Here is a 60000-nt window from a genome sequence, read left to right on the forward strand (position 1 = left end):
TTTGCCGTGGATTTTATTAGATGATATAAAAAGAAAGAAAAAGAGCAAATACAACTCCCTGTTCACATCTAGTGCTAATCAAAACGGAAAAGCAGAAGAAGAAAAAAAGCTTTGCCTCAGTGCAGTTACTGGCGCCAGCCGTTCCCGTGCTTGTCCATGTCCATCCAATCCAACTCATGCACTTGATCAGTCTTGCAGATGCTGGGAATTGTACTTCCATTGCTAAAAAAATGCGCTTGATCACTCATTTGTCGGCAAAGGTTTATCCTGGGACTGGGAGTGAGTACCGCCGAATTTTTTTATTTTTAGTCCTTTTTTTAAAAAAAATCACAAATATGTCCCGAGAGTGACTTGGTAGGCAGCCATCGTTGCTGGCGCCGAGGTCTTAAGTTCGACGCAGACGTAGCGGTGACTTGGTAGGTAGCTCGGCGCCGTAGATTCTGACACCTCAGCGCCGTAAATCTTGGCGCCGAGCTTGACGCCATGGTCGGCGCCGAAATGTCATTTCTAGATCCACGTGAGAGGACGGTTGCTCTGACGTCTGATCCCTGGTTTCTATTCTATCACAAGCCTAAGGCCTCCTTCAGTTATACGGAATCGATTTTTACCCTTACTGTTTCTTCGTTATTTCCTACGTGTCCGGAACCATTCCCTGTCAGCGTCGTAACGGAACGGAACCTAAAGGTGCAGTGGCCACCAGTACGTTGCTACTTGCTACACACATTGCATCAATATACACGTCATATCGGTTGTCAATCGAACGATCGTGCTGGCGATCAATATACCATGCGGACTGTTCGTTGGTTGATTTCTGGGCTGGTTTGGACTGACTGGTGCTGGTTTGTTGTGAGAGGAAAATACTATTGCCTGGCTGGTTTGGACTGGCAGAAACCAACAAGCGGAACAGGCTACATCAATATCAATAAACAGCACGTCTGTGCCGGGATCGCTCCGCAGTTCCTATGTAGGAGTAGAATCCACAGACACGGTTGTGGGGATCAATAAAACACGCACGAACAGGAAACACGGCCGGTGCGGGATGCGCACGTCGCGATGTCGACCCTAGGCTGCAGCTGAGTAGCTGACGGCGGCGGGGCCGGGCCGCCGCGACGGCCTGTGGCGGGATCGCTCCGCAGCTCCCGAAATTGGTGTCGGCGAAATTGGTGGATACTAGTATTGCATAATCAAACACAGGCAACGCAGCAACTACTATATATATAGCCAGTGGCGGATCCAAAGGGGGGCTGGGGGGGCTCCAGCCCCTAATTTTTTGATTTCAATGCTAATTACTGTAGCAAAAACTTGATTTCACCGTTAAATCTTCGTGCAAATCAACATCTCTGTTGTTTTAGCCCCCCTTATCCCGCATCCCACATCCGCCACTGTATATAGCTAGTGCAAAGCTGTGCATATTCTATTGGGCGATGTACTTCTACGTACCGTACCTGGCTACGCAGGTCGTTTAGCCCTCGTTTAGTTCAACTTTACACGTCGAATACATGGACACATATATAGAGTATTAAATATATACTAAAAAATAACTAATTACACAGAATGTGACTAATTTGCGAGACGAATCTTTTAAATCTAATTAGGACATGATTTGACAATAAAGTGCTACAGTACTCATACGCTAATGATGGATTAATTAGGCTTAATAAATTTGTCTCGCGGCTTACCGACGTATTCTGTAATTTATTTTATTAATTAGGTTTAATAAATTCATCTCGTGGTTTATTGACGGATTCTGTAATTTGTTTTTTATTAGTATCCGAACGTCCCATACGATACTCCATATAACACCTGATGTGACACTCCAAAACTTTACGCCTAAAACTAAACCAGTCCTTAATCAAATGGGTGGTAGGATCGTGGGCAGATCTTGACGAGAGAAGGAAGAGACAGATCAGTGTGCTTGTCAAGGCGTGGTGGTGCAGAGGCCCCGGGAGGCGGCAGCTGGCGACGTGTAGGAGCTGCGGAGCGATCCCGCCACAGGCCGTCGCGGCGGCCCGGCCCCGCCGCCGTCAGCTACTCAGCTGCAGCCTAGGGTCGACATCGCGACGTGCGCATCCCGCACCGGCCGTGTTCCTGTTCGTGCGTGTTTTATTGATCGCCAACAACCGTGTCTGTGGATTCTACTCCTAGGCCTCGTTTAGATCGTAAAAAAAAATGAACCCGATGAATAGTACCACTTTTGTTTTATTTAGCAAATATTGTTCAATTGTGGACCAACTAGGCTCAAAAGATTCATCTCATGATTTCCAACTAAACTGTGTAATTAGTTATTTTTTTTACCTACATTTAATACTCCATGCAAGCGGCTAAAAATTGATGTGATGAAGAGAGAGTGAAAAAACTTAAAATTTAGATGGCATCTAAATAAGGCCCCACGTAGAAACTGCGGAGCGATCCCGGCACAGACGTGATATATATATATATATATATATATATTGATCGCGATCTTACGATTGACAACCGATATGACGTGTATATTGATGCAATGATTATGTCTGTATGTAGCAAGTAGCAACGTCCTAGTGGCCACTGCACCTTTAGGCTTGTCATAGAATAGAAATCAGGGATAAGACGTCAGAGCAACCGTCCTCTCAGATGGATCTGGAAATGACATTTTGGCACGTCGGCGTCATAGACCATGACGTCAAGCTCAGCGGCAATATCTACGACGCTGAGCTCGACGTCAGGATCTACGACGTCAAGCTACCTGTCAAGTCATCGTCACATCTGCGTCGAGTCCAAGACCTCGACGCCATTAGTGTAAGCTCGGCACCAGCAACGATGACGCCGAACTAAGGGTCCAGATTTTGAAATCTTACCTCCAGAAATATATTTATGAAATTTTTTGAAGAAATATATTTATGAAATTTTTTGAAAAAAAGACTAAAAAATAAAAAATTCGGTGAGTACCGAGAGGCTGAGATCACTACTTACGGACCGCTACAGTCACACGGTTGGCGTATAAATAGTCAGTCGCGCCCGTCTTGTTGCTTGTGCACATTGTTGTAGCCTCGCTCCCTCCGTCTTGAGCGAGCGAGCATGGAGGTCTCAGCCATGGAGGAAGCCCTCCCCAAGGCGACGGCGAGGTGGAAAGGAGGCCTCAGAACTATTCCCTTCATCATCTGTAAGAACATCGATCGAGCAGCTACCCATGTCTTTCTTCTAGCGCGTCCGCATGCTTAATTTTTGCTTGGTGGGCGGTTCTGTTCGCGGCGGCATGCAGCGAACGAGATCTTCGAGAAGGTGGCCACGTTCGGGCTGACGGCTAACATGATCCTGTACCTCACCGAGCGGTACCTCATGTCCAGCGCTGTCGCCACCGTCGTCCTCTACTTCTGGAACGCCATCTCCAACTTCCTGCCCATCTTCGGCGCCGTGCTTGCCGACTCCCGCCTCGGCCGGTTCCGTGTCATCGCACTCGGCTCCTGCGTCAGCCTCTTCGTAAGCGCCCGTCAACTCTCTCTCTCTGCTCCATGATGCAGGCAATTGATTCAGTCGCCGTGCTAATTTAATTTGCGTGTTGCGTCGGATCAGGGGATGTGCCTGCTGTGCCTGACGGCGATCCTCCCGGTGTACAAGAAGACCCCGGAGTGCGCGGCGGGAAGCGGCTGCGTGGTGCGTCCGTGGCAGCTACCGCTGCTGTTCACGTCGTTCGCGCTCATGTCGCTGGGGTCGGGCGGCATCCGGCCCTGCACGCTGGCGTTCGGGGCCGACCAGCTGGACAAGCGGGACAACAGCGCCAAGAACGTGCGGACGCTGCAGACCTTCTTCAACTGGTACTACACGGTGCTGGGCCTCTCCATCGTGTTCGCGGCCACCGTCATCGTGTACATCCAGCAGGCCAGGGGCTGGGTCGTCGGCTTCGCCGTGCCCGTCGTGCTCATGGTCACCGCGCTCACGCTGTTCCTCCTCGGCTCGCCCTTCTACGTCAAGGTGGCGGCCAACAGGAGCGTCATCATCGGCTTCGTGCAGGTGCTCGTCGCCAGCTACAAGAACCGCCACGAGCCCTTGCCGCCGGAGACCGCCGACTCCTCGAGCTTCTACAACAAAGCAGGCTGCAAGCCCAGGACTCCCACGAACAAGCTAAGGTACTTGAACCGGGCCTGCGTGCTTAGGAACCCGGGCAAGGAGGTCAGCCCCGAAGGGGCGGCGTGCGACCCGTGGCGGCTGTGCACGGTGCAGCAGGTGGAGGACACCAAGGCCGTCATCCGCGTGCTCCCGATATGGTCGACGGGGATCATGCCTGGCGTGATCGTCGGGCAGCAGATGTTCCCGACGCTGCAAGCGAAGACGATGGAGCGGACGGTGGGCAAGATGGAGATCCCCGCGGCCTCCTTCGGCGTCTTCGCCATCCTGACGCTCACCGTCTGGGTAGCCGTGTACGACCGCGTGCTGGTGCGGCCCCTGTCCCGGCTCACCGGCCACGCGCGCGGGCTCAGCCTGCGGCAGCGGATGGGCGCTGGCCTGGCACTCTTCGCCGTGGCCATGGCCGTGGCCGCGCACACCGAGAGCGTCCGCCGGGCCGCCGCGATCGCCCAGGAGCTCCGCGACCCGGTGCACCCGGACCCGGTGCACATGTCGGCCATGAAGCTGGTGCCGCAGCACTGCCTGACGGGGCTCGCCGAGGGCCTGAACCTGATCGGGCAGATCGAGTTCTACTACTCCGAGTTTCCCAAGACCATGTCCAGCATCGGGGTGTCGCTGCTCGCGCTCGGCCTCGGGTTCGGCGCCGTGCTGGGCAGCACCATCGTCGGGGTCATCCACTTGGGGACCGGCTGGCTGCCGAGCAACCTGAACAGGGGGCACTACGACTACTACTACTTGGTCCTGGCGGTGCTGTGCGCAGCCAACGTGGTGTACTTCGTCGTGTGTGGCTGGGCGTACGGCGAGGAGGGGCAGAACCGGGTGGTGGCCGCCGACGCCGCCGCGGGGGAGGACGACCAGGAGGAGGAGCACAAAGCGGTCATCATTTAGGCTTTAGGCCACGGTTGACTTTGAGCAGAGCACTAGGAACCGTATAGCGTTGATCTGAGATGGTCTCTTGCTCTAGTGTGAATCTAGTTACCTCGTACATATGCTAACCTATATATGGTGACATTTCAAGAGAAAGTAATCCTGAAATGTTGAATATGGACAGTAAGTACTCTTGTGATGCGAGTCTAGAATGTCGCATGCATTGTACGTGCATTCTTCCTTCAGAATTCAGAGATAGAGAGAACTTCAGTGATTCAGTCGCATTGGTCGCCCGTACGTTACCCACTTCCCCCTTGCTCTCCTCCGTCTCCCTCCCCTCCTCAAGCTCAATGCCACTGCCAAGTGACAACTGTGTTAGAGAAGATATGCCACGCAACTGTAGATGTATTGCATCGAGCCACATGGCTTGATTATATACAGTGCATAGAACTAACTCCCTACATTAGTAGCCAATGCGTTACAATTTATATCTACATATATGCAGCGCTAGATAGCTTGGGCGGCATGAAAAGGGCCCAACCTAACTACAGTTACAAGGCCCAGTAGGGTTGTACGGCTAATTCGAACAAGCTGCTCCAGTGTGTTATTATGAACTCAGTCAGGGGCCAAACTCATCTAGTGGACTTTGGTTTCAAGCAGGTGGGTTCCACAAGTTTATAAATTGTGAAATTATTTTCTCTAACAAGAACTCTCTTTGGTGGAGTTGACTTCGAATTAATGAGTAACAAATCTTAGATGTCTAAAATTGTAGGCTATGTGCATCCCACTATGTAGAGACCGGGAGTGCTTTCAAAATGATTGTATCAGCTCTATGTAATGATCTTGAAACGTAATAAAAGCTTTCTTTTTTGAAATTCTCTAAAATTGAAATTTTCAAAGATTTATATGGATCTAAATAGCACGACATAACAAGTGTAAGGATCGTCATTAAATTCTACTCGTACACAAAAGAGTGAAGTCCATTTGACCCCTCAAAATATGTCCCTGGGTGGCTGAGTCTAAACCTCTCAACTCAAAAATCAGAAATTGAACACCCCCAATTTTCAAAATCGAACAAATTAATACCCCACACCCCTCTCTGCAACAATTGAGATTGGTTTTGAGTCATGTCATCCTTTCTTAGTCCACAGACAAATCCAGTAGACAACAGATATGTTTTTAAACAGCTAAAATATCTTTAAGACTCAAAAAAACTGAAAAAAATCTTAGAGATACATAGGACAGGATATACCTAAATAAAAATATTTGTAGCTTGTGACGTTATCTCTAGAGGCTTCCAAAAATAGATTGGGCTCTAGAAAAAATGGGAAACTATCTAGAAAATTTATAAAAATTAGCAAAACCTTCTAATCAATGTCTAAACTCATTTTACAAACTTTCCAGAGATGCAAACCAACAGAATGTAATCAACGTGACTGCAACTAGCATTATTGTATGTTGCATTCAAGCTGATTGCATATCATGTTTTATTGAGAAAAAGTCTTTAAAATGTGTTTAGACATTGTAATGAATGATTTCAGAATTTTCTATTTTGTCTGGGCATTCTTTCCACTTTCCTATAGCTTGACCCTATTTGTAAAAGCTTAAAAATGTAATTTTGTGGGCTCTAAATATTTTATTTGGGTGTATCTTGTCCTAATATAGCTCTAGGACTTTCTTAGATTTTTTTAGGCTTGAAGATATTTTTGTGGTTTAAAAACCTTATATATAGTGTTTACTGGAATTGTTTTTGAATTGAAAAGGGATGACGTGCCTAAAAAAAACTCCATCAAAACCATTTTTAACTGATGTAGGGAGTAATTTATTCGGTTTTGAAAGTTAGAGAGGCAAGAATTCTGTTTTTGAGTTGAGTTTTTTTCCAGATTCGGCTATAGGTTCATGGGGGTACAATAGAGTTTACTCTACACAAAATACAAACAAAGCTCCACTCAACAAGAATCATCTTAGGTCTTGTTTGGTTGCACTCTAATCCACTACAATCTACCTATATTGAGGTGGCTTGGGTGCAGAAAGTAGTTATTTTTTCATCCCAATGCTCCTAAACACATATGAATTGAGGTAGATTAGAGTGTATCTGAATAAACTCTTAGTGCTTGACATGGTCCAGGCCCTGAACATCCTAACACAAGTAGACTTAATAAAATATAGTATCCATCCTACACATGTCATCGTGAGGGTCCCGTGAGAGTCCAAGGAAGAGGTAAATTGTGTGCCTAATTTCAAACCTTAAATGTAGGGCTTAATGAAAACTACTACTAGAAAAACATAAACTAAGTCTAACATGATGCGTACTTAAGAATCTTTTTAGACGCTCAAACTTATCTGCAACCTACAAAGAGTTTTGATCTAGAGCCAATCGTATCAACTTGCTTATAGCTTATTTAGGAAGAGAGGGAAAACTCTCGGAGACATGATGATTTATCCCATGATATCGGTTGCCAAAATGCAACCCCTAGTTCTCTAGTACCTTCTAATCGCAGTGTCGAACTACCACTATATAAGGCTGCCACCAAACAACTAAAGACAAGTGTCATGAGTACTTGAATCTCACACCGCCACTCGACTCTACATGTCATATTGATGTCGTGTCCACTATGGAATTTCTCCATGAAGAAAAAGGGTCTCCTTGTAACCCGTACACCAAGATGTCACTACTCCATGCGAAGATCGGAGGGTTGACGCGTAGAAGGCCACCAAGGCCCACATCGGAAGGTCATGAATACATCAAGCTCTCTGGTTCACCAAGATAAAAGGGCACAATAGCCCTAACTCACAAAGCTCCCAAACTTTAAGGTCAAACACTCTTAGGGATGAACTATGGTATCTATCCTAGCTTCATATAAGATATTGATGCACTTGAGAAGATGGATGTAGTGTAGACACACTTGCCCTAGCTTCTAGCAGCATCAAGGTACTCCAACAACATTAGACAAGTTGTGCAAACTCATATATATAGCTATGTCCCCATCAAATAGTTGTTGGCTAAAGTCCGCCAAAAAGAAAAAAACTAGTGGAACGGTCCACACCTCACAGAAATGACCTAGCCGAACAGTCATGTCAAAACTAGCCATTGAGATTTCAACCCACTGGACGGGTTGGTGCGTATATTTTTTTTCTTCCACTAGGCCATCCGGTGCATGCAACGCATAGTGAACTCACCTATGAGTATCACTGGATGATCTGTTACACTATCCCTTTGCACACGCTCGTCAGTCGTATGTTAAGTGAAGAATATTCTCTTTAAAGCCTTGTTCGGTTCTTCTCCAGACCAAAGGGATTGGAGAGGATTGGAGAGGATTGGAGGGGATTAAGGGGAATTTTGACTTATAGGGGATTAAATCCCCCTCAACCCCTCCACCCCCTTGGTTTCGGGATGAAACGGACAAGACCTAAGGTGTGTTCCTGTTAGTTTGTCTAGCGCAGTCTTTGGCCATCTGGTGCTTGAGTTGATTCTCCGCAGATCCTAGTAGATAGATCGTATCTAACATTTTTTAACACATGTTTTGAAAGAAAGCCGGTGGAGCAGAGCTCCTCAGTATAGCCAACCCTAACTTAAAATTCGCTCCCACGGGAAGTAGGACATGAAAAGTGTTACTAGAGCCATGCTAAATTCATGACTGTACAAATTGACAGGGCGTCTGTTTGGTGAAAACTTAAACTGCGTCTCTTCCGATTAATGTCTCTTAATGCTTTAACATCTCTTAGAAACAGATAGCCCATGCACAACATTAATGATCCCCCATACTGCGTCTGCACACACGTCACATGACACATGACCTCACAGCGTGAACTCTAGTAGCTCTCAATGCCAACATGGTTCTGGCTCATGTTGACGGCCAAATGACCAGACAAATTAGCTCGCGTTGCCACAGTGGCACAGTGCAAATGATGGAGCAGCTTTTCCGCTCAAAAACGAATCTCTTTCTCCTCGTAATTTCCATGGTAGTATCATTTTTGCTGATACATCACTTTATTACATAGAAATGACTTGTAATCCGTCCAAAAGTCCAACTGCCGGTTACCACTGAGCATTGAAGTCTTAACAAAACTGCTCCTTCATGCTGCCGTGTCATCATCTCTTCTCTGACATTTTCCCGTCTCGTAGCATCCAAATATTATTAATATACATGCAGTGTGGAGCATCACAGAAACTCAGACTCAGAGAAGAGAGATCATACATATCCTCCCTATGCAACTCGTCACTTGTCACATGTTATGAGCTCTTCTCAGCCAACGCCATAGAAAACTTGCAAGAAACATACAGGAGCACCTGACAGTGGGATCAGCAACAAAGCAAACGTTAAAGAAAGGTATCTTCTCTGTTTCCTCCTCTGCTTCTGTTAGCAGTTCACAGGCACTCCATCGTGTGAGACGGTGACAGTGACGCCACCGGGAAGCGATTTGATAGCGTCCAAACCGAACCCGCCGAAGTAGCAGTACCCTGACCCGTGCGACTGCGCGTGCGACGGGACCCTTTTTGCGCGATTTTCCGAAGGAAAGTGCCCCCACGAAACGGCCGTCCGTTTGTGCGCTGATCTCAGACTCAGAGGCCGCGCTTCCCAGCAGACGTCGCTCGGTCGCTGCGACGCAACCGTAGCCGAGCCAAAGGAGCAACGAGGAGAAACAGGGCACGAAATCCAGTGCAATACACATCATCGTGCAACGCATGCGTCAATGCGTGCGTGTATGTCGGGGCGTGTGACAGTTAACCCCAGACACCCCCTGCTGAAGCTTTTTCTCTGCAGGCTCCGAAGATGGAATTGGAGGGCCTAGGCCTTATTTAGATCACCTCCAAATTCCAAGTTTTTTCACTCTCTCTCCATCACATCAATTTTTAGCCGCTTGCATGGAGTATTAAATGTAGGGAAAAAAATAACTAATTGCACAGTTTAGTTGGAAATCACGAGATGAATCTTTTGAGCTTAGTTGGTCCACGATTGGACAATATTTACCAAATAAGACGAAAGTGCTACTATTCATCAGGTTAATATTTTTTGCAATCTAAACATGGCCCTAGACGGCAAAGGAGATGTGATCGATCGGAGTGAAAATGCAAGGTGTGGAGGCAGGCAGAGCCTTGCCGTGCATCATCGGTATGTGGTGGCCGGCTGTTTTTGGTGTATAGCCGTTCGGCTGGCTGCGACTTGGCTGAATTGGCTGAAAAACACTGTTCTGGCTGAATTGTTGTGAGAAAAAAATACTGTTATAACTGAAAAAATAAACCAAATAGTACGGATTATAAGGTAAGCTGAACGGGGCCTATAAAGTGTGCTGGGGGCACTGTCTTTTTTTGGTTCGATGAAGTGTGTTGTTTCAGGTCTCTTCTTGGTCGTGTCAAACAGCTGAAGTGGATCTTTTTGACTTTTGTGTAGGAAGCAGCTAACTAAACTAACATTCTGTGGTGGCCAAATGTTGATGCAAGTACATGGACAGCTCGTTACGTTCGTCTTTCTGTCCCTCTGCGTCGCTCATCCAGCGAAGGGATTTGGATGCAGATTGTACACGGCTGCACTTGCGAAACGAAGCACGAGTGGGCTCTCGGTACATGCTCATAAGTGCGGTACTGCTGTAGCATGAATGATGTGCATGTGGGTACAAACTAAGGGCGGTCATTAGTGAGGAAACATGCCAAATGGGGGGTGCTTCCGTGCTTGCGATTAACAGCCTCCTTTTGTGTTTTTTCGGCAGAACTTCTCCGTCTTTTTTACATTCATTCAAAAGCGAAAAGTTTCGAGGACCTGCTCCGTCTAAGTCGGGCAAGCAAACTGAAACGATGGCGATGTGCGTGCACATGCTGCGTCGATCGTCGTCCCGGACGAAAAGAAAAGCTTGCATGCGAGGGTTTCCTATAGCTAATTTTGCCGCTGGGCGCTGGCTGCTGTGCTTATTACCTTACGTCATTACCTAGACGGGAGCTACTAGCTGTCGGCCCCTTGTGACCTACCTACCGTCTACCGGTGAATCTATTTAGCGCGTGATTCCGTCGCCCCTGCTGCAGAAATGCAGTGGCGCTAGCTCCTCCGGCCAAATCTTTCAGCAGCGTTTGCGCCTGCGTTCCGGCCGGACAGCGCCATGGAGCGCTCTGTTGCTTTCGAGACTGAATCGGCAGGAGAAGAGTGCTTCAAGGGCAAGAAGGGCGGGTTCAGAGCCCTCCCCTTCATCTTCTGTGAGTTCCGATCATCTTCTGAAACTGACTATTGCTCATCGCCCTTAATTTGCTCTCTTTTTTGTCATTTTGTTCTCTATACAAGCCTTTGCTTGCCAGTAGCACGGGATCTTCAAGTAGTTCATCTTCTTAATTCTCATTGGCCTTTGTGCTCAAAGAATTCTCATTCATCACCTAGCTTGCCTTCGATTTTAATGGATAATTCTTTGGGTGTTTTGGATGCCCAGCAAATGAGATGCTGGAGAAAGTTGCTGGATTCGGGCTCAACACCAACATGATCACGTACCTGACCGACAAGTACCACCTCAGCACCGTCACCTCCCAAACGATGCTGTTCGTGTGGGGCGCCATCTCCAACTTCGCGCCCATCCCCGGCGCCATCGTCGCCGACATGTACCTCGGCCGCTTCATGGCCGTCGGGCTAGGCTCCGTCGCGTGCCTGATTGTAAATGCACCGAGATCAGAGAGGCTTACTGCCCGTCTGTCTTTTTCTCTCCGCTAGCTGCCAGAAGGTAATTAACTCCTTGGAACGATTGCTTCCGTTGCTGCACTCTGTTCACAGGGGATGGTCTTCCTATGGCTGACCGCCACGGTCCCTGGAGCGCGGCCGCCTGAGTGCAACAGCGGCGACCAGTGCGCGCCGCCGGGGACGCGGCACCTCGCGTGGCTACTCGCCGGCTTCGCATTCCTGTCCCTCGGCGCCGGCGGCGTCCGGCCATGCTCGATGGCGTTCGGCGCGGACCAGTTCTCGAGGCACCCCAAGCAGCGTCGGGCCAGGATCCTGCAGGCCTACTTCAACGCCTACTACGCGTCCATCGGCGTGGCGTTCACGGTCGCCGTCACGGCCATCGTCTACCTGCAGGACAACGTCAGCTGGAACGTCGGGTTCGCCGTCCCGATGGGCCTCATGCTGCTCTCCACGGTCAGCTTCTTCCTGGGATCGAGCCTTTACATCAAGGAGAAGGGCAAGAGGCAGATGTTCGCCGGGATAGGCTCCGCCGTCGGCGCGGCGATCAGGAACCGCAGGGCGCGGCTGCCGGACAAGACCGTCGATGGCGTGTACCATCACCTCAAGGACTGCAAGCTTGCTGTCCCCACGGACAAGCTGAGGTACGTCACTCTCTCACGTGTCACGTCACGTCCCAACATGCAGCAGGCAGAAGCAGCGTTTCAACTCTCAGGGATGCGTGGTCTGACGAACACGTTGGCGTTTGAGTTCAGGTTCTTGAACAAGGCGTGCTTGTTCCGTGGCACCAAGGAGGACGCGCTCTGCAACGGCTCGGACGCTGCGGCCTCCGAGCGGCACGGCCACGACGGGAAGAGGCCCTGCACGGTGGACCAGGTGGAGCAGCTCAAGTCGGCGATCCGCGTCCTGCCGATCTGGTCTTCCACCATCTTCCTCGCCCTGGCCTTGAACCAGAGCTTCGCCGTGAAGCAGGCCGATACTATGGACCGCAGCGTCGGCGCGGGCCGGTTCCGCGTTCCCAGCGGCTCCCTGGCTGTGTTCAACATGGCCACCATGTCGCTGTGGTCGGCCAGCTACGACAGGTGGGTCGCGCCGGCACTGCAGCGGTACACGGGCAACTCGCGCGGGCTCACCATGAAGCAGCGGATCGGTGGGGGCCTGCTCCTCGCCACCGCGTCGACGGCTGTCTCCGCGGTAGTGGAGGGCGCGCGGCGGCGGCGGGCGCTGCGCGGGGTCACCATCTCGGCGTTCTGGCTGGTGCCGCAGTTCGCGCTTGCGGGGCTCGCCGAGGCGTTCGGCATCATCGGGGAGATCGAGTTCTTCTACACCGAGCTGCCCAAGAGCATGGCCAGCTTCAGCATGTCGCTGCTGTACATGGCCTTCGGAGTGGGCAACCTGGCCGGCGCCCTCATCGTGAAGGTGGTCCAGGTGGCGAGCATGCGAGGGGGGAGAACGGGCTGGCTCGTCGACAACTTGAACGTCGGGCACTACGACTACTACTACTGGCTGCTCACGGGCTACGGCGTGGCGAACTTTGTGTACTTCGCTTGGTGCTGCTGGGTGTATGGCGAGGAGGGGAAGAACGTGGAGTGGGAAGAGGACGACAACACGGAGCAGCCCTAGTCCAGTAGTCCTGTACTCTGAAGCCCGAGTTGGGACGCTTGTGTTTACTTTGAGAACCTTGTAGGGCTGAACAATGAACTTCTGGAAGTTGAATGTTCAATATGTGGTAGGATAAAACATCTAGTTGACTTAGCTTGTCAGTTACTATTGTTTAGGTTTGTCAGGGTCACCAGCAGTTTTAGTCTTCCTACAAGTGAATGCATAACTTCATACTGCACAGTGACTCGAAACTTATCTGATAATAAGTAAGGAAAGAAATGTGTGTGCAATGTAACTCAGGCGGCCAGGCCGTTTCGAAAATTATTGTTCCATGGCATGATAACGAAAGCACTTATTTGCTAATCACTATAATGAGCCTGACTTACTAAACTTCAAGAAGGAAATGAAGATAAATACATCTATACACATCATGGCTAAGCTCCTAATAATTTCTTCAGCTCCTTCTTGTTAACCTGAAAAAAGCAACGGTTAAGTCAGTCACAAGCACAATGTGAGGGTATTTTCAAGATCATTCCTCACCTTTCCCATGGCATTCCGAGGAAGAGAATCCCACAAGTATAGTTTTGTTGGAATCTGGCATCCACAGAAAAAGAACCAATTCCATTGTCAAATGATACCGTAGAGTATTTGAACTCAGGAGTCAGGACTGGCATGAAGTCTAACAAGAGCATACCGTACTGTAGATAGCTATGTAAATGTAGGTCTAATAAGGTCATAAATGTCGTAAATGATTTATGAACATTTTTGTTACAATCATATTTGTTACTGACACTTTATGTTACCAAATTGAAAATTTTATAATGCCAGGCAACAGAGAGTACTTGGGTGAAAGCCAAACAAGCAAAGGAAAAACATTTATGAAAGACCAACTGTAAAAGGCAGCTTGCGAAAAGGCGAAATAATGCAAATAGCAAACCTTGTATGGAGCAAGCTTATCTTTCGACCAACTTGTCAATGCTTCCAAGGTTAGCACTGGCTTTGAGTCCTGCTCGGCCGTTTTCTTTGCATCCTCCTTAGGCACAATTATTGCACATATAACCTCCCCATAGGCTTCATCAGGCAAGCCAAGGACAGCGCATTCCAGTACAGCATCATGCTGAAGACAAAAACAGATGGGATTAGGTAACACCGTAACATGAGTAGGAAAGGGAGTTATTTGACTGTTGTGCAATGCAAAGCCTTCGGTAAACCTTTCAGCCTAATATATCTACCTGTTAGTCTAAATTTGAGGACAACGTCAGCTGATTTTGTAGGTGCATTGACTTTGTTAATATCATGTAGTGACTACAGTTCAAAAGTAGTTTCCAGTGTATCTGAATTTACCTCTAACAGCACTGCCTCAATTTCTAAAGCTGATAGCTTGTAACCGCCAAATTTCATAATGTCAGCATTTGTGCCTGCACAAGGTAGTGCAAATGAGGCTAGAAGATATCCAAAGCTCTGACCCCAGGCGGTAACACCATGACGTGATGAAAACAGCAACTAGAAAGACAGTAAAGTGTTACTTACGTCCCAAAATTATGAAGTATCCTTCCTCATCTACAGTTACTGTATCACCTGTCCTGAAGAATCCACCATCAATGAAGGATTCTGCGGTGACCTGCAAACAGAAATTCCACCATTTTCAATGATGAAATGATGTATATTAACTTCTCAGCATGCGACCTTTACTGGTTCCTATATGACTGAAATACCAGCAATCTTAAAAATACAAAGTATTAAAAAACAATACACGGCATTGCATTGAAATGAAAAGATGTATGGTTTACAGCTGTAGTTAGTAAGGAGTAGGACCTTCCTAAATGAAATGGAGTGTTCCCTCCAAAACAGTACACCATGATCATCAAATGGCAAAAGTACAAACAGCACAATCATACCTCTGGTCTTTTCCAATACTCCTTGAAAAGGGATGGACTTCTAATGCAGAGCTCACCAACTCCAGTTGTAGTTTCAGTCCCATCCTCCATAATAATCTTGGCCTGAGTCAGAAAGATGCTTTAAAGCTATGAAGCAATGCAGAATACACAGAACAACTAATGCTTTAATGATACTTCTAACTCCCATGAATTGTTCATCATACCTCAACACGTGGAAGGGGTTTACCAACTGTACCTTCTTTTCGGATACCATGCAATGGATTAGACAGTGCCATGACAAACTGTAACCAATATTAAGTCTATCAGGAGTCATGTAGTTAATTAGTGTATTGACTAGATGGGGAAGAGTTAAGATTTTTTTTACCTCAGTCATACCATAGCGTTCCAAAAGACGGTGGCCTGTCACTTCCTCCCACCTCTTCATAAGTGGCGAAGGAAGAGCTGATGATCCACACATCTGCAGTGATTCAATAAGTATTAATAATAAAGTCTATAATTCATGCATCAGTTCCACGAAGTTCTACAGCACTTCGATGCACAGCAAGTGAAAAATGAAGAATGTACTCCCTCCGTTCCAAATTATAAGTCACTTTAACTTTTTTTTGTTCATCTATTTTGCTATGTATCTAGACATATTATTATATCTAGATGAATAGCAAAATGGATGTACCAAAAAAGTCAAAGCAACTTATAATTTGGAACGGAGGGAGTATAAAGGAAAGAAGTATATCTTAGCTCTCCCTCGCGCACACACACTCGGTGTCAGTGAGATAATTAAGATACATTGAGGACCTCTTGGTCACTGAACAGAGTGTAGCATAAATCCCAAGGTCCTTGATTAGGTAGTTGCGCAATTGATTGAACAAGCATAGCCACAATGCCTGTTGGACTTCACAGATTCAATAGCAGGATCCAAGACCAAGAGTCCATGCCCATGGATATTTCCTTAAACCATGTATCATAAATTGGAATACTTTCTACTAATTTTGTACATAGCATGTAGCTGTGAGGCTTTCAGGAACGAAGGGAGCTAGAGAAAGACTTAAACAATGTTTCCAATGAACATGAAGAACTTACCATTAACCTCAGATGCTTTGCAGCGTAAGAAGCGTCCGACTGTTGATCAGGATCCATACTATCATACCCTTGCAGCAGACGTGTATACATGGTTGGAACCTGCCATAAAAGAAGTATCAAATTACCTTAACTTATCAAACAATATGAAGACAAAAGTTTGGAATGATCTGAAGATAGACTGTTATGCTATGACAGCGAATCATACTCCAGTAAATACTGTAATGGCCTCTTTATTTTTACTACCATCGCTGGGATATGATTCTCGCCATCTCTGCCATATCCCGCTTACACTGAATTTTGGTATAAACTCAACCTGCGATCACAAAGAATATACATTACCATGAAAGGAACTTTGTAGACGTGCTGCTGAAACAAGATTCATTGTTTACATCTCCTAAATCAAATGCAAATGGATCTATTATGTCCGCAGAAGAGAACTCCAAATCTCCAATAGCTATAGAAGACCAGTTCACCTAAACTAAGCCGCAATTGGCGTGTTTGGGAGTTGGGACCGCGTTGGTGGCTAAGACAAGCAAAGAATCATGCCAAACGCCCTGTGATGCGCACAATTCTCTTGACTGCACATGGCACCAGGACTGCGAGAATCAACTGCATACAGCATTGGGACCGCGAGAATGAACTAGCTCCTGCGTTTCCCGTGCCACGGGCCGGCGGCTGCAGTACCCGTACTACACCGTGCGTTCTGCAACTGTGGTCCCAAACACGCCGAATATCTCTTGACCAAACAGCATTTTCACCTAAATAGAGCATTTAGAGATAAGTAGGGAGAGAAATTACCACTGATCCTGAATAAAGGGGCGCAAATAGAGCATTGAAAAGGCCATGCACATGTACACTTGAAAGTTAAGGACTTCAACAATAATGACAAAGAAATGGATCCCCCAAACATAACCAAAATAAGGGACACTATCACTGTTCAAAATAAAAAATGCAATGTGGTCCTAGTTCTACTTCTAGCTACCATCCTATTACATGAGTTTTCAATTTTGCTTTCTAATCGAAGGGACTGGTTGGCATGTATTTGGTGCTTCAAACCAGAAGGAGCATGACAAGTAAAAACAAGTGAAAGAAGAGTAAAGAACTAATGGTACCAAAAATTTTCCTAAGAGAGAAGACAAGATATCATGTAGTACAACTGCACTTAAAACCACTCTATGCCCAGGACGTCAGGAATCAGGATCCATGTGGAGCTGGCCCATGCATCCATAGCAAGCAGCTTACACTTTCTTCCTCCACTTCAAGTAGAAACATTAACACGGAAGTGCTATGTTGGGAATGTATGGGTTTATGTACTGTATTGTTCTAACCTATGTCAACTTTTCATGCAGGACTACTGCCAAAACACATTAATATACCTAGGCAGCTACTAATCTGTGTTGCTGAACATTGAATGCTGCAATCACAATAAAGGTGTGGGCTTGGAAGAAAAAAAACAATACGAAATATCAGCATATGAATAGTGCTAAAAACTTAAATAGCAACAGCATTCATTGTGGATATGATGCAGCGGGAGACAGTGCAGAAATTGGTCTTCACTTCGATATCCCCACGCTTCTGATAGAATTTGAACCTGCCAAATCAGTGAGGATAAATGTTATGTATATTACATCATCTATCTATCATGCCATCTAAAACGATCATACAGGAAATATAAAAACAAGTCACACAAACCATTAAAACTCTTAGATCAATCAACTGTAATAGCAAAATCATGGAAATGTGGCAAAAATACAGAAATAGAATCAACAATATAAAAAAAATATTACCTTCTGGCTTCTGTACATTGTTCACCAGTTTATAGAATCATTTTATATATCTATTTAAAGATGAAAAACACACCTGAGAAAGTATGCCCTTGTGGGTGTGAACTACTCCTTTTGGTTTACCAGTTGTGCCACTTGTGTAAAGGATAAGAGCAGGGTCATCACCTGTATAATCAAACTCCAGAAAACAGTGAGTAAGTGCTCAGGGTTGTATGGAAGTAATAGTAAAGACATAAAAGGAGAGTATAGAAATAATAGTTGAAACACAAAGGGGGACTATAGAAACAGCAAGCAATATCAGCCACTAAGTTCAAGTTGCAGTGGAGAGAGAGAGAGAGAGAGGGGTGAGCAATTCACCTTTGATTTTCTTTGAACTGTTGATCTGAGTTATTAAAGTAGAGACTGATGAAGTCGCCTCATTGCTTGAAGGTTCTTGGGGATTTATTTGTGAAGGTATACTAGTGATAGGTGGAAGAAGAGAACAATAAGCAGAACACTTGATAGAAAGGTTCTCCATGACTTCATGATGGTCCTTGGTGCTTAAAACCATAGAAATATCCTATAAGTCGCAGAAATTAGAAACTAAAAGAACAAATTGACTTGGATTTCGATGCTTTTTTAAGTTCATATATTGTAGTTCACAATAGAACATGCGCAGCACTTGCAAAGAATATAAAACATTATGATCACATGTACAATGCAAAAAAAAAAGACAAGTTTAAAATCTGTTGTAATTAAGTTCTTATTTTTTTTTTTGGGGGGGGGGGGGGGGGTGAAGTGCACATAACATCATTTTTTTGCACAAATTTCTACAGAAAGTCTTTTGTATCTTTCTTTATTTGTTTTGTTCTTTTTTGTGAACCTTTTCAAGTGCACAGGTGTGCAAACCCAATTAGGTACAGAAATCTGCTTCAGCCACAAAAATGCATTGATTTGTATATGAAGTTTGTACATATGTGTAAGCTAGAAGATGTCCAATCATCCCGTGTGACCAATTTAAGAGTTAATAAACACTGCTATCTACATCTGCATAGTGCTTTGCTTTTTTTGTAACATTATTGTTGTGGCTTAGGGACCGGAGAGCGTAGGAGTGGGAGACGGAGGGCCTGGGCTTGGAACCCCGGCGATGAACTGGTGTCGCCGTGCTCGGCGGCTGGCTGGGAACCGATGGAGAGTCGGCGACAACAGAGAGACCGTGAACAGTAACGCCCGAGGGCCCAAGGTGAGATAAACTCAATCCCAGGCTAAATCCATTCCATCATAAGAGTCCAATACTTATACAAGCAAATCTTCAACTAACTTAACTCTACTTAATCTAAGTAACAAACTCAAGAGATAAGTATCCTAGATTTTAGGACTTGCTAACCAACTGGCCCGACTCCCCCTATCTGGCCGACTCAACCGGGCTCCTAGCCACAGTGCCTGTGGCCATAGACCTTACCGGTCATAACATCTCTCCCCTCCTTTGGGAACAGCTCGTCCTCGAGCTGAAACGAAGGAAAGGTAGCACGGAACTCATCCACGGGTTCCCAAGTGGCGTCATCTTCCGGCATGTTCTCCCACTGAACCAACACATGCCACACACCGCGCCTCAACTGAGAACGAAGCACGCGTGTAGGATGATGAAGCAGTCGGCCCTGATGGAGAGGAGGAAGCGCCGGTGTAGTGGATGGCGGAGTTCCCCGAAATGGCTTGAGCACCCCAACATGGAAAACATCATGAATCCGAGCTCCCTCCGGAAGACGCAGGCGATATGCCACTTCGCCAATGCGTTTAATAACCTGAAACGGACCAGCAAAACGTGGACTAAGCTTGCCACGGAATCCCGGCACCAGGGATTGCGCCGGCCGATGAAGAAGGCACAGGAGAACCCAATCGTCAATGTTGAACTGAAGAGGACGGTGGTGAGCATCATAATGCCGTTTGGCATATTCCTGAGCTTGCAGCAACCGATCCCGAACATCAGCGAGAAACGCATCACGATCGCAGAGAAGCTTGTCCACCTTGTCTGTCTGTGCCGAGCCGGCAGTGTAAGGCAGCAGAGGCGGTGGAGGCCGGCCATACACCACCTCAAAAGGCGTCGTTCGCAGGGAGGAGTGGAATGAAGTGTTGTAACAATATTCGGCCCAAGGAAGCCACTGAAGCCAAGAACGAGGACGATCGCCAGTGAGACACCTCAGATACATAGCAATTGTGCGATTGACCACCTCGGACTGTCCATCGGTTTGCGAATGAAAGGCTGTGCTCATATTGAGCTTGACCCCAGCGAGCTTGAAGAGATCGCGCCACACATGCCCCGTAAACACTGGATCGCGATCACTAACAATGGACGCCGGAAAACCATGAAGTCTGACAATGCCGTCAAAGAACACCCCGGCGACCGACACTGCTGTGTATGGGTGGCTCAGCGAAAGAAAATGCGCCTGCTTGGAAAATCTGTCAACCACCGTTAAAATCACACTCTTCCCATGAACACGCGGAAGCCCCTCCACGAAATCCATGGATATGTCAGACCAAACTTGCGAGGGAACTTCTAGCGGCTGAAGGAGGCCAGCCGGGTGTAGATGGTCGGTTTTGTTACGCTGACACGTGAGACAAGAACTCACAAAGTCTTGGACAATGCGGCGGTCATGGTCGATCACGAACTCCTGACGAAGCCGGTGCAGCGTCTTCTGTGTGCCTTCATGACCAACCCCGTGTGCCATCTGGAGAACAGCGGGGAGGACTGAAGATGTCGCTGGGACAAATACGCGGGCACCGCGCATGATGAGACCCTCAGCGATGCGCCAAGGCTCGCCACGGGCAACCACAATAGAGTCGCGCAGCGCACGCAGGTCGTCGTCCAGCTGCAGTTCGCGGCGTAGGTCGTCGAATAGCTGAAAGGAAGGTACCGTGACGGCCTGGAGCAGCAGATCGTCCACCTCTCGCCGAGACAATGCATCGGCAACGACATTGAGATTTCCCGGCCGATATTCAATCGTGAAATCATACCCAAAGAGCTTACTAACCCACTGATGTTGGGGAACCGTAGATAACCGTTGATCCAACAAAAACTTCAATGCATAATGATCGGTGCGCACAATGAACTGTCTTCCCCACAAATACGGACGCCAGTGCCGCACGGCTTGGACAAGACCGATGAGCTCCCTCTCATATGCGGCTAACTTGTGGTGCCTCGCTGCGAAAGGTCTGCTGAAAAATGCCAGAGCCCCGGCGCCTTGATGGAGCACCGCGCCAAATCTAGAGCCGGATGCATCACAATCGACCATGAATGCTTTGTCCCAATCAGGGAGTTGTAGAACCGGTGCACTGGACAGGGCCTTCTTGAGGGCGTTGAAGGCGTCCGTGGCCGCGGTAGACCACAGGAACGCCTCCTTCTTAAGAAGCGTTGTTAAGGGGGCAGCCACCGAGCCATAATCTTTGATGAATCGACGATAGTAGCCGGCGAGGCCTAGGAACCCCCTGAGCGCCCGCACGTTGCCGGGTTGAGGCCATGTGTTGACTACCGCGATCTTCTCCTGATCCATTGCCACACCAGCCGCGGAGATGACATGTCCCAAGTATTGTACCGCCGTCGTTCCAAAGTCGCATTTAGAGCGTTTCAACCTCAATTGATGGTCACGTAGCGTAGTCAAGACTGCGTTGATGTGCTGCAGATGCGTCGACCAAGAGGGGCTATAGATCAAGATGTCGTCGAAAAACACAAGGACAAACTTATGGAGGAATGGCCGGAGCACTGTGTTCATGAGACTTTGGAATGTTGCCGGTGCATTGGACAGTCCGAAGGGCATGACTAAAAACTCGAAGTGACCCTCATGAGTCCGAAAAGCAGTCTTCTCAATGTCATCAGCACGCATACGAACTTGGTGGTAGCCTGAACGCAAGTCCAGCTTGGAGAAAAAACGGGCCCCATGAAGCTCATCCAGTAATTCTTCGACCACCAGAATGGAAAATTTGTCTTTAATGGTGAGCTTGTTCAAGGCACGGTAATCAACACAGAACCTCCAGGAGTCATCATGTTTCTTGACAAGTAGAACATGAGCAGAGAATGCTGAAGTACTCGGACGGATCATCCCCCTTTGCAACATAGCGGCGCACTGTGACTCCAGTTCATCTCTCTGCAGTTGCGGGTATCGGTAGGGCCGCACGGCCACTGGCACCGCATTTGGCACGAGATGAATGCGGTGATCACAGTTGCGAGCGGGCGGCAACCCTTCGGGCGTAGCGAACACATCTTCAAATGAGTTGAGGAGCTTGTGGAGCAAGGCTGTTTCGGTGTTGCTGCCCACGTCGTGGAGAGCATAGAGGCGTCGAGTGGACTGCACGTCATAGCGGGTTGAGCCGATACCGCGCCAGAAGACGCGCCGATCAGCCTTGTTGAAAGCCATGCACAAGTCATCAAAATCCCACAATATCGGTCCGAGAGTGCGCAAGAAGTTGACACCGAGAACCATGTCCCACCGGTCCAACGGAATAGTATAGCAGTCCACTAAGAAGGCTTCTTCGGCAATGCGTATGCCGACGTCGCGCGCGAGCCCTCGGTAAGCGACGCGGTCACCATTTGCGACAGTAACACCGGCACCTGAGCACCGATCAAAGTGGATGCCCACGCGGCATGCGACGTCCCCGTTGATGAATGTGTGAGTAGAACCTGAATCGAGCAGCGCCACGCACTGCACATTGCCCACTTGGACATAAACCTGCATAGTATCTTCAGTCCTGATGCCTGCGATGGTCGATAATGATATGGTGGGTTTGTCTTGGCCGACTGCTGTCGTTTGTTCATCTTCATCGGACTCTGGCTCCTCCACCATATAATCGGTCACTTCCAGGTAAAACAGACGCGGGCACTTGTGTCCTTGCACATATGGTTCATCACAGTTGTAACACAAGCCCAGTTTGCGGCGATCTGCCATCTCCGCCGGTGTGAGACGCTTGAAAGGCCGGCTTGGGGAGGAGACCGAGGCTGCTGATGATGGTGTAGCGCCCCCTGGTTGTCCAGCCAGAGGTCGCCGAGGAGGGCGACTGGGTGGTGCTGGGAGCGCGAGGGCCGCTGATGTATGGCGACGTTCATAAGCCCGAGCCAAGCGCATAGCGCGGTGTAAATCCTGGGGGTCATGGAGCTCCACGTCAACCCGGATATACTCCGGAAGTCCCCCGGTGAACAGCTGCGCTTGTTGTAGCGGCGCCAGATGTCCCGCGTGCGCCAAGCGCGCCTGGAAGGCTTCCATGTAAGCATCAACGGAGGCACTGAACGGTAGGCGAGCGAGGTCTGCAAGATGATTGGTGGACAGCGCCGGTCCGAAACGCTGGTGGCAGAACAGGCGGAAATCAGCCCAAGATGGACGGCCGGAGTCGCGTTCCAACACATAATACCACTGCTGTGCTGATCCCGTCATGTGGAAGGACGCGAGCCAAACCTTGTCCGCCTCACGAGTAAGCTTGCCGCGGAAGAAGGATTCGCAACGGTTTAGCCATCCAAGCGGGTCCTCTTTGCCGTCGTAAGTGGGGAAGGACAACTTATGGAACCTGGGAACGCCCTGGCTGTCCCCCTGTCCCTCAGGGTAATGGCGCGGTTCATGCACCACCGTCGCAGAAGAGTAGATCGGCCCGTTCAGGATGGAGGACAACGACGGTACCGGCGACGGTGATGACGGAAACGGGATCGACTGAATCGGAAGTCCGGTCGGAGATGGCTGCGAGGTAACGCCGGCAGCCGTGGGCACCGGAAGCGGCGTCGTGGACCTTGGTAGTGACGGTGAGGGCAGTATCTCTGAGACGACCGGCTCTAACGCCGGAAAAACCCCATATCCCGGCATGCCATATTGTAGAAGCGGCGTGGTGGAGTACGGCAGGTGCGGTGTCGTCGAAGGACCAGGGCGGCTCTCGACCGTCGCCAGGCGCAGGGACATCTCCGCCATCTGCCGCTGCATGCCCTGGACCATCTCGCCCATCTGCTGCTGCATGGTCGCCAAGTCGGCCAGGGAAGCCGCAAGGTTCGGTGGTGGGGGAGGCGGTGGTAGGGAGCCCGACGTGACGAGAGGAACGGGCAAAGGTGGCGTGGTGGCGCCGGTGGTGGCCGCCGCAGTGTCAGCGGCAGAAGCACCGGAGGAAGCCATGGTCTCTGATACCAGATTGTTGTGGCTTAGGGACCGGAGAGCTAGGAGTGGGAGACGGAGGGCCTGGGCTTGGAACCCCGGCGATGAACTGGTGTCGCCGTGCTCGGTGGCTGGCTGGGAACAGCTGGAGAGTCAGCGACAACAGAGAGATCGTGAACAGTAACGCCCGAGGGCCCAAGGTGAGATAAACTCAATCACAGGCTAAATCCATTCCATCATAAGAGTCCAATACTTATACAAGTAAATCTTCAACTAACTTAACTCTACTTAATCTAAGTAACAAACTCAAGAGATAAGTATCCTAGATTTTAGGACTTGCTAACCAACTGGCCCGACTCCCCCTATCTGGCCGACTCAACAGGGCTCCTAGCCACGGTGCCTGCGGCCATAGACCTTACCGGTCATAACAATTATACTTATAAGAAAATATCAAAATAGAATCATAGCATGGCAGCAGAAAATGGTAGCATTTCATTTCTATAATGATATGTTGCAATATGAAATGTTGCTGTAAGCTTGGAACAAACCGAGTCTTTCATGACATGAAGAAGCTCAGCTTCTGGATAGCTAAGGGCAAGGGGTACTGCAACTCCACCAGAAAGCCAGGTTCCAAAGACCCCAGCAACAAATTCAGGAGAGGGTTTAGCCACAATGCCAACACGAGCTCCATGAAGGAATCCTGTTCCATTTATTCCTTCGGAAGAAGAATCTTGTATTCCATTGCGTGTCATCTAAAAGAACAGAAAAGGTGAGGTTTTGCTTGTGTATTATCAATAGGCATCAAACAGATTAACAGAACAAGTACAGTTTATGTTTAACAGAGCTCTGTAAGGTAGACTTAATGCATTAAACTATTTGGTCGTAACAAAATTGACTAAGGAAGCAAACTCCTGTAGATATGGTCAACAAAGTTCCTTGCAGTTAACTTATGCATTAAACTACTAAGCCAAAACAAAATGTATGGGAAGCGGGATCCAGTTGGTCCCCGTATTCTCAGAAGTAAACTTGAGGGGAGGCAGTTATCTTGGTAAACAGATTTGGAATTTAGGAGACAGATTTACAGAAAAGCTTGTGCAATTAAGACATTGATGAGGCCTTGTTGCAAACATGCAAGGTAAAGGACAGGACAAACTAATTGTTTGAATGAAAACATCTGATACGGCATCCTCTAATCAAGATCTTCCAGCCAGTTTTCAGAGCAATCCTGCGGAACACATACACCAGAAGTACCCTCCCAGCTTCCTATGTGCACTCACCAGGACTGCTTCAACGTCCTCATGAATTCTGAACTTACATGTTATTTGCATTAATGCATTTCGTAAGGATTCCCACGTTATGACTGAAAATTATATCATATTGAATCCAGACAAAGGAAAAGGGAAGCTAAGAAAACAATCATATGAGAACCTCGAAATGTCACTGAATGGGAAAGCTTAAATGAATATGAAGATTGCAGAGCATAAAAGGAGCTGTGGTACATTTTTGCTGCACAGAATGTTGTGGACATCAAAAGAGGCTGCAATGAGCTGGACAAGGCTGTAGCTTTTTTTGTCAGCTCTTATGGCAGCACGGACACCATCTGCTGAGCCATGCTTAAGGACTTCTTGAACCACCTCCATGAATGTATGGGTATCCTGTCTGGCACTGTATGCTAAAGAACACAAGGAAATGGAAACGTTAAAGAGCAAAAACGAAATGATTGTGCAATAATTTAAGTATTTAGCTAGAAGCTTCAAACCACAGCATGCAAATTTGATGACTAACAAACCAAGTGCTGTGCACTGATAAAGCAGTCAGCACGAATTCCTCTATGAAGTCAGTCAGATGGCCATTAACCTAGACCACTGCTTCTTAGAGAAACCCATGACCATGAAGCGCATGCTGAGCCATGCAAGAGCTGTGGTAACTAGAAAGCAGCACAGCAATTCAAAGACAGCTAACAACAGACGCAGATCTATAAGAATCCTGCCCGAGCACCATGATCGCGTTACACCCTGAGACACAAAGAAGTTAGTTGCAAACCCACTACTCCACTAGGAGCATAGGACAACCCCCTTTGTATCCCCAGTGCTTCACTGGTCCACAATTTGGACCCCCAATTGGACCGTTTATGCATTATTAAGAAAAAACTGCTGATCAGTCTCGTAGATCCGCAGTCGCAACTACACCCACAACCTTCTAGCAAGGCATCCGCTGAGCGGCTGAGGTAAAACGGCGAACACCTTCCGTTCTACCAAACCATGACATGGAAAATTGAGTTTCGCGTCGCCAACTCCGGCCAGGAGTCGCGAAATTTGCCAGCTCAAGTGGACGTCCTTGTGGCAAAACGACGAACAACTGGCGCTGAACCGAAAACGAAGCAAACAAAAAGAGAGACGAGAAAGTGGAGTAGCTGACCTGGAGAGGAGAAAGAAGAGGTGAAGTGGCGTCGGAGGCGAGAGAGGGCGATGGTATAAGAGGAGGATGAGCAGGCGCGGAGCAGGTGGGGAGAAGAGGCGTAGGCCGCGCAGCGATTGAATGGCGTCATCAAGCGCGCCACCGCCCCGCGCCCCCACGCCTGCGTTCGCATTTACGGGCAGCGCCGGGTTGGTTGTTGGTGCCTCGCTGTTTCGTGGGTGGGTCTCTCACTCTCGCCGGTCGCTGTTATCTCGGGCTCGTACGAGCGCCCCCACTCGTCGTCGAGTACTCGAGTATACTAGGTTGGTTGGCCGGAACAACGGAATGGCCGGACGGAGCGGAGGACACCGGGTCCGGGTGGAGCCGCGTTGGTCGCTTGATTATGGTGGGTGATAGTCCGTTTCAAATTAGGGGAAGTTTGAATCCTTTTATTTGAATGAATTAAAATCTACTTAATAAATCAAGCTATTTAGTTTTTTTTGCGTTTATCAAGCTATTTAGTTTGGAATTTGACATTCCACCACTTTACAAAGTTCACGTATAAACCTATCTCATCAAATTTATAGGGTGACCGATAAAAATTGATTCTATAGATTTCTACTTTGCTACTTATTACACGCTCTTCAACTCGCTCCTTTACGGTGGAAATGCAACCCATAAGTATATCTCGTATAGCCAACAATAATATACAAATATAATCCATATATAACCATATTAGTTTAATTACTATATGTCTAAATTATGATTATTAAAATAAATTTAATTTTAAGGATCCAACGGGAACTATAAGAAATTTTAAATTTTTAAATATAATATTATTTTTATTACATATCTAAACATATTGTATATTTAAGCGCATAACAAATATTATATATCTATAAGCCAAAATGTCTTATAATTTGAAATAGAGAGAGTGTATCCTAAACTCAGGCACTAACCACATTTTTTAGAATTACTTGTTCCATTCCAAATTATAAGATGTTTTAGTTTTTCTAATTACTTTTACTAGTATCTAGATATAGTATATATCTAAATGTATAGCAAAAATCATGTATCTAGAAAAGTTAAAATGTCTTATAATTTAGAATGGAGATTAGATTTTAAAGTTATATGGTAGTCTCTTTGTCCAGTGTTCATATGACTTGGCAAGTATGAAACCATCTCATAGTTTTTGGGCTGGAACTAACCTTAGAGAAAGTACATGCACACGTGACTTAGAATTTCTTGGCTCAATAATGTAGCAAAAGTTGTTAAAAATTAGAAATCTACATGACTATAAATTACATGTGTTCTATAATGGAAGAGTAGTGTACTTGTTAAGTATTAGAAATCTACATGACCACAGATTGCATATGCTCTATGATCAAAGACTAGCACGCTAGTGTAAGGATCATGGGCATGTCTTGGTTATGATGACAATACAATCATAGAACATGCGTGTTGAGATATGTTAGACAAACTTTAATAGGTTGTACCATAAAAGAGAAAAAGTGGAGTAAAAAACGGCGAAAAAAGTGAACCAAAACAAGCAAGTATGCAAAAGACGCACACTTCAAACAATCTAGCAGGTCGTGATTTAAATGTGCCAGGAGAAAGGCGTACCGTCTAATGTTTGTCAGTGCAAGTGGCACTTATGCGACAACATGCACCGGACGGTCCGATTCAAGTGAACGTGTCGAACGATCAGGCGTGGGCTGGACAAACGGGCAAGAACCACGTTTGAGGGAATATTCTTTATTATGCCCCCGTTCGACTGGTCTGAAGTTTGGCTTATTTGGCTTCTTTTTTCAGCCGGAACAGTGTTTTTCTCTCACAACATTTCAGCCAGAACAGTATTTTTCAGCCAATTTCAGCCAAATTTCAGACCAGCGAACGGGACCGTGCAATCAAGAACAATGGAAGATCGTCCAACAAGTACAAAAACTTGGCCACAGTGCATTTGCACTCACCGGATGATCTAACGCTAAATAGAACACATGATCATTTGATCGGTTATAGTGAGCTTGGCCACCGTGCAAATAAACACGTAGGGCAGTCTAAGGATGAGAAAAACAATGCACCGAACCATCCGGTGGAGCATATTTCTTCAAATGCTAAAAAGCACCAGATGGTCTACTTTGATATCAATATATCATTCGGTGTACACATAAAAAGCGTAGTTTTGTTCCAATGATTATTTGAGATGGTTGGGCCTATAATATATGGGTTCCCCCAATCTTGTCTAAGCATGCTGGAGTATCTCGAGGTTGTTGTAAGTTAGGACAAGTCATTTTACACTCCATCCGCCTCTCAAGTTCTAGGCTAGGATACACACTATAATTCAAGTTTTGAGAGATTTATGAGTTAGGGTTACTGTACCCTTGTATTTTGGCGAGCCGCAACGTTTAAGGTCCTGGACTCCTGGTGGCCTTCCAACGCTGGCTTTCTTTTATCGTCATATTCACTAATGGTTTTCTTTGATGCATTTGATTCTTCATGTAAATAAAGTATTGTTAAACATCAACAGCCTATTCGGCAGGCTGTAAACGATTGTGGATTATTTACTACTGGTTGGTTTATTGTGAGAGAAAAGTATTGTTCCAGCTCATAATCCACGATCGTATATGAGCAAGCGAACAGGGTCTTAAGATTCAATGTTCCGTGACCAGTTCAAAAAGCGTCTAAATCGATAAAAGAACAATGGTTGTATCCTTGGGTACAACACAAAATGCAGATTTATTATCACTTCCAATCCCTGACTGTAGTGTTTTTTTCCTGGTGGAGCATCGACTGCTGCTGGCCATCACTACTACAGAATTGATTTTTAGGGGCGGCTCGTAACCCTTTATAGGGGCGGTTTGGCCAGCCGCCCCTATTGAACCGTCTCTACAAACCATGCATTTGTAGGGGCGGTTCCTAGGCTGCCCCTACAAATCGATTTGTAGGGACGGCTCGAATTACCAGCCGCCCCTACAAATCGATTTGTAGGGGCGGCTGTAGTACCAGCTGCTCCTACAAATACCTGTTTGTAGGGGTAGTTCAATCTAGAACCGCCCCTACGGTATGTTTTCTAAAAAAAAATCAAATTTACAATTCAAAATTGCGTTGCCGAACGTCCCGCGACCAACGTTTCGAACCGCGTTCGCGTTGCCGAACGCCCCGTGACCAACGTTCCGAACCACGTTCGCGTTGCCGAACGTTCCGCGACCGCGACTACAAGCACAAGAGTATTATATAAACTACAATTACAAGTCCAATTCACAAGAATATATACAATCCATCATTAAATATACAAATTCCATACACATTGTTATCAACGTCCTAGAGCTAGTCTTTCAGTCTCACGAAGGTGTTGGTACTGAGAATTTGTACCTAACTCAGACTCTCGATCATGGTAGGCGCCTTTGACGTGTACAATTTGGTCCAATGTGAAGTTGCAAAGGTCGCCGACGAGCTCTAAGAGTTGGTTATTCTTGTATGTGTCTCTTTTTTCTTCTCTCCACTACAAGAGAACAAGTTTCGGTTTAGTATTTCATACCATGTACGAAGTTTTCATACTACGGATGAAGAGGTTCAAACTTACCCTTAAGGGGTGTCTCCTGTAGGCACCGGTGTTACTCATCATAGAACATATATAGTATCCACAATGTACATTCCCAGGCTTCTGCTTGGGGCACTATGTGTTTTGCATATGAAAATGTTAAGTAATGCTTTTGACAGCCATGTAACAGAGTAATGAAGAAGTAAGTTACACTTACCGCACATGGTGTTTTTATAGCTAGCTTTTCCTTCCTTGTTGGATCATGCCTTCCGTGATGATTAGTGACATAGAACCTAAATGCCCTGTTCGAATTATTTTAGCAAATACAACTTGTTAGAATCCAAAAGTGAACGTTACAAGTACATATACAAACATATAAGCTAATGAGGATTGTCGATATATATACGTCTTGAGAATCGATATGAAGTCTTTGTATGTCACCGGGTCCCTATCTATTGAATTAAAGACCTATGCATGCTCCTCCCGACATCGACGGCTATACAAATCCAGTGGTTGCCGCATGGATTTAATCATAGAACAAGATAAGCTCTTTTGCATCGAATAAAATATATCGAACAAAGCTTTAAGTATAGAGTTAAACTTACTCGAAGTTGTATGGTAGCCATATAGTAGAGTGTTGTTGGATATTTTTTAAAGCCAGGGCAATATATGTCACAACCTTAAGGGACTCTTCCCTTAGTTTCGTCGTACGGATGCGCTCTTTCTCCCGAAGAGTCTTTACAGCAGCTAGCTCTTTGACATCCAGTGTCCACTGTTTAGGGTAATTAAATTTTGTTTGGGCTATAGCTTGAGGGTCTAGATACCTGGCTTTCACACTTGGCATTTGTTTGACAATGTGCACTTGCATTCTATAAATCACGGCGTGGGTTAGTTACAATAAAATTCAAAGATTATATTCATATCATATCGTGAGGACAAGGACTTATAAGCACCACATGTGAATTAGATTCATCTCCATTTCTCCCAGGTGAAAGCATGTGTGCATGTCATTGAAGTCAAAGATAATTTTCTTGGCTGGGCTTCCAAATGTGCCGGTGGGGAAGCATGCTTGTATGAGATCTATGCTCGTTGGGAGAACACGTAAGTACCAATCATAAAACCTTCTCATTCTAAGTGGTAGGCGCTGGATGTCCCGGTTTGGTAGGAAGAGCTTGCCTCTTTCATATGTTTTCGGGCAATCCTTTGACCATTTGATGGCATCAATATTTGGATACTGCTTTATAATTTGGTGGAGTTTGCTAGTGACGGCCTCCTCAGAACCCCGTGATGGGACTTTTTTAACTTTGTTCTCAGGTTTGAACTGGTCATGGGAAAACCACTTGGACACCGATGAGATGTCTTTGATCAGAACATAAATTGGGCTTATGGTGATTGGATGCTTCTTTTGAAGTTTCCATTCAGGCACGTTCTCATCTTCTTGTGCGTCACCTTCTTCAGGAGGCACTCGTTGTTCATGTATCGGCTGTGCTTGTTGAGAAGACTGTGGTATCTCATGATGCACTTGCTCGGTACGAGCTGGAGAAGGTTGTGGCATCTCATCGGGCACATGCTCGCTAGGAGGTGAGGAAGAATGTGGCATCTCAGGAATGTGGTGGTCATGAGACGATGAAAATATCTCCCCGACCTCAACAACTCGCTCTAAATTTGAGAGAGGGGGAGGCGACGAAGCAGCAGTTAATATAATGTCCCATTTGTGTTAGAAGATGAACTGCTCCGTAACATCTCTAAGTAACACCAGCCCCTTGGGAGTTGCGTAGTCTATCCTCCACTGCATGAACTCGAGCTTCACTGTATGCACCTCGACCCTAGTGTAGTCCGGTGGTATCTTATTATTGTGTTGTAAGCCACCGGGAGGATGTGCTACACCCATTGCCACCTCCATCATAGTGTTCTACCGGTCACTGAGAAACACCAAGGTGCAACTAGTTGGTTCCCATATACGATCGATGGGGGTTGTGGCTACAGTAGAACCTTGGCTGCTAGGAACTTTCGGAGGGCTGTCAACTAATGCCAGTTCTCCCGGCGGCATCACTAATATCCGTGGCTCCATAGACAATCCCTGCTTCTCCAGCGCCTTCACAACTAGAGCCTTCACTTGGAGCTCAAGACTAGTCTCCTGGTCTCTGCCATGTTTCTTGTACATGTGCCTGTCCTCTTCGAATCCTTGCTTCCAGGTTGTCCTTTTCCCTAGCCCCCTGGTGCGGCCTGTGTGCTCCTTGTTTTCCAAGCCAAGGCTAAGCTCGTCCCTCTCTTTGGAAGGATTGAATGAGCCATTCTCCTTGTCTTCAGCATATTTCAGTATCCTTGATACTACCTCTTGGGTCTCCGGCTTATTAAACTTAAGATTACCACCGGATGATTCTGTACTCCTCGCATATATCCAATTCCTTGAGCGTACCTTCAAATTCGTCACATCGATATTCCCAGTAGGTGCGGCCTCTTTGTCCATCTTCCTAAACTGCTCTTCCTTGGCATAGTAGCCACCAAGGCCTAGATGATGGTGGTGTTTGTTCCTCTTTGCCAGCTCGGTGTTACGGGCACTGAGCCCCAATGCCTCCGGTGAAGTCTTCTGAGCCATGAGCTCTTCCTATTTACTAGGAGTTATTTTGCCGAACTCGTTGAAGGGAGTTAACCCATTTTGGATATACTTCGTATTGAGCTCTGACCTCCAACGTTGGAATGACTCTCCCATCATCCTGAAAGCATTTTTTACCAGTTCGTGCTTACCCTCTAAAAATCTAAAATTGAGCTTCAACTGCCTATCCCATAGTTCATTTTTTTGTTCTCTGGTACCTTTTTCTAGTTAGGGATTGCTGGGTTCAATTTATCTCATACTAGGGCTCCGATCGCATTATGGAATCGTCCTCTTAATTCCTTTGGCTCAAGGATCTCCCCTGCTGGCCCGACCTCTGTTATCACATAGCATGCCTTATCTAGATATAGATTTCCTTTTCTATCTCCTTGTTTCCTCTTAGGCTTGGTAGTCGTGGTTGTGTCTTGAGGTTGTGGAGCAGAGGCATCATGATCCGTCTCTATGGCTGTTGCCTCTGCTCTCCTTTCCTCTACTCCGTCTTGTCCAGCGAGATGTCGCGGACGTCGACGTCGTCTTTTCTAAGTTTTAGGAGGGACCTGTATATACAATATGTCAAAGTGTTAGCAGAGGTAACATAGCCAAAGCTTTAGCAAAATTTACAAACTAAGGCTTTTTCTCTACCTCATCGTTCGGATCAAAATCCTTGTCCAAATCTTCCTCCGTTGGCCTCCTTCTGGCTTCACGTGGGAAAGGATTCTCGGGACTTTCATATCCCTCTTCTAAGTCATCATCATCATTATTCTCTTCTTCTTCACCTTCAGCAGCCTCTTCTACTCTTCCTTCTGCTCCCCCTTTCTCCTCGTCACACTGCTCCTGAATAAGCATCACTTCTAGATCCTTTTCTAATGCGTTATCGAACTGCTCCTGAGTTAGCTGGTCTTCTAGTGCTTGCTCCTTATAGGTTGGCTACTCATTATGCTCAGGGCATCGGGCTACACTGTCTGGTGTCCGCAACATTATTTCACGCTTTGTTCTAATAGATGCAAGAAAGTATGCTTTAGGTACGCGAGAAGGTATAAGAAATAAAAAAGGTCTATAAACCAAAGTAGTCCTATAAAACAACAATATATAAAAAAATAAGTAGTAGCAGTAGTAGAGGCCTCAAAAACATGTCAATCATTATTTAATCATGAACTTGGAGCATCAAGGCATCATAACAGAGAAGAGAGGAGAAGGTAATGTAGGGGCGGCTGCTAATGATGTCAAGTTCCTCATAAGTTCTTGATCATCAGCTCATATTCCATATAATGTATGGACTTAGACAATTTCATAATCGGTAAAACAAAGGAGAGGAGAGGAGAGGGGAGATTTAGCAAAAAAAAGCAACAACTGCTTAACAAACATACAGAGGAAAAGGTGTAAAAAAAGCAACTGCTGCTTCCCAAACATAGAGGATAGGAAAGGTGACAAAAATAGAGGAGAGGAGAGATTTGGCAAAAAAAAAAGCAGGTGCTGCTTTCCAAAAAAAAACAACAGCTGCCATACTGACTTTGCTCGAGCACACATGAACGTTATATGCTTAATATCTTCTGAACCTGATAGGCAGATCATACAATCAGAAGTAGTAGACAGTAGTAGTAGGGAAGTAGTAGAATTAGTTGACAGAAGTACAAGTAGTTGATAGAAGACAGAAGTAGAAGTAGTAAACAGTAGTAGTAGAGAAGTAGTAGAAGTAACAAAAAAAAGCAAAGCTGCTTAGGAGAGGAGAGGAGTAGAGTGGAGTAGAGGAGAGTAGCAAGTAGTAGTAATAGGAGTTGTAGAAGACCAACCAGCAGCCACTAGTAGTAAGAGTTGATAGAAGACAGAAGATAATAAGTAGCAATAGTAGTAAGTAGAGAGAGGAGTAGTAGGAGTATCAAGTAGTAGTAGGAGCAGCTGGCCAGCAGCCACCAAGTACTAGGAGCAGACAGCAAGTATAGAGAATAGTAGTAGAGAGTAGAGACTATGGAGTAGTAGAGTAGTAGTAGGACAGCAAGTAGTAGTAATAAGAGTTGTAGGAGACCAACCAGTAGCCAACAGCCATAGTTAGGAAAGCAGCAGTAGTTAGAAGAAGATAATAAGTAGTAGTAGTAGTAAGTAGAGAGAGGAAGAAGACAGCCAGCAAGCAAATAGGATGCAAGCTGAAATAGGATGCTACTTGCACCTAATAATAGTAGACAAATAGGATGCAAGCTAAAGTAGTAGACAAATAGGATGCAAGCTGAAATAGTAGTAGTAAGTAGCATCCTATGTTTTTGCTGAAATTGATGCCACTTGCACCTAATAATAGTAAACAAATAGGATGCAAGCTGTAGACAAATAGATTGCAGGTCGGATGAAGAATAGGATGCAGTAGCTGCAACATCCAAATATTATATGAAATAGAGATAACTGGTAAGTGCATAGGCAAAAAAAGTCATGAAATAGAAATAGCTGGTAATATTATATGAAATAAAAAGTTTCCAGCAGATCCTAAATAAGGTCGCAACAGAAATTAGCATTTTAGTTTTCACCCATGTAGAGTTACAGCTAGTTTTCACCCATATAAAATTAGCTTACAAAATCAGCTGTTGTTTCTATCTATCACATGCTTAATCAACTAACGATGTCTTCCTGGTTGCACTAGGGTACTAGATGTCTGATTAGGTACAAATAGCTTTGATGAATGAACAAAAGCTAACAACCACCTGCTGTTATTGCTGTGTTGAAGTAACATACTTGCTGAAGTAACAACCACATAATTGTTGCCTTCAACTTTTATGAAATGTTCTTTTTTGTTTTCCTTTGAATTCAGTTTCAGCGGAGGCAGAGGTTGCAGGATTCGTTAGGCAGCCAGATGGTTCCCTGTTCAGCTGGAGAGAATGCTATTGCTGCTTCCTCTAGTTGATATATGGCATTGTAAGTGCACGACTGTCCTCAAGTATAGCTTGGAGTGCACATAAAAATTGTTATATGTGGAGTATGTTTTACTGTTGCCCTATCTTCTACATATAAATTTGTGAGTATGTTTTGCTGATTCCCTTTTCATTTTTAGGACAAAAAATGGTTGTACAAACAAGAAAAAATAATTATGGCTTCCTCACTGAGTATGAGAAGCAAAGGTTGATGGCATTGTAAGGAATAAAAGGGTTCTGGAATCCTATGATGGCCTTGACATGAGCAGCAGCAACACCCATCCAAGAGAAAAAAAAGGTGATTTGTCTTATAAATGTGCACAACTACTAATATTCTAAATTGTTCTAATACACAAACAGAGCTAGCAGGAAAGGCTTTTCTAGCAACTAGTGAACACAAGCAGTAGAGAGGAATCCCAAAAAATACCAAAACGATGTGTGTTCTAATAGCAAACCCGAATAACTTCTTAAATAGTTAAATTACGATAATAGAAACCATTGACAAAACAAACAGATAAGCAATACTACATTTAACTCGATTCTATATGGCAGCAATCCTTGCGCCTAAAATTAGAAAAAGGATGCCACTTGCTATTTTGGTGAAAGGAAGAGTATTCCAACACCTAAACGAAGCACCTCCACTCTAAGCTCACCTCGAATACTAAAGGATAATTGTAACGTAGCTAACAAAAGAAATAACAATAAGCTATGCTCTAAGTGGCAGTGTGGCATAGACTCATCCTTGCAGCCAAATTAAATTGTTGTGAAACAAATTGAGAGCAAAGCACATGAGATAAGGTACCACCGATCAATTCCTGCTAAAACAATTCTTATTCTAAACGCATTTCTAACCCAATCACCACTATAGCAAGAGAATGCCACTTGCTATTTCACAGAAAGGAAGCTGTTCTAACAGCTAAAATAAGAACCTCCCAATCTTAGCTCTCATATTCAAAATCATGAATACAGATGCTGTGCAATGGGTTTTTCAATTAAACATTGGAAGAATTGGGTTTTAAGCACACTGCAACAATGATTTTAGTTCAACTGGACACAACTGATACATAAAAAACTCCAAAAACGTTGGTAGAATTGGGTTTTAAGCACACTACAACAATGCTCCTAACACTACATAATAGTACAAAGGATGGACAACCAAAAAAAAGATGATAAAATTCAGGCTTTATTAATTTCAAAATCAACCATCTATCTACCAGGGGAAACTATCCATAACCAAAAAAAGGAAGGCATTTTGTAGTGGCATAATTTAGCACTGATCCAAAACACTAGCCAATGCAACTTGCCATAGCACTTATATACAAAGAAAAACAAATAGATTTAAATTCAACACATCCATTTGATGCCACCAAGGAGAACATGCCCAATGAACTGGCCATGATGATGAGAGGTCACTGCTGCTGATTGAGCCATTGAAGGAAAAACAAAAAAAACAGTGCAAAGAGCTAGAAGAACTCACCGGAGAGCTCAGGAAGGAGTGCGGATGCCAGTGGAGATGCGCGGACGTCGAAGAGCATGGGAAGGAGTGCGGGCGTCGGTGGACGTGTGCGGAGGCCGCCCGCCATTGGAGGTGTGGACGGTAGGGAAGGAGTACGCACGCCGGAGAGCTCGAGCACCGTGGTCGCTCGCCGCAGGAGGGAGCATGGATGGCCGACGCACCTGGGCCACGGGAGGGTGGGGAGCAGGCCCGCGACACCTCAAGGTTGGAAACCCTAGCGCCGCCGGCCGGGTGCGGGGAGGGGCGCGCAGGTGTGGGGAGGGGGCGCGGGCATCGGGAGAGGTCCAGGGGGTGCGGAGAGGGGGCGCGACCGTTAGGAGAGGTTCGAGAGGCGGCGTCGGTGGGGCGCCGGGGAAGAAGTGGGCAGCCTAACGGCGTCGGAGGAAGGAGAGAGCGCCCTACAGGCTTTCACCCATGCGGCCTTGTATTTATACTCAGGCCGATTTCTAGGGACGGTTCATGATCTAGCCGCCCCTACAAATGTATTTGTAGGGGCGATTCCTGATCCAGCCGCCCCGGTTCCTGATCCAACCGCCCCTACAAATATTTTCTATTTTTTTAAATTATTAATTCTATATTTTTTATATCACAAAAACATAAAGTAATATAAAAACAATTGTATATATGCACAAATATAATGTTTTGTTTTATTCTATATATGCAGAAATATATATATATATATATAAACAATTATAGTCAAAATAATATAGAAAACAAAAAAAATTAAAAATTTGAATTTTAAAACTTCGACTATAATTTTATGATATTAAATGAAATAAAATGAAAATATTGTAAACAAAAAATTTGTATAACTCATCAACATGTACAACTTTTATTTTGGTCATCTTGTCACGTGACTTTATTTGAACGATTCAAAATTTGAAATTCAAATAATTTCAACTTGAAATAGCATTTTGAAAGAGTAAATGATTTCAGATGAAAAACTCATGAATACCAAAGTTGTAGAACTCATCAATATGTACAACTTTTATGCCGATCATATTTTCATTTGACCAAATTTGAACAATTGAAATTTTGAATTTCAATAAATAGCAACTTCAAAAAAGATTTTGAAACCTTAAATGATTTCAACAATAAAAGTCGTGGACATAAAAGTTGTTGAACACATCACTATCTATAACTTTTATTTTGGTCACTTCTTCATGTGACAAAGTATTAGTAAACATTATTCATAAATTCACATATGACTCATAGTTTCATGAACTATACGAGAAACATGTTGATTTGTGAACAATGTTTACTATCACTTTGTCAGATGAAGAAATGATCAAAATCAAAGTTGTAGATCTTGATAAGTTATACAACTTTGGTGTTCATCACTTTTTCAGTTGAAATCATTTAATGGTTGAAAATCTCATTCAAACTTGTTATTTTTTAAATTTAAAAATTTGAAGTGCTCGAACTTTGTCATATGAAAAGGATGACCAAATCAACACACTAACTTGGTAGGAGCATGATTTTAGAAAATTTTAGGAAAAAAACCATCATATTTGGAGTTAGTATGAGGGAGGAAGACTAGTTACAAGTTTTAGCCAGAGATTAAAAAGAAAAATCACAACTGTTCAAGATGATCAATGATGAACAAGTGTGATTTCTCTTTTTAATCTGTGGCTAAAACTTGTAACTAGTTTTTCTTTCTCATACTAACTTTAAATGCGATGGTTTTTTCCTAAAATTTTCTAAAATCATGTTCTATTATTTTAGTCTAGTTATCTATCTTTGTCACTAATTTTGAATTTCAGAAAATGACAGCTTCAAACCTGATTTTCAAACACTAAATGATTTCAACTGTAAAGGTGATGAATATAAAAGTTGTATGACTCGTCAAGCCTCCTACTTTTATTTTGGTCATTTCTTCATTTCATAAAGTGTTAAGTGATTTCATAAAGTTTTAGTAGTAATAGAGTGGATGTTCAAATAGATTCATTTGGATGTTGCAAAGGGTAGTCTCATATACATGCATAAATGTAGTCTTATACACATATAAAAATATGTAGTCTTACACACATACAGAAATATATAGTCTCACACGCATATATAAATGAAGTCTTACAAACACACACTTACACAAACACTCCATGTTCAACAACTAGCTAGTCCGTTGTAACGACTTTCCCCTTGACACCTTTTCGTTCCCATGGCAATATGTCTTTGGGTAGGTTTTTTTTCACAACACTGATCTTCTTAGAAAAGTCTATGAATAGCGGCATCTCATCATAGTTATTGTAAGCTTCAACATCGTCCACGCCATCAACTCCAATAATGTGTTGTTTCCCGGAGGCAACCACGTGTTTTGTCTTCTTCTTTGGGGGAGGTTACTTTGTGGGTCAGACATATAGAAAACTTGTGCGACACGTGAAGCTAGCACCCAAGGGTCATCTTGGTAGCCTAGATTCTTGAGGTCCAGGACTCTCAATCCGATCTCATTCAGTTGGTGTTGTTTGATCCAGCGACATCGAAACAGGGCCACTGTTATATCCCTTTCATAGTCAAGTTCCTATATCTCTTCAATAATGCCAAAGTATTAGATCTTTCGCCCCAATCCAACGAGAGCCTCTATTCGAACGCCGTTGTTTTGGTTAACATATTTACTATCTTTTGCATGGGTATAGTACGTATACCCATTGATGTCATAAGCATTCCAAGATATCACTTGTCTCGATGGCCCCTCCACCAACCTACAGAAGGTAATAGAGTTTATGGTTTCTTCAGGCGGTATGTTTTGGTCCTTCAACCATGTAGTTAGTTGTTGTTTATGTTGTTTCATGACCCAATCATCTGAACGGCCATTTCCCTCCACCATAATGATAGCCAAGTGTTCATCAATGTACGGTTGCATTAGTTGTGTACTCTGTAAGACACTGTAATGTGCCCGACTCACCTCTTTGTAATCATGGTAGATGAATATTTTTCTACCACTGATGCCCTTCCCAGCTAGCCTACCCTTGTGACGAGAATCGGGTTTACCAATCTCTTTCTGTACTTTTAGGTACTCTTGATAGCACTCGATGACTTCTTCAGTACTGTAACCCTCCATCATGGAGCCCTCTGGGTATGCTCGATTATGTACGTATCGACTTAGAACCGACATGAACCGCTCATAGGATCACATTTCATGCAAGTAGCAAGGGCCCAGCACCTATATCTGATGAACCATGCGAATCATGAGATATGTCATTATATCAAAAAAGCAGGAGGTAAACACATCTCTAGTTGGTTTTGTGTCTCCACAAATTCATGTAGGTCACTCACCTCTTGCTTATCAATCGTCTTCTGTGAGATCTTCAAAAAGAAGTAGCACATGCGGGGGATGGCCATTTTCAAGAACTCTGGCTTTATAGCCCTGATTGCAATAGGTAGAAACACTGTCAGCATCATATGGCAATCGTGAGCCCTATAGTGTGTTATTGACAAGTCCTTCGTCGACACTAGCTTCTTCACATTTGCTGAAAATCCAGTTGGGACTTTGATCCCCTCAGGAAAGTGCATATAGCTCTCTTCTCGTCTGGTGTTAGGTCGAAGCATGTTGCGGGCAGAGTGTATTTTCCATTAGCCTCAGGTATCGGGTGAAGCTGTGGCATCATGTTTAGCTGCACCATGTCTTTCCATGCTTTTAGACCATCCTTTAACTTGCCTGTGTCCATCAAGGTAGTAATGAGACTCTCAAAAACATTCTTCTACATGTGCATAGCATCAATGGCATGGGGACCTCCAAGTCTGGCCAATAAGGCAGATACTGAAAGAAGATCGATTGTTTCTTGAAAGGTACGCCTTCAACAGGAGGTGTGCTTCTATCTCTGTTCGTCCCATCTAGATTCTTCTTTCCATAGACGACGCGTATGTTTTTCACCATTCGGTACACGTATTCTTCGTTATGACGTCTCTCCAGAGGGGGTTCAATCTTCAGGATGTTGTCATAAAATCTAAAGAACAATTTGATGCGGTACTTGTGACTTGTCTTTAAGAAGCATCGGTTCCTTAGGTAAACTATCTTCTTGGATGCATCCAGGTACACCCATGTAGTACCATCCAAACAAACCATGCATCCCATCTTCCCTTTGATCTATCTAGATAAAGCAAACAGCGCGGGGTAATCATTGGCAGTAACAAATATTATTGCTCTACATATGAAGTCCTCCTTTCGAAATGCATCATACATCTGCTCCCCATGCCTCCATAGCCTCTCCATTTCTTGCATCAAAGGCTCGAGGAACACGTCTATATCAATGCCTGGTTGTTTAGGGCTAGAAATAAGAATAGTGAGGAGAAGGTACTTTCTCTTCTGACACAACCATGTTGGGATGTTGTACATGGTCAAGATCACTGGCCATGTGCTGTGGTCGCTCATCCTCTCATTGAAGGGATTCATTCCATCGGTGCTCAAGCCAAACCATACATTTCTTGGGTCATTGCTGAATTCTTTGTGCTTCTCATCAAACCTTTGCCACTGACTACAATCAGCCGGGTGTGCAATTTTATCATCATCCACCTTGCGCTCATCATCCCACCATGTCATGAGTGCAGCTTCTTTAGGGTTTAGGAAGATACGTTTCAAGCGATCGGTCACTGGTAGGTACCACATTACCAAGGCAGAAATTCTTTTTTGCTTTGCATCATTGCCTAATGGAGTGTCTTTTGGGGGCTGAGATTCTTATACCACTTTTGTTGTACTCTTCTTATTCCTCTTTTTCCCCGTGTAGGCTTCGTCCACACCGTAAAGGTCATTGTTCTTATACCGGCTGGCCCCACACCAGGGACATTTATCCAGTGACTTAAACGTTTCGCCATAAAAAAGTATACAGTGGTTGGGGCATGCATGGATTTTTTCAACCGCATTGTCAATGGACTTATGACCTTCTTCATTTGGTATGTGTTGGCAGAAACTGAGTTTGGTTGTGGCAGCACCCATGACAGGAGATGCAATAGATCATTGAAACTATAGTCTGACTAGCCGTACTTAACCTTCAGGATGAGCAGCTCAAGCACAAAACATAGCAATGTCCAATGTGTCGGACAGCTGAAAGGTCCTAATGGCTAGAGGGGGTAAATAGCCTAATAAAAATTTCTACAACAACACTTAACAAAATAGTTAGATAATTATGAGGCGAAGCAAGTGTTGCGCTAGCCTACTCAAAATGCAAGCCACCTACCACAATTCTAGTTTAGATAGTGTTGGTTCACACAAGAGCTATGACACTACCCTATGTTAGTGTGCTCTCAAAGGCTAACTAAAGAGCCACACTAACCAAGCAAGCAATCTCTTCACAACTAACTACACTAAAGAGCTTGTCAACTAGTTTGCGGTAAAGTAAAGAGAGTGATTAAGATAGTTATACTGCCGTGTCAAGGAGTGAAACAATCAATCATAAGGATAAATAACAATGAAGACCAATCACCTCGGAATCAAAGGATGAACATAATGATTTTTACCGAGGTTCACTTGCTTGCCGGCAAGCTACTCCTCGTTGTGGCGATTCACTCACTTGGAGGTTCACACGCTAATTGGCTTCACACGCCAAACCCTCAATAGGGTGTCACACAACCAACACAAGATGAGGATCACATAAGCCATGAGCAATCCACTAGAGTACTTTTTGGCTCTCCACTAGGGAAAGGTCAAGAACCCCTCACAATCACCACGATCGGAGCCGGAGACAATCACCACCTCCGCTCAACGACCCTTGCTACTCCAAGCCATCTAGGTGGCAGCAACCACCAAGAGTAACAAGTGAAATCCGCAGCGAAACATAAACACCAAGTGCCTCTAGATGCAAACACTCAAGCAATGCACTTAGATTCACTCCCAATCTCACTATGATGATGAATTAATGATGGAGATGAGTGGGAGGACTTTGGCTTAGCTCATAAGGTTGCTATGTCAATGAAAATGGCCAAAGATATGAGCCATAGCCAGCCATGGGGCTTAAATAGAAGTCCCCACGAAATAGAGCTGTTGTACCCCTTCACTGGGCATACTTCGCTCTGACCGGACGCTCTGGTCATACTGACCGGACCCTGGACTCAGCATCCGGTCCACTGATCTTTGCCACGTGTCACTCTGAGTTAAAACTGAATTATCAGATCATAATGGCTAAGTGCTGACCGGACGCTCCGGCAAAACTAACTGGACCCTAGAGCCTCAACGTTCGGTTGAGTACAGTAAGGGTCCAAATCTGTTTTTCCTCGACCGGACGCGTCTGGTCCACCTTGACCGGACACAGCCCAGCATCCGGTGGTATACCCTAGCTACTGTACCGCCAAGTTAGCGCGACCGGACGCAGGCAGTCAGCATCCGGTGTATTCAGATCCAGCGTCCGGTCACTTGATCGACGTTGGCATCTCCTCTGTCTTCTTCACCCTTGCTCAAATGTGCTAACTACCAAGTGTATCACCTTGTGCACATGTGTTAGCATATTTTCACAAATGTTTTCAAGGGTGCTAGCACTTCACTAGATCCTAAATGCATATGCAATGAGTTAGAGCATCTAGTGGCACTTTGATAACCGCATTTTGATACGAGTTTCACCCCTCTTAATAGTACGGCTATCAAACCTAAATATGATCACACTCTCTAAGTATCTTGATCACCAAAACAAAATAGCTCCTACAAATTATACCTTTGCCTTGAGCTTTTTGTTTTTCTCTTTTTTCTTTTCAAGTTTAAGCCCTTGATCATCGCCATGCCATCACCATTTGTCATGTTATGATCTTCATTAGCTTCTCTACTTGAAGTGTGCTACCTATCTCATGACCACTTGATAAACTAGGTTAGCACTTAGGGTTTCATCAATTCACCAAAACCAAACTAGAGCTTTTAATCTCCCCCTTTTTGATAATTGATGACAACCCTTATACAAAGATATGAATTAAAATTCAATTGATCCATGTTGCTTGCCCAAGCATATTTACCATGTGTAAAAGGATATGGACAAGTTTCATGAACCCCAAATGGTAGCAATTGCTCCCCCTACATATGTGCAAAGAGTTTGGGTTATAGCTTGCACATAGGCTTAGATAGGAGATATAGGAGTCAATGTCTATCAAATGATGCTAAGGTATAAAAAATAGATCTTTGAAGCGTGATACCAATCGGAGTGCACCAATATACCATCCTTAGCACCATGGTTAGCTCAATATCACTTGGAAACATACTTTGGAAAGAAACCACTTGTAAAAACTTACATGGAAATGAAAGTTATCTAGTGATTTCATTTCATCATTCAATCTTACAACTAACATACATCACACAAGCATGGATGTTTAACTTTAATACTTGTGCCATGCAAGCAAACATATGAAATGCACCATACAAGTTCATGAGCTTGCTCCCCCTACTTGTGTGCTCAAAATTTTAATTGATCCCTTTCCTTTATCATATCTCTCCCCCTATGTCATATATCAAGATATCCTTATGTTTCTCTCCTTTTATGATATTTCTCCCCCTTTTTCACTATATTTACTACTATCTTTGTTTCTCTCCCCCTTTGTCATCAATGACCATAAAGGTTCTAAATATAGATAGTATTACTTGTAGGGTTGAGATTATCAATGTCAATTAATGGGGTGGGGATCATTTTCCCAAATTTGGTTCAAACTAGAATATATGCCAAAGATATTTAACTCGGTTTAATCCAAGGATAAGCTTCTTCACACCTCTAAATAAGGGTTATCTTGTACCATGTTGAGTTAAACACTTATAGCTCATATTCTAGATTAAACACTAGGTTTACAAGCCCATAAACATGTCATATGCTATCACTAGATCAAGTCAAGCATAGAAGCCATAGTGATACCATATAGACATCAAAATCATTTAATTTTTATGAATGAGCCTAATAAAATAGAATCATTTGAAAGGTCCTAATAAGATTGAAAATATTACTAGATGCACTAAACATATCCTTAGCAAGCATGTATGCCATGCCAATCAACTTTTACCTTGGATTGCTTGAAGGAGAGGCATGTCATATGAGTGGGGGTGCATCAATACATATTTGAGAAATCTAATATGTTCAACTCATTCTTTAGCTTGCAAAACCTTTTTTCATTCAATGGCTTGGTGAATATATCGGCAAGTTGATCTTCGGTTTCTACACTCTCAATGTAAATGTCCTCTTTTTTATGGTGATCTCTTATAAAATGATGGCGGACATCAATGTGCTTTGTTCTTGCATGTTGCATCGGATTGTTGGTTAACTTGATTGCACTCTCATTGTCACATAGCAATGGCACTTTCTTGAACTTGATTCCAAAGTCACTCAAGGTGGCCTTCATCCAAAGTATTTATGCACAACAACTACCGGTGGATATGTATTCGACTTCGGCGGTTGATAATACAACACTATTTTGCTTCTTTGATGACCATGAAATAAGTGATCTTCCCAACAATTGACATGTGCCTAAGGTGCTCTTCCTTTCAACCTTGCATCTCGCATAATTCAAGTAAGAGTAACCAACTAGCTCAAACTTTGCTCCTTTGGGATACCACAAACCAACATTTGGTGTATGCTTCAAGTACCTCAATATCCTCTTTGTAGCCTTCAAATGATTTTCTCTTGGTGAGGCTTGAAATCTTGCACACATGCATGCACTAAACATGACATCTGGCCTTGATGCGGTCACATAGAGTAGGCTCTCAATCATAGACCGATACAACTTTTGATCCACCATATTTCCACTTGCATCACTATCCAAGTTGCCATTTGTTTCCATTGGTGTGCTAATGACTTTGCTATCAATCATGCCAAACTTCTTGATCATGTCCTTGATGAAATTGCCTTGACTCACAAATGTACCATTCTTTAATTGCTCGATTTGAAGACCAAGGAAGTAACTCAACTCTCCAATCATGGACATTTCAAACTCATTAGCCATCATCTTTCCAAACTCATCACAAAATTCTTGATTTGTTGATCCAAATATGATGTCATCTACATAGATTTGCAATACAAATAGATCTTTTCCAATCTTCTTGATGAAAAGAGTGGTGTCAACTTTGCCCATTGTGAACCCTTTAGAGAGTAGGAAATCCCTCAATCTCTCATACCATGCTCTAGGTGCTTGCTTCAAGCCATACAATGCCTTCTTCAACTTGTACACATGGTTGGGCTTCTTATCATCTTCAAAACTGGGAGGTTGCTCAACATATACTTCTTCATTGATGTAGCCATTGAGAAATGCACTCTTAACATCCATTTGATAGAGCTTGATGTTGTGGGCACAAGCATAGGCTAGCATGATTCTTATTGCTTCCAATCTAGCAACCGGAGCATATGTTTCTCCAAAGTCAAGACCTTCAACTTATGTATAGCCTTGTGCTACTAATCTTGCTTTATTCCTTACTACTATCCCATCTTGATCTTGCTTGTTTCTAAAGACCTATTTGGTTCCAATCACATTGTATCCCTTTGGTCTCTACTAATTCCCATACTTGATTTCTTGTGAAGTTGTTCAATTCTTCATGTATAGCATTCACCCAATCAATATCCTTTAAAGCTTTATCTATCTTCTTTGGTTCAATGAATGACACAAATGAGAAGTGTTCACAAAATGATGCTAATCTTGATCTTGTTTGCACACCTCTTGAAATATCACCAATTATAGTATCCAAAGGATGATCTCTTACAATATTTGTTGGTTGGAGTATTGGAACTTGATTGCTTGCACTTGCTAGATCATTGGGTTGAGATGATGTACTAGCCACTTGATCTTGATCAATGTCATGAGAGTCACTTGCACTAGCTTGATTTATATCATCTTGCACATTTGAGTTGGAGAGCACTTGCACTTGATCATCTTCATCATCATTCACTTGCCTAGATCTCAATTCACCAATATCCATGTTCTTCATGGCATTTAAAAGTTGAATGCCTCTAACATCTTCTAAATTCTTATTCTCTACTTGTGAACCCTTGGTTTCATTAAATTTAACATTATGAACTTCCTCAAGAGTGCCACTATCCAAATTTCATACTCTATATGCTTTGCTTGTAGTGGAATATCCAAGTAAGAATTCTTCATCACATTTCTTATTAAACTTGCCCAATCTAGTGCCTTTCTTCAAGATATAGCATTTGCAACCAAAGACCCAAAAATATACAATATTGGGCTTTCTACCATTCAAGAGCTCATATAGTGTCTTTTCTTTCAATCGGTGACAATAGAGACGGTTGCTACAATAGCAAGCCATGTTGATAGCTTTGGCCCAAAAAGATTGACTCACATTGTACTCACTAAGCATAGACCTTGACATATCAATAAGTGTTCTATTTTTCCTCTCAACAAGGCTATTTGATTGAGGTGTGTACTTGGCCAAAAATTGATGTCTAATTCTAAATTCATCACATAACTCATCAATTCTAGTATTCTTGAACTCACTATCATTGTCACTTCTAACTCTCTTGATGGTTGTTTCAAACTTATTGTGAATGCCCTTGACAAATGATTTGAATATTGCAAACACATCACTTTTGTCCACTAGAAAGAATACCCATGTGTATCTAGTGTAGTTATCCACTATCACAAATCCATATTTGTTTCCACCGATACTAGTGTATTGTGTTGGCCCAAATAAATCCATGTGCAATAACTCAAATGCTTTGCTAGTGCTCATCATGCTTTTCTTAGGGTGGGTGTTTCCAACTTGTTTGCCGGCTTGACAAGAGCTACAAAGCTTATCCTTTTCAAACACAACATTTTTCAAGCCTTTAACTAAGTCATGCTTAACCAATCTATTTAATTGCTTCATTCCAACATGACCAAGCCTTCTATGCTATAACCAACCTATGCTAGACTTAGTGAACAAGCATGTAGATAATCTAGCTTTACTAGCATTGAAATCAACCAAGTATAGATTCTCATATCTAAAGCCTTTGAAGATCAAGTTAGAGCCATATACACTTATGATCTCTACGTCATCTACCCCAAATATGCATTTGAATCCAAGATCACACAATTATGCCACAGATAGCAAATTAAAATTCAAGCTCTCTACTAGCAACACATTGGATATGCTCATGTCATTGAATATTGCAATTTTACCAAACCCTTTGACCTTGCCTTTGCTATTGTCACCAAATGTGATACTATCATAACCATCATTGCCATTGGTGTTGATTGAGTTGAACATTCTTGCATCACCGGTCATGTGTTGAGTGCACCCACTATCAAGAATCCAATGCCTTCCTCCAGCTTTGTAATTGACCTACAAAAGAAGATCAATTCTTTTTAGGTACCCAAACTTGCTTGGGTCCTTGAAGGTTAGTTACTAAACTCTTTGGAACCCAAATGGCTTTCTTCTTTGAGCTCATCCATGGTTTACCAATGAACTTAGCCTTCACACCATTTGTACCCTTAGTAAGCATATAGCATAAATCAAGCTTAATGGAGGATACATTAGCATTTTTGCTCTTATTTTTGCATTCTTGCTCTTTGTGACCCACTTGCTTGCAACTAGTACAAAACCGATCATTATTCTTCACAAAACTAGTCTTGTGAGAAGCAAAGGCCGCCTTGTCTTTCTTGAGGGTATAGCCCAATCCCTCTTTGTAGAGAGAAGCTCTTTGGCTACCCAAGCACATAAGCAAGCGGTCATCACCACCATATGCCTTAGCTATGATGTGAGTGAGCTTAGTGACCTCCTTCTTGAGGTTCTCATTCTCAACCACTAGTGAGGCATCATAAGTGAGACCATCACTACTAGATGAGGTAGAAGTGGAAGTGCTATAAGAAGAGTTAGTAGTAGCAACAATGATAGGCATAGATAGTGATGTATCAATTAAATCACAAGTTATACCTACATCACAAGTTTCAACATGCTTCTTTTTATCTTGTTCATTAAGCAAAGTGGAATGAGCTTTTTCAAGCTTTTTGTGAGCCTTACCAAGCTTCTCATGGGCTACCTCTAGCTTCTCATGAGTTGCTTTGAGCTCATCAAGGGCTTGTTTAAGGGCTTTTACCTCCTTATTCAAGCTCTTGCATTCTTTTCTCTTAATGTCAAAGTGTTCTTTAGCATCTTCTAGCATGTCAAATAATTCGTCCTTAGTAGGTTCATCATCATCACTATCACTATCATTTTCATTTTCATGTTCATTATCATCAACATGTTCTTCATCACTTTCATCATCATAAGATTATACCTTAGTGGCCTTAGCCATGAAGCATGATGAAGATTCAAAGAGAGAAGGCTTCTCATTGATGGCAATACTCGCAAGAACCTTCTTCTTGGTGGTCTTGTGATCATCACTATCATCATCATCATTACTTGAGGAAGCATCACTATTCCAAGTGACTACATATGAACCACCCTTCTTCTTCTTGAATGCCATCTTGTCCTTCTTCTCTTTCTTTTCTTTCTTGTCCTTCTTCTTGTTCTTCTTGTTGTTATCATCATTGTCACTATTATATGGGCATTGAGCAACAAGATGATCTTTGCTTCCACACTTGAAGCACCTTCTTGACTCTTCTTTGTTCTTGGATGAAGACTTCTTTCTTCTAGCACGGTAGCCCTTCTTCACCATAAACTTGCCAAATCTCTTGACAAATAGAGCCATCTTCTCATCATCATCATCATCCCATGATTCATCTTCTTCACTTGATGTTTCTTGCTTTGCTTTACCCTTGGATGATGTGGCTTTGAATGCCACGCTCTTCTTCTTCTCATCTTTCTTCTCCCTTTTTTCTTCCTTCTCATCATCTCTATAAGCATCATCGGTCATGATATCTCCCAAGATTTGATTTGGTGTCATTGTGTTCAAACCGGTCCTCACTAGTAAGGTGATCAACATGTCAAATCTTGCGGGCAAACATCTTAAGAACTTATTAGAGAAGTCCTTGTCCTCTATCTTCTCACCAAGTGCTTTGAGATCATTGACAATCACTTCCATCTGATGGAACATATCCAGCACACTCTCATCTTCCTTCATCTTGAAGCTTGCAAACTTCTCTTTGAGAATATATGCCTTTGCACCCTTCACGGCTTGAGTGCCCTTAAATGATTCTTCTAATTTCTTCCAAGCTTCATGAGCCATCTCAATATTCTTAATTTGCTCAAATGTTCTCACATCAATTGCATCATGAATGGAACTTAGAGCGATGTCATTATTTTGGAGAAGCACTTCTTTGACCGTGGTGGGATTCTCTGGATCTTCAATCTCAATTTTTGTTTTTACCACTTTTCAAACCTTCCTATTGATTGATTTGATATAGGTTATCATCTTGGCCTTCCAATAGGGATAGTTGAAGCCATCAAATTGGGGTGGCTTCTTGGTGTTGTTGATTTGAGCCATTTTAACACTGAAGGTTGTTAAGCCTCAAATAACAGTGACCTCGGCTCTGATACCACTTGAAAGGTCCTAATGGCTAGAGGGGGATGAATAGCCTAATAAAAATTTCTACAACAATATTTAACAAAATGGTTAGATAATTATGAGGCGAAGCAAGTGTTGCGCTAGCCTACTCAAAATGCAAGCCACCTACCACAATTCTAGTTTAGATAGTGTCGGTTCACACAAGAGCTATGACACTATCCTATGTTAGTGTGCTCTCAAAGGCTAACTAAAGAGCCACACTAACCATGCAAGCAATCTCTTCACAACTAACTACACTAAAGAGCTTGTCAACTAGTTTGCGGTAAAGTAAAGAGAGTGATCAAGATAGTTATACCGCCGTGTCGAGGAGTGAAACAATCAATCACAAGGATAAATAATAATGAAGACCAATCACCTCGGAATCAAAGGATAAACACAGTGATTTTTACCGAGGTTTACTTATTTGCCGGCAAGCTACTCCTCGTTGTGGCGATTCACTCACTTGGAGGTTCACGCGCTAATTGGCTTCACACGCCAAACCCTCAATAGGGTGCCGCACAACCAACACAAGATGAGGATCACACAAGCCACTAGCAATCCACTAGAGTACCTTTTGGCTCTTCACCGAGGAAAGGTCAAGAACCCATCACAATCACCACGATCGGAGCCGGAGACAATTACCACCTCTGCTCAACGATCCTTGCTGCTCCAAGCTGTCTATGTGGCGGCAACCACCAAGAGTAACAAGCGAAATCCGCAGCGAAACATGAATACCAAGTGCCTCTAGATGCAAACACTCAAGCAATGCACTTGGATTCACTCACAATCTCACTATGATGATAAATCAATAATGAAGATGAGTGGAAGGACTTTGGCTTAGCTCACAAGGTTGCTATGTCAATGAAAATGGCCAAAGATATGAGCCATAGCCGGCCATAGGGCTTAAATAGAAGTCCCCATGAAATAGAGCCATTGTACCCCTTCACTGGGCACACTTCGCTCTGACCGGACGCTCCGGTCATACTGACCGGACCCTGGACTCAGCGTCCGGTCCACTGATCTTTGCCACGTGTCACTCTAAGTTAAAATTGAATCGTCAGATCATAACGGCTAAGTGCTGACTGGACACTCCGGCAAAACTGACCGGACCCTAGAGCCTCAGCGTTCGGTCGAGTACAGTAAGGGTCCAAATCTGTTTTCCTCGACCGGACGTGTCCGGTCCACCTTGACCGGACATGGCCCAGCGTCCGGTGGTATACCCTAGCTACTGTACCACCAAGCCAGCGTGACCGGACGCAGGCAGTCAGTGTCCAGTGCATCCAGATCCAGCGTCCGATCACTTGATCGACGCTGGCATCTCCTCTGTCTTCTTCACCCTTGCTCAAATGTGCTAACTACCAAGTGTATCACCTTGTGCACATGTGTTAGCATATTTTCACAAATGTTTTCAAGGGTGTTAGCACCCCACTAGATCCTAAATGCATATGCAATGAGTTAGAGCATCTAGTGGCACTTTGATAACCGCATTTTGATACGAGTTTCACCCCTCTTAATAGTACGGCTATCAAACCTAAATGTGATCACACTCTCTAAGTGTCTTGATCACCAAAACAAAATAGTTCCTATAAATTATACCTTTGCCTTGAGCTTTTTGTTTTTTTCTTTCTTCTTTTCAAGTTTAAGCCCTTGATCATCGCCATGCCATCACCATTTGTCATGTTATGATCTTCATTAGCTTCTCTACTTGAAGTGTGCTACCTATCTTATGATCACTTGATAAACTAGGTTAGCACTTAGGGATTTATCAATTTACCAAAACCAAACTAGGGCTTTCAATAGCCCTTTTCAACACCATACACAGTCTCCTTCGATGCTTTTGTCACCCTTTCCAAATTTTCTAGACCTTTCGGGCTATTTAGTAATATCTCTGGTCCAAGGGCTCGAATCATGTCCTCTAAATCATCTTCATTCTCGACACGTGCTCCACCATCATTATTGGCACCACCTTCGTCGTTACCATCCCAACCACCAGCATCACCATCTTGTTCATTGCTAAACTCGAAATCCATTCGTGCATCAAGCTCTGCTGAATATTGGGACAGGGATTCTATGGTTTCGTCGTCGTATTCCTCTTCATTCTCATCATACGGTTCTTGCAATCTTTATAGGGGCAAATAATTGTATCCTTATTCTTTTTCAATATCGTTGCATGCTTTTTTGCGGCTTCAATAAATTTATCCATCTCTTCACGGAAACCTGCCTTAAACCTTAACGAACCATATATCCAAGAGTTACTGTCTCCATCTTTTACAACAACAACAAAACAAACATTAAAGGACTACTTATTCAGATATATATATAAATGAATCAAATTAATAATTACTTGAGAATAATTGTATATACTTCAAATATATATGAATATAAATCTAATATAATTACATGAAGCATACAAACACACCATGGTAGAGGAAAATTAATTAATGGCCTATTTATGCATAAATAATTAAAATACATATTTATTTATTACAATAAACAATTTCAAAGACAACAATTAGCAACAATTATACTTTACCCAATATCTTTCATACAAACTCTAGTCCAATTTTATCAAACATAAATTTACAAAAAACAAAATTAATAAAAAGCCAAACCCTAGATCTAGATCTACATGTACACGAAACATGCATAAAACTAACTAATTGTTCACTAAAATCAAGAAACATGGACCAAATAAGGGTATGATCTTGTTCCCCTCCCTAATTTACCCTAGTACATTTAAAACTTGGGTCTAATTTGCTTCATAAGTAGCTCAAGCAGCATAGAAGAGAGAGAAAAACAAAACTTTAGTTACTCACTAACCAACCATTAAAACTTCAAAAAAAAGTGTGGAATAACATTTTCTTACCTTCTACAACCTCTCCACCAAAGAATTTGAGACAAAAACCTTCCCCCCTTAGTAGAGTAATTTTTGGGAGGTGCCCAAAGCCTCCCCACCTTTCTTTCATGGGTTGAAGTGAGTGACCCGAGGAGAAAAAATATGTTGCAGCCGTTTTATATGTGGGTAATTTATAGGGGCGGCTAGTGATTGAGCCGCCCCTACAAATGCCAGGGCGGCTCAATCACCAGCCGCCCCTACAAATAGCAATGCCGAGGGCGGCTGGTGAGTGAGCCGCCCCTATAAATCAGACCCATTTGCAGGGGCGGCTCGTATCACCAGCCGCGCCTGCTGTTCCATTTGTAGGGGCGACTGGTGTTTGGGCACCCGAGCACGCCACTGTAGGGGTGGCTCCATCACCACCCGTCCCTACAAAAAATTCGTCCCATTGCTAAAAATCATTTTTACGTAGTGGTGCATGCATAATTGACGTGGCCTTGCTTGTTGAGAGCATGTACAGGCAGGGGTGGATCTTAAGGGGGGCTAGGGGGGCTCCAGCCCCACCTACAACTGGTGCATTAATGAAAATATGGGAAGGTTGAGGGAAAAGAAGAGGCGGAGGAAATAAGGGCCTCTTTAGATTCTAAAAATTTTTGCGCAGTACCCGTCACATCGAATCTTGCGGCACATGCATGGAGTACTAAATGTTGACGAAAAAAAACTAATTGCACAGTTGGGTGAGAAATTGCGAGACGAAACTTTTGAACCTAATTAGTCCATAATTAGACACTAATTGTTAAATACAAACGAAAGCGCTACAGTGGCCAAAATCCAAAAAAATTTTGATCTAAACGGGGCCTAAGAAAAATAAAGAGAGAGGGGAAAAAGAAAAGACCAGCCCATCTTTAATCACGTTCTACATCCGTCACTGTACAAGCACGTGAAGCCTTAATGCCTTGAATGTCTTGGCTAACTTGCATGGCATGTCGTGAATGGGTGCTTTTGGTACTCGGCTCCAAAACTTCTTGTAGTATCTGGCTCCGAGCAGGAGCGGCTTCCTAAATTGGAAGGTGTTGAGCGGGCTGGAGGAGGAATGACTGGTTCATCTCACCGGGGAGTCCAAGTGAAGGACGACGCCGGGTGGATACCGCCGTGCCTGCTCCTGTGCATCATCGGCTGCTTCTCGAGGTAGTCATCCGAATCAATCTTGCCCGGCTGAGACTGCTAGTGCTCGTTGTTGCCGATGCTTCTTCTCGAGGTTGTCCGATGATATATCCTCCATCTTGGGCTTTCAGAGTTGTTGCGTGCGTGATGCATGCACGCACATGCAGGATCAGAATTAGCTTGTTGATGCTTTGTATTTGCTTGCATTGCTCGGCTGTGCAGATCATGCGTCCTCCTTTTTAGCTTGACTGATCAGAGCCGCGCGTGCATGGCTTTGTAGATTGAACTTGCCATGCACATGCAAGTATCTAGGAGGGCTGACGAGAGCCGCTGCTGCCAGTCCAGGGCCGACGGGAGCCGCGACGGTGAGTTGTCGATGAGGGCCGACGAGAGCCATGGCGACGACGGCCGCGGTGGCGGATGAGTTGTCGACGAGGGCCATGGCGATGAGGGCCGTGGTGGTGGATGAGTTGTCGACGAGGGCCGACGAGAGCCACGGTGGCGAGTTGTTGACGAGCGCCGACAAGAATCCTGGCGGCGAGTTGTAGACGAGAGGCAGTCCGCGGAGGCACGTACCTCAGCCACCGAAGTAGTGGTCCGAGTAAGGCAGCCCAGGGAGGCGTGTACCTCACCTGGATCTGGTTTCCTACAAGATAATTATACAAAGTTTTGTAGTTATTGATATTCATGATATTAAGTTGGGAGCACATCCCATGTATATAAAATAATAGGTCGGGAGCGGATCCCAGTATTATGAGATGTATGTAAAATTTTTTGCGTCTTGCTCTTGCTAGGCTGTGTAAATTTTTCGAGTAGTTGACCTCGTATGTGTAAGCACTTGGATCTCTAGCGTATGGTGGTGAGGTTCATGACATTGACCATGTGAGCCGTGAGAAAACAATACGTTACAAATGTGAGTTCGTACTAATCATTAAGTATTTTTACAACCGTGAAGAGAAGACTAGAGCAGTCGGCGCTGCACGAAAAAATGGATACGCACGGAGTGCATGTTATATACCCATTAGGTGTAGTCCCGACTACAAATTCAGAGCTATGTGAGTAGTTGGGAATGTAATATAGTATGACCGCAGAGGCACGCGTATAATATATACAGAGATATATACAGATTAAAGAATATTTAAAAAATATTAAAGCCGTGACTTAACTCGATTGACCACCTAGTGGAGTGGTCGGTGTGTCGCAGAGGTGTAATCGAACTGCGTTGGCCGTGAAAGGGCCGGAGCCCACGGTCGTGCAGAGTCGTGACGTAGCCTGACGGAGTCCAGTCGTCCTGCGGCAGCACGTATGTTTCCCCTGTATGTTGACGTCGGGGTCATGAATGAGTAGCAGCCGATCAATCGTTTCGGGTTTGGGAGCCCCGAGTAGGAGGTTGTTGACGAAGTAAACCAGTCAGCCGACAGGAACGTCAAGCACTGGGAACGGTGATCCTTCTTGGTTTGCTTGCTCACCGATGGGATCTTGTTGTCTGAGCGTTTGGGCGTGTAGCATGTTGCGCATGCATACACACGTATATGCTAGTTGCCCCTTGATTATATTAAAGGCCTCTTTGGCACGGCTTACGTCGGCTTCGGCTTTAGCTTCATCTATTTTGCGTAAATTGAGGCACCGTAGTGTGGAGTCGTTTTGTAAGTCGGAGTTAAAATGAACTAGAAACCGAGAAAAACCAGTTTTTTTGTTTCACCGGCTTTGGCTTCACCGGTAAAGTCGTTTTGGATGAGCCGTACCAAAGAGGGCTTAAATAACTTGTAAGGCCTGTACACGCTTCTTGTTTGCTCGTAATCAGAGCAACGTCTTGATCGTCGAAACCTTGACTTGGAAATTCCAGTGTTGATGCCGTGTTGGAGATGGAGGCGGCGTTGTAGTCCGACTTGTGCTCTGATTTTGATGCTTGGGCTTTAGATCGGTCTGGTTCATGTCGCCGATGTCTCCGTGGCCATATTCGCTGGCTTTCTTTTGTTTATTGATCCCGACGGAGTCCAGAGACTTGGAGCTGTACGGATCTGTACGTACTGATGCATGCAACTGAACGTGACGTATTCATCGTGGCGACGATTAAGGGCTTCAGCACTTTGACTATGTACTCGTCGATACGCATGCGAGACGGTGGCTGAAGTCGCTGGGTTCTTCCTAGCCGACTTGCTTCCTGAATTCAGGCGAGTCGGAGCTGGTTTGCTGGAGACCTGAAGCTCCGTCGTAGGCTGCTGGAAGGTTGTCGTTGCCGTCATGTCGAGTCCGTCAGCCGTCGTGGAAAATCAGGTTGCCACGAACGGCCTAGAACTTGTCCGCCGAGCTCTCAACGCAATTACACCAAAAGCTCTTACTTGACGCGTTAGCTATCGGTGATTGATGACCGGCAACTCGTCACGGGGTTATCCGGAACGATGGTTGATGGGCTTCGGCATATGCAGAACTCGATGGTGAACGTAGAGACAATAATTTATACTGGTTCGGTCCGCCGGAATAACGTCCCTACGCCCAGTCTAGGTGGAAAGTATATTGTGCCATGCGCTTAGGGCTTAGACCGTGAAGTCTGTTCCTCTTGGGTGTCGATCTAGGAAGCCCTGCGCTGCTTTATATAGCTCAGGAGGCTAGTCTTCTAGTCGGTTATAATGTAAGAGTACTAGTAGGATTACATGATAGCAATGTTACTAGAATTACATGGGGGGAATTTCTAGTTGGACTAGATCTTCTCCCTTCATTGTGGGGTACCCGGGGACTATGTCCCACACAAGGTGACAAGCAACAATGTCCTGTCGAGTTTATTGTTGACAGTGTTCGCTTATATTTGATCCTTCGAATTGAGCGAAACACCAATGCTTTATATGTGTACTCTCTCTATACTGGTAATTTAAGTCGTTTTAGATAACGACACGGTCTCCAAAGCATAACTTTGACTTCTTATTTTTATAATAATATTTATTGAAAAGTGATATATGTATATTTTTGTGAAAGTATTTTTCAATACAAATCTATTTATATGGTTTTATATTTTTAAACTCAGCAACTTAAAAATTATTCATGATTTATATTCTCAATGATGCAAGACTTGAGTATTCTTTCTTTGTAACAGTTAAATCGAGTACTCAAAAGTCAAAACCCAGTATCTAAAATATCAGCACAAAATTAGATTTTGAAGCAGAAATGGCGGAGATCGGAAATAACAGTTAACTCGGAAGGGAAGGCCATGGAGAGTTCGGAAAGCAGAAATGGCCGGAGGAGGCCATGGAGAGGCCCACGAACCAAAAATGGCGATCTCCACGGGCTCAACAGCGGCCTACTGGCCTCCACTGAAAACGAAGACCTTTTTTTTTTGTGAATACTGAAACCGAAGACTAGTCACACCTTTTAAAACCCTCGCGCGAGATTTTCACGCTACAAAGTGTACCTTCCCGCGAATCCGAATGAAAACAAACTGACATATCACTCCTTATCTGGCCCCATGTGTCATGAGACACAGACTTGCGTAAACCAGGTCCCGGTGCTTTTCCCAGAAAAAAGAACACCACGAGTGACAGGACGGATCACATTGCGCGGCAGAGACCCCGCCGCCTCTCCGCGCCCTCACACCGACTGCGCAGCCCCACCGGATCCCCGTCCTTGTGGCCCACGTGTCAGCAGGGGACGCTGCGTGCGCCTAAAGGCGAGGTGAACAATTCCGAACCCGTCGAATCGAACGGCGAGCGGTCCAACAACCCCACATCTATGAATTTGAGCCGCAGGATGCTGGCCAGCCTCGTCTCCGCCGTCGGATGGCGGGTCGCGTCTCGGATCCGGCCGTAGAATATGAATTTGATTTCGAAAGGGAAGAGTGGGAGAGAAAGAAAGGGGGAGAGGGGTGCCAAGAGAGAGAAGAGGGCAGTCGAGAGCAGCAGGGAGACAGGGAAAATCCACTACCCCCACACCAGCTTCTCAAAATCCGCCATTCCCCTCCGCCGCAAACCCGCGTCGGAGCTCGTGGCGAGCGCCGCCACCCCGCACTCGGCTGCGGGGCCTCCGCCCCCTTCGATCTTGAGCCGGCGGCCGCGATCCCGCCGCGGGTTCCCGCGGTCGCCGCGAATTGGGTTTGTGTTGACGTTACCGGTGGGCGGAGGCGTTTTGATCCTGTAGCTGCCGGGTTGAGTAGATGGCGGGCAAGGAGCAGGGCGGCCCTCCGCCGCCGCAGAGGCCTCCCGTGCCCGCTGCGTCCATGCAGCCGCCGATTAAGAAGCTGGTAAGGCAGCTCGATTTCAACTCGGCGGCGTTGGCGGGGAACCCCGCGATGGCGGCGGCGGCCGCCGCCGTATCTAGGGCTCTGCAGCCGAGGGCGTTGCCCGTGGGCTTCCAGCATCCGCAGCACGTGAGGGCTGCCGTGCCGATGGGGGTGCCGCAGCAGCTGCACCAGCGGGTGCTGCCGGTGATGCGCCCGCACCAGGTGGTGGGGCATGTGCCGCTCCCGCGGCACGCGGTGCCGCTGGCGGTCCCTGTACCGCAGCTTCGTCCGATGCTGCCGCAGCCAGTCCAGCGCCCCCCGGTCGCCGTTCCCTTGTGAGTGTCCCCGTTCTGAGATTTAGAAGTTTTGAAACTTCCGCCTCTCTGTTTGGTACGGGGCTCATTGTGCTCGATGACAGGGCCCGTTGTCGTCTTGATTCATACGCTGAACGTGGGAATGTTTCTGATTTCCTGAGTGTCACCACGAGGCAGTTTCCAAATTTTACTGTGGACTTGTCATTCCTTGGAAACGAAGACACATATTTGCGTTAGATGAGCTTATTGATCTTAAACTAACTCTTCTAGGAAAGTTTCAGCGCATTCTCCCTGCTGAAGATCCAAATATTTCAAGTTTTTTCTTTGAAATTTGCATCTTGCTCCAGTGTTCTAATTATGCTTTGGGACCTTGTAATGTAGGAAACCAGAGTCACCAAAACCACGAGCAAGACTCTATGAAGGAAAAGATAGCACTCCCACGAAGAAGAAGTGCTGCAACTGCAGGAACTCCAGATGTTTGAAGTTGTAAGTCAGATTCTATCCTTAGCTTGAGAAGAATGAAATATAGCAAAGGACTTGTAAGTCGGATTCTATCCTTAGCTTGAGAAGAATGAAATATAGCAAAGGACATTTTCTCATGTGGATAGTGTTCTCCTCGTAGATGTAGGTTAGATGAATATAGCAAACAACTTAGTAGACACATACATGTAGATGTAGGTTAGATGAGTACAAGTAATTGTAATACAAATAATGCCAGTAATCTTTCTAGCATCCTTTCAATCCTTCATATCGTCTCCAAAACCCTAATTTCTGTCTCTGCATACCTTTACAAATCTATAAAATGTGTCATTGTTTTGACCTCCAAGTTCAAGTCAGCCCACCTCCCTTTTTAAATACAAAGAATGTACTGTTGTTGATTTTTTTTCCAGCTGGGCATCTTGTGTATATACTTATCCATCTGAAATCTTTGTATGGTTCCTTTTACAGGTACTGTGAATGCTTCGCTTCTGGTACTCACTGTGATGGGTGCAACTGCACCAACTGTTTTAATAATCCTGAGAATGAGGTTGCCAGGCGTGAAGCTATTGAAGCTACATTGGAGCGTAATCCAGATGCTTTCAGGCCTA

General features: G+C 44.7%; 4 protein-coding genes across 5 annotated transcripts; 3 read left to right on the forward strand and 1 right to left on the reverse strand.

The window, feature by feature from the left end:
- Window positions 1–3030: 3030 nt before the first annotated feature.
- Window positions 3031–5119, forward strand: LOC136530916 (protein NRT1/ PTR FAMILY 1.2-like). 2 transcript variants are annotated; one of them, XM_066523633.1, is made up of 4 exons: window positions 3031–3139; window positions 3239–3456; window positions 3550–3900; window positions 3988–5119. In XM_066523633.1, exons 1-4 carry the CDS (start codon window positions 3055–3057, stop codon window positions 4987–4989), a joined length of 1656 nt encoding a protein of 551 aa, XP_066379730.1. In that variant the 5' UTR covers window positions 3031–3054; the 3' UTR covers window positions 4990–5119. The 2 variants fall into 2 exon arrangements, with proteins under 2 accessions (XP_066379730.1, XP_066379729.1); XM_066523632.1 differs by having other exon boundaries at window positions 3550–5119.
- Window positions 5120–10693: 5574 nt separating this feature from the next.
- LOC136530917 (protein NRT1/ PTR FAMILY 1.2-like) lies at window positions 10694–13299 on the forward strand. Its single transcript, XM_066523635.1, has 4 exons — window positions 10694–11155; window positions 11383–11600; window positions 11718–12265; window positions 12377–13299. The coding sequence occupies exons 1-4, from the start codon at window positions 11062–11064 to the stop codon at window positions 13242–13244; spliced, it is 1728 nt and encodes a 575-aa protein (XP_066379732.1). The 5' UTR covers window positions 10694–11061; the 3' UTR covers window positions 13245–13299.
- A 209-nt stretch (window positions 13300–13508) lies between these two features.
- Window positions 13509–26697, reverse strand: LOC136530915 (probable CoA ligase CCL8). Its single transcript, XM_066523631.1, has 17 exons — window positions 26499–26697; window positions 25580–25752; window positions 24629–24832; window positions 18340–18541; window positions 18059–18147; window positions 17718–17789; window positions 16997–17047; window positions 16404–16511; window positions 16199–16297; window positions 15486–15578; window positions 15325–15402; window positions 15122–15223; window positions 14754–14844; window positions 14568–14641; window positions 14161–14340; window positions 13764–13817; window positions 13509–13696 (listed from the first exon to the last, which is right to left on the reverse strand). The coding sequence occupies exons 1-17, from the start codon at window positions 26668–26670 to the stop codon at window positions 13658–13660; spliced, it is 1881 nt and encodes a 626-aa protein (XP_066379728.1). The 5' UTR covers window positions 26671–26697; the 3' UTR covers window positions 13509–13657.
- Window positions 26698–58262: 31565 nt separating this feature from the next.
- Window positions 58263–59993, forward strand: LOC136530918 (protein tesmin/TSO1-like CXC 5; the record flags this gene model as incomplete). Its single annotated transcript, XM_066523636.1, has 3 exons — window positions 58263–58933; window positions 59294–59398; window positions 59861–59993. Coding segments are annotated over exons 1-3 (639 nt in total), but the record flags the coding sequence as incomplete, so codon positions are not given.
- Between the last annotated feature and the right edge of the window lie 7 nt (window positions 59994–60000).

This window comes from Miscanthus floridulus, unplaced genomic scaffold (genome assembly GCF_019320115.1).
Source record: "Miscanthus floridulus cultivar M001 unplaced genomic scaffold, ASM1932011v1 fs_232_2_3, whole genome shotgun sequence".
NCBI classification, from domain to species: domain Eukaryota; kingdom Viridiplantae; phylum Streptophyta; class Magnoliopsida; order Poales; family Poaceae; genus Miscanthus; species Miscanthus floridulus.

Coding starts and splice junctions, on each gene's coding strand:
- LOC136530916 (XM_066523632.1), top strand. CDS start 3,055: ATGGAGGTCTCAGCCATGGAGGAAGCCCTCCCCAAGGCGACGGCGAGG. Junction 3,140..3,238: donor AACTATTCCCTTCATCATCT/GTAAGAACATCG, acceptor GGCGGCATGCAG/CGAACGAGATCTTCGAGAAG. Junction 3,457..3,549: donor GCTCCTGCGTCAGCCTCTTC/GTAAGCGCCCGT, acceptor GCGTCGGATCAG/GGGATGTGCCTGCTGTGCCT.
- LOC136530917 (XM_066523635.1), top strand. CDS start 11,062: ATGGAGCGCTCTGTTGCTTTCGAGACTGAATCGGCAGGAGAAGAGTGC. Junction 11,156..11,382: donor AGCCCTCCCCTTCATCTTCT/GTGAGTTCCGAT, acceptor TTGGATGCCCAG/CAAATGAGATGCTGGAGAAA. Junction 12,266..12,376: donor GTCCCCACGGACAAGCTGAG/GTACGTCACTCT, acceptor GTTTGAGTTCAG/GTTCTTGAACAAGGCGTGCT.
- LOC136530915 (XM_066523631.1), bottom strand. CDS start 26,670: ATGCGAACGCAGGCGTGGGGGCGCGGGGCGGTGGCGCGCTTGATGACG. Junction 17,790..18,058: donor ACAAGGGCATACTTTCTCAG/GTGTGTTTTTCA, acceptor CTGATTTGGCAG/GTTCAAATTCTATCAGAAGC. Junction 16,512..16,996: donor CCCTTTATTCAGGATCAGTG/GTAATTTCTCTC, acceptor TTGTGATCGCAG/GTTGAGTTTATACCAAAATT.